The sequence below is a fragment of the Vigna radiata genome, unplaced genomic scaffold (assembly GCF_000741045.1).
Source record: "Vigna radiata var. radiata cultivar VC1973A unplaced genomic scaffold, Vradiata_ver6 scaffold_131, whole genome shotgun sequence".
NCBI classification, from domain to species: Eukaryota; Viridiplantae; Streptophyta; class Magnoliopsida; order Fabales; family Fabaceae; genus Vigna; species Vigna radiata.
This window is the reverse complement of record NW_014543258.1, coordinates 972,833-1,033,106: the sequence shown is the minus strand read 5'-3', so window position 1 is coordinate 1,033,106 and position 60,274 is coordinate 972,833. Positions and strand designations below refer to the sequence as shown.

Genomic DNA, 60,274 nt, shown 5'->3' with positions numbered 1-60,274 from the left:
CGTGCCACCGCCGGGCGGTTTAAGTGTGCCGCTCGGCGGTTTCCCATATCCTGCCGCCACCGCCCGGCGGCAATCGCCATCGCCTGACGGTTTCCCCCAGTGCCCATTTCCATGCTTACTTCTCGTCCTGGACCGCCCAGCGACACACTTAAACCGCTGGGCGGTGCGTCGACTCTTCAAAACTTCATTTTTCTGCTCTTTTCTTGACTCAACGACCTGTATCTTCAACTCCATTCTCACTTTTCTCAAATTAGCTACAAAACAATGCAAAATAAGCATAAAATCGCTAAAAACAACTTTTGACTCTCTCCAGACTCATTTATTGAGTTTTGCTTGATTCTGAGCTCATTCGAAGTAGTAAAGGGTGTAATTTGGTCTAAATTGAGATATGAAAATAACTGTTTTTCAACCTTCATCAACACCCCAAACTTAGAATTTTGCTTGTCCTCAAGCAAAACAAACAAAACAATCACACAAAACAAAACTTGGCTTTATACTGTTTCATCNAATGCCTNAACAATCCCAAGGTACAAGACAAAACCACTCAATTCAATATCCTCATTGAAATCCAAAATAAGATGCATGCATGCTTTGAACCCAGAGATTGCACAATAGATGTTATATACTATGAATGATCAATCCACTAAGCAAAAATGTATTTATGAAAATTAACAAATTATACCAAGCAAGTGTTTCACTCAATCACTCAAGTGTTTAAGGTGACACTCCAACTCTCTATTCTTCACAAGTAACAATAAACAAAATTGCCGTTCATCTCAAACAATCAACATCTTTACATGCAAATGCCATCAAAAGGACTTTCCCAAGGCTTGTAATGAGGTTGGGCTAACAAGAAAGAATTGGTTTTTCTGGAATGCAAAATCCTTGAATCAAGAGAGCTAACAAAATATTCAACATTTAAGCACCACTCTCACCAATGTCTCTCATTCCCAATTTTTCCCTTGTCTCTTTCTTTTGCATTGAGCTCTTCATGCTTTTCTTCTTTTCTTTTCTTTTTCTCATGAATTTTCTCTTTTCACAACAATTGAGCTCAATGCCTTTCACTTGCTTTTTCAATTTTCCCCCGTACAACCCCAAACTTGAACCTTTTCATTACATACAAGTTAGCTCATCCTAACTCAAGGTAAANAATTTCAAAACAAGGGATCACATCCTGTTTAAGGCTAAGGTTGAAAAAGGGTATAATATTTCAAACACTTTGGGTGAAAATTTGGCTAGAGAAGGGTTTTCAAAAGTAGCCTTGATCATATGACATTTACATGCAATTCAATCGATCGTCAAGATTAAGGCAATATCATCCATGTTTTCCTATGAACAATACATGCAACAATAAAAACTCTGGAGCTCAAAATCTCACACACATGCTTCCTCACACAAAATTCATTCATACACCATGCCTAGCATCATGACCACAATCATAAATTCATCACCCATCTATTTCTTGGATAACATCATGCATTACAACTCAATTTTCTTCCACATCAAATAATCATCAAATAGATCTATCATGCACATCAGTTAGTCAAACATTTTCAGAACGAGTAATAAAGCCAAGAATACACACCAAAATTAAAATTCAACCTATTCTAGGAATTTAAAAATGCAAAGGGTAAAAGAAGAAAATCTAGGTTGCCTCCTAGTAGCGCTTGTTTAACGTCGCGAGCCTGACCCAAACCTGGTTGACACTTGTCAGTAAGTGCACTATCTTCCACCACCCATCAGTAGGTGTACCTTCCGGATATCCTTCAGTGGATACCAAAAAATTTAGCATCCCTCAGTAGATGCTACCCAAGAATTGTTCACAAAATTCCAAAATGTACAAGTTCCAACAAAGAATAAAACAAAAACTGAAAAAGAAAATTGTTCTAAAAAAATACAAAATTTGATTTCCAACAAATTCAGCTCTTCTTCTTTACGTTGGGATCTTCCTCATCCCACCGGCTCACTTTTCTTTAGGCCACCTTCTTAGTTACTTTTGAATATGGTCTTTGAATCTCCACCATTCCTTTTTCCTTCAGCTCCTTGACCATCGATTCCTTTCTCTTAAATCTCACCTTGCTCCCTGGTAGGGGTGGATCTTCTTTTGCTTTTGGATGAATGGTTCTTCTCCCTTTATTTTCAGGCACCTGCAAAACACAACAACTGTCAAAATAATCATCACCTGTTATGCTCTCTTCTTGTTCTTCATTCACCTCTGGCTTCTCAAATGATTTTCTTTTCACTCTCTTAATCTCATCCCCTTCACGGCCAGTATAGAGAAATAGAAAATTCAGATTTCTCATCATTATTCTTCCATCATGAACATCAATAAACATCTTTGATGTTGCCATGAAGGGTCGCCCCAAAATCACAGGATGCTCATCCTCTGTTTTAACATCCATGACAATGAAATCTGCTAAAAACTCAAGACAGTCTGCTTGCACAACAACATCTTCCACCATTTCCCACTGGCCTTTTTTTAGAACCATCTGCCATTGTTATAGTCAAGTTAGAGGGTTTCAACACAAGTCCACCGATTTCCTTCAAAAGTTCTGTGGGTATTAGGTTGATGCTGGATCTAGAATCTATCATAGCTTCCTCATCCCAATCATTCAGGGAACATAACAGTGTTAAAAACCCTGGATCGTTAACCTTGGGAGGATAATTACTCTTTTGTGGGTGAACGACAAGATCCTCTTCTTCATTAGTAAGCTCCATTTCATCCTCCTTGTTACTTTTGATTCTTTCTGAATGGGGAGGAGTTTGCGTATTTTCTAATGGTAACACAGTCACTTCACCAACTTCTTTTTCCTTGTAATTTTCCTCTCCTTCATCTTCACTGCTCATGGGTTCAAAGAATTCACCCATTAACGTCTCCTTTTCTTCACTGTTCACAACATGGAATGGTTCAATATCTTCCTCCCAACCATCCTGACTGTCTGCATCCCAACCACTCTGGCTTGTCATAATCTTGCATTCCCTCTTAGGGTTAGCCTCAGTGCTGGCCCTAAACTGGTTTTTCTCTTGCATCCCAACCACCAATTCACACTACTAGAAAAATAAACCTCGAGTCCCCGGCAACGGCGCCAAAAACTTGTTGACAAATTGGCAAGTGTACCAAATCGTACAAGTAATATAAATGGTAAGACCAAGTATCGTTTTTCCCAAGAGACTCGTATGGCTTTCTCGTTCGCGTGAATTAAAATAATAAGACTTGAAAAATAAAAATTAACAAATTGGTTTTGAGACAAAATATATTAAAATGCAAAGATAAAGTTGATTCAATTGACAAACGAAAACAATGGAGGAATAGATGTTGTTGGGTACTAACAATTTCATCTATTCCGCTCTCTCTTACATACTACCCTTGAATATTAGATTGATTCAATTGTTATGCGACTTTCTTAGCCTCCCCTTAACCCGATCCCTCGGCGAAAAGGGCCTAATATTAACTACTGGCTTGCTATCCCTAGCCTNTCTAACGCTTTTAATCGATTAACATAAGTATTAATCGATTAAAATGAGTACAACGGCTAGTTTTTCAAATCTGAAACACCCAACGGCTAGTGTTAATCGATTATTCTCAGGATTAATCGATTAACTAATCGATTAAAATTCACTTTAATCGATTATTCCAGAGGCAATTGGGTTTTCAGTGTTGGCCACGTTTTAATCGATTAAAACTTGGTTTAATCGATTAAAACAGCTTGTGGAAGATTCCCAATAAAGATAAATTACATATAAACCACAAGAATCAACCCTAATACATTTTAGAGCACTATTACATCATTTTTTATTATTAACAAAGCTTTATAAAATGCGGAGATCTTCCATCCTTCTTTGTGAATATTGTCTTGTGAAAATCTGTTCATCATGAAAACTTCATCTTTTAATTTTGCTAACAATTCTAGCACAATAAACTAAGTGAAATCAATAAAATATCGACTCATCAATGGGCAATCAATTCCAATACCGCCAAGGTAATTACAACCAAGGGTGGAAACCTCACCCAAGCATGGGTCAAGATTAGACTGGACAATCTGGACAAGTAGGATGCCAATTCAATAGACCACAACAGCCATCACCACTCTGGCAATAGGAATCTGCTTTGACTGACAAAACTAACAGGTTAAAAGAGATGTTCCAGCAATTTTTGAAGGCGCATGATTCCACTATTAAGAGCAATGAAGCTACTTTTAGAAACCTGGAGATGCAGATCGGTCAAATAGCTAAGAGGTTGAAGGACAAAGCAAATAATCAATTTAGGGCTAATACCAAGGTTAACCCTAAGGAAGATTGTAAGGCCATAGTGAGTGTTGTTGAGGAGAGAATGGAAGAGGGAAAAAAAAGTGTTGAGTTAGAGAGGAGAGAAGAAAAAAAAAGAGAAAATAGGTGAGGGTAAGATGGAAAAAGAAGAAGAGAAAAGGGGGGAGAAAAAATTGAAAAAGAGAAAAAAATTGAAAAGGATGAGAGAAGTCTTCCTTACCCAAAAGGGCGTAAGAAAGTAGAATGAAAATGTGAGTATTTTAGAGAAATCTTCAATCAATTGGAGATTACTATACCGTTGACTGAAGCACTGATACAAATTCTTGTTTATGCAAGTAGTATCTTGGAGAAAAGATATATCTAGAGGAAGAAGCTACTGATAAACAGGGAAGTTGCAGTGTCTCTTTGAAGAGAGAACATCCTCCAAAAGTGAAGGATCCAGGAAGTTTTACAATTCCTTGCACCATTGGAGTGTGAAGATAGGGAAGCCCTACGTGATTTAAGGTCAAGCATTACTCTGATGCCCCTATCTATGCTTAAAAAGATTGGTGGTTCTAGATTGAAGCCAACAAAAATGTCTTTGCTAATGGCGGATGGATCATCTACAAAACCCTACGGTATAGTGAAGGACATTGTGGTTCGAATGGAAAGACTTGAATTCCTGGTTGAATTTGTGGTGATGGAGATGCAAGAGGATGAAAAGATCTCAATCATTCTTGGAAGTTCATTTATGAAAGTGACTAGAGTAATAATCAATGTGGATTATGGGTTGATAATGATTAAAGACCAAGAAGAGGGGGTGATCTATGATGTCTTCAAAGATAAGCAGATTCAAGTGAAGAAGATTAGTCAAAAAGTTGCAAGGAAGGAAGGATGCACCAGTGGCTAGACATAAATCTGCAAAGTCGGTCAACAAAGGTAAACATTGTGTTTTGATGCAGGTTAAGGAAGAAGAGAAAGTGGATAAACGAGGGACGGTTCACTTTGACTTGGAGGATGCACAATTCAAACTTGGTACTTCTGTGAGATTCAAGAAAAAGTTGTGGGTTGTGAAAGGCTTCAAAGAGAATGGAGCAATAGAGATTGAGGCTCCATATTCTAGGCGAGTCAAGAAGGTGGATCAAAAGCAATTGATGAGTTGTTGTGATCAAAGCAAGAGAGACACCAACATTGAAGATGGAACATGAGCTTTATTGGATCAAGCTAATGACGTTAAAAGAGCGCTTGCTGGGAGGCACCCCAATGATTTAAAAACATTGTTTTCTTTGTTAGTCAATTATTTTGGTGATGTAATTTTGAATACTTTTGAACATTGTTTGTTGGGTAGCATCTACTGAGGGATGCTAGATGATTGAGTATCTACTGAAGGATACAAGAAGGTACACCTACTGATGGGTGATGGTAAGGTTACACCTACTGATGGGTGCTAGAAAGTGTTTGAGTCAGGCTCGTGACATTAAACAAGCGCTACCTGAGAGGCAACCCAATTGATTGATTTACTTCTGTTACATGTTTTGATTTTGTTCTAGTTGCATTTTAGGGTTTGATTGTTAAAATTTTTTAGTGGAGTGAGTGGAAATTGCATGAAATTTGAAGTTTGAGAGTTTAATTTCAGTGGCACAAGGTCAACGATGCTTAGGGCAAGCCATAAATGGGAGATTTGAAATCGCGACACCACTCAGCGGTAACTGACGTTGAGCGTGAGTTGGCCCATTCCACACTTTGCTTACTCTAGGTCTCGCCCAAGCCTCCTCATTCGACCCTCACTCACTCTTTTCACTCTCAAGCACTCTTCAAAGCATTCTCTCCACTTTTCCCTTCACCCCTCTTCTCAAAAAACCCTTTCTCCACCATTTTTACACCACTTCATCATCCAAGTTTGGGCTTTGGTGAGAGCAAAACAGTAGGGGTTGTTTTCCTTCACATTCATCAAGCATCTTGCACACATTTGAAGTATCTCCACCCAAGTAAGTAATACATTTTTCATTCTAGGGTTTTAAGAGCATGATTTTATATTAGAATGGTTGTCTAAGCATGAAATTTTAGGGCTTTTGATGTTTGTGCATGATTAATTGAAATAGACATTGTTTAGACCGATTAAAATGTATGATTAAGGTCTAGAACTGGAAAAATTGCATGTGGGTGGAGATTAGAAGCCAACTAGAGATATTTGTGAAAATCTGCACTGATACCGCTCAACAGTAATTGACGTTGAGCGTCAGCCTGCAGTTCTGAATTTTGCTTGGTTTTTCTGTGTGTTTTGGTTGTAGGTGACACTGAGGGGTCCTGTTTTGCCCTCAGCGCTGATCAACAGTGTGTTTGGATTAGATTTTGTGGTTTTCTAACGATTAATGAGTTTTCCTTTGGTTTTGTGAATTGTATTTGATGTAGGGATGACCTCCTCATCTGGTAAGAGGATCAAGACTATCGGGAACAAGAGCAGAGAACTAGAGAGGTTCCATTCCAACAAGTTCCTCTCCAGAAGACATGAGCAACATCACTGCCTTGTCCAAGATAGGTGACTCCTGATGGAATGCATGGTAGGATGGATTCCAAACTTAGCTCCACGGTTTGGAGAGGAGATGGAAAGCAGATGATAACGGTGTAAAAACAGTTATTTTCATACTTAAAATTGACATCAAATGAAAAAGTGAGATCTTATGTTCTACCCTTTAGAACCATTATGAAAAAGGAACATCTCATGTTCTACCCTTTTGAACCTAAGCCTTAAACAGAATGTGAAAACCCTTGCTTTGAAAATCTTTGCCTTGAGTTAGGTTGAGAATTATTTTGTGGTATTGTTAAAGGTTCAAGTTTGGGGTTGTTGGGAAAGTTGAAAAAGAAAAAGTTAGACATTGAGCTAATGTGTTGAATGAAAATGTATGAAAAAAAGAAAGAAAAGATAGAAAAGATAAGCATGAAAAGAAAAAGCCAATGTGAAGAAAAGGGAAAGTTGGGAATGAGTGAGATTGGTAAAGAGAAAGTTTGTGCTTAAACCATGATTGTTTGAATGATTCTCTTAACTTAAGGATTTTGTGATCTAGAAAAACCATTTTTTCTTGTTAGCCCGACCACATTATAAATCTTGAAAAGTCCTTGTGATGACATGTGTATGTAATGATGTTTGATTGTAGTAAATGAATAGCAATTTTGTTCTATGTGACATGTGGATAGTAGAGGGAAGGAGTGACCTTTGGAAACACTTGAGTGATTGAGTGAAACACCTTGTCTGGTGAGGAATAGTTCCATGAATCTGTGATTATATTTGTGTTTAGCTAATTGATCATTCATGAGAATAGCATCTGCTGAATTTTATGTGATTGTGAAGAACACTATGATGGTTTCATTTGAAGCATATATGCATCTTGATTAAATTCTATGGATGAGTTGATTTGAGTGAAGACTTGTCTTGAGATATGGATTTGGAAAATGTTGAACCATTGTGATGAATTGTGGAAGACTAAGTTACATTTTGTTTGCTTGAGGACAAACAAAGTTCTAAGTTTGGGGTTGTGATAACGGTATAAAAACCATTATTTTCATACTTAAAATTGACATCAAAACACACCCTTTATGACTTATAATTAGCTGGAAATCATGCAATTTGCTTAAGTTAGAGAATAAGAGAGTCAAAGTGGGTTTTCTTGGTTTTATGCTTGGTTTTCCCTTGTTTTTGTAGGATTTATCAAGAGTTTGATGAAGGAAGTGAAGGAAGAGAAGTGTTGGATGCAAAAGAAGGTGGAAAATTGAAGAAAACTAGAATCGCAGCCACCGTCGGGTGGTATGACCTTCAATGCATTATTTGTCACACTCTTAAGGGGCACCACCAAGGGGTGAGAAAAGAATGGCACTCACCACCGGGTGGTGCAACCCACCGCCGAGCGGTGGACTCTTTAGTGGAATCTCTGGAGGAAACTCAAGCGACGCGCCGACCGCCAGGCGGTGAAGCCACCGCCGAGCAGTGTACTTATGGGCCTGGGCTAAATTTCAGTTATTTTTCTGAGCTATAAATAGATTTGCACGAACTAGAGCAGTTATCTTTTGGCAGAAAGGACGCAAAGACACATTCTATACACCTTGGAGGCGAATTTTGGATGCAAAAGCTCCGATCTATCAATTCTAGGGTTATCTTTTCCATATTTTTCATTCAATTCATCTAGTTTCACCATGATTATGGTGAACTAAACTCTTATGTTGTTGGGGAACGATGTAATCCTATTTGAAACTCTCTTATATTGAAACTTTTACTTTATTCATATGCTTTGTTTATCAATTGTTTGAGTTTTTCCTGCATTATATTTGCATGCTTTGTTTAAGACATTATTCAATATCATAATCTTTGATTCTTTCTATATGGACACGTATAGTTAGGTCTAGACATGAGGGAATTCTATTGATAGCAATATTACCTAGACATAGGAATAGGATGATCAATTGCCTTAAGCTTGTATGTGAATCATGTAATGCATGAATAGTTGTTAGGGAGACTAGACATAGTAAACTAGTAATTAGGAGTAGACTCTATTTATCAAGATATTGATAATATGGGATTTTAGAAAGTGGCATGAACATTGATAACAAAGTTGAATTTAGTAAGAATAGTAGATATTTGAGAGTGGATTAAGATGAAACCGTAAACCCCAACAACACCATTCATCCATATCGTTCAACTGTCAATTAATCAATTTTCACATGCGTGTTTATTTTTCGTTTTGCATTTAAAACTCAAATTGTCGTTTATTCAAGTCTTATGATTTCAAAACATCACACGAACGTTTAGGCCTAAGAGCCGTTTGGGAAATGATACTCAGACTTACCGTTTTATTATTACTTGATACGATCTGGTACATTTGTCAAAGTGTTAACAACAGACATTGGGAGAAGCTAGCTACCTATCCTGCACCAGCTAACATTGCGGTGGTGAAGGAATTCTATATCAATGTGTTAACGGTCTAAAAACCGTTATTGTCATGCTTAAATATGATATCAAAACACACCCTTTGTGGCTTAGAATGAGCTTAAAATCAAGTAAAACACTTAATTGAGTCATGTGAGAGTCAAAAGTTTGTTTTAGAGATATTATGCTTGTTTTTGCATTGTTTTGCAGGGTTTCGATGTGAATTGAAGATGGAAGTGAAGCAAGGTGGACTTACACTCATGAAAGAAGAAGAAAAAGGATGAAAAGAAGAGTCAAGTGAACCGCTCAGCGGCCAAATCCAACATTGAGCGTCCAGAGCGATTAGAGTCAAACCGTTGAGCTGTTATATTAACCGCTGAGCAGTGGCACGATTAAGGGGAAACCGCTGAGCGGTTTAATTAGGCTCTGAGCGGTTACCTGTTGGGCTTGGGCTTAAATTTTGTTACTTTTTTGGTCTATAAATAGACCTAGTGCGATTCCCAAAGTAATCTTTTGGCAGGCAGAGACGTCCAGAGCAGTTCTACACACCTTAGAGGAGGTTCCTTGGATGCTTAGGCTCCAATCTACCAAATTTAGGGTTTATTCTTCCATTCTATCATTATTTTTCATCTAGATTCACCATGTCAATGGTGAACTAAACCCTAGGTTGGTGGGGAACAATGTAATCTTTTGAAACTCTCTTATATCCAAATTCTTATTTTCTTTATATGCTTGCATATGCTTATCTTATCAATTGTTGGGTTCCTTACCTTTGTTTAATTCTTTTATCGTTTAACTCATTCAGTAAATTTTGTTTGTCTTTATTGATACGGAGACGTACAATAATGTCATGAACTGGGGGGAATTCCTTAATTATGCTAATACCGCCTAGAGATAGGGGTAGGACGATCGATTGTATTTTGCTTCCGTTTATCATGCATTATTAGTTACTAGGGGAGGCTAGAGATAGCAAGCCAGTAATTAGTAATAGGCTCTTTTCGCCAAGAGATTGGATTTAGGGTAGACTAAGAAAGTTTGCATGACAATATGATAAATAAGCGAATTAAATAAGAAGAGTAGATATAAGAGGGTGGATAAGATGAAATTGTAAACCTCAACAACTCCATTCATCCATAGTCTTTTTTAGCCAATTGATTCACTTGCATTTTGCATGTTTATTCTCATTCTTTGCATACAAAACCTAAAATCAATTTCTTTCTCAAGTCTTATGTGATCTATTTACGTGAAAGTTAAGGCCTAAGAGTCCTTTGGGAAAACGACACTCGGACTTACCCATTATATATTACTTGATAACGATCTGGTACACTTGCCAAGGACTTAACAAGCTTATGGCGCCATTACCGGGGACTCGTGGTTTAACTTTTCCAGTAGTGTAAATTGATTAAATTTGACTTGATTGTATATATTTTATTTTTGTTTTATTTTTTTATTTTATTTTTATATAGAAAGTGCTAGTAGGGTTTGTGTTTCTTGTGCATGTAGGAGACTAGACGTACTAGGAGCAGGAAAAATACGCAACCTCTTCTTGAAGGCTTGAGTGAAACAAAGGGAAGGAGAGTTAGACGCCCATCTAGGGATTTGTTTCCTTCTCCTGACAAATTATTATTACCTTCACCAGAACAAAGAGTAGAGGAGTTGGCAACTGAGCAACCTCCTCCTAGACGCACTTTAGCAGATTAATCTAATGTTGTTGTCCCTTTCCACTTTAACAGCATAGCCATGCCAACAAATCATATGACTAACATGGTGATGAATCCAGCACTTATCCATCTGGTGCAAAGCAACCAGTTTCATGGTTTGTCAAATGAGAACCCATATGATCATTTGACAATGTTTAGTCAAATCTGCAACATTGTGAAGATGACGGGAGTGCCAGATGAACGAGTAAAGCTTAGCTTGTTTCCATTCTCATTGGGAGGCAATGTTAAGACATGGCTTAATTCCTTTCCTGAAGGAACATTTACAACATGGGAGACAGTGGCAACTAAGTTTGTCAATAAATATTTTCCACAGTCCAAAGTTACTCAGGGAAGGTTGGAGATCTCATCATTCAAACAAGGCATGAGGAAACTTTTGGTCAAGCCTGAGAGAGATTCAAGGGCTTATTGAGGAAGACACCAGTCCACGGTTTCAACAAGACCACTATAGTTGTTGCTTACCTAGGTGGTCTGCACACGCAATCTAAGATGATGCTTGACGCCTCAACTAAAGGTGACATTAAGAGGAAGACTGAAGATGAAGCCTATGACTTGATTGAGAGTTGTTAACGGATTGGCAAGCGTACCAAATCGTATCAAGTAATAATAAATGGTAAGTCCAAGTATCGTTTTCCCAAGAGACTCGAAAGGCCTTATCGTTCGCGTGAATTAAAATCGTAAGACTTGAAAATAAAAATTAATTAATTGTGTTTGAGAATAAAATATGAACATGCAAAAGAGATTGATTCAATTGACAAGAAGAAAACAATGGATGAATGGAGTTGTTGGGGGTTTACAATTTCATCTTATCCGCTCTCTCTTATTTACTCCTCTTGAATTATTAGCTTGATTAATTAATTGTCATGCAACTTTCTTAGCCTACCCTTAACCCGTTCCCTCGGTGAAAAGAGCCTATTACTAATTACTGGCTTGCTATCCCTAGCCTCCCATAGCAATTAATAAAGCATTATAGAGCAGAAGTTAAAAGCAATTGATCATCCTACCCCTATCCCTAGGTGGTATTGCTTAATCAAGGAATTACTCACCAGTTCATGACATTATTGTACGTCCCCGTATTAATAAAGACAAACAACAGTTATCGAATGAGTTAAACGATAAAAGCATTAAGCACGGATGAGAACCCAACAATTAACAATCAAAGCATATGGAAACCATATAAATAAACAAGAGTTTCGATAAAAAAGAGTATCAAAAGATTACATTGTTTCCCCCAACAACAATAGGGTTTAGTTCACCATTTTCATGGTGAATCTAGATGAAAAATGGNTGAAGAATGGAAAAGCAAACCCTAGAAAAGATGAAAAGGAGCCTAAGCATCCAAGAGATCCTCTCCAGACAGTGAAATTAGGTTTGGCCGCCCCCTTCTATCAAAAAGAATGCATCTAAACTCACAATAGGGCTATTTATAGGTGAGGAGCGCCACAGAAAACAGGCCCAAGCCTAGCAGACAACCGCCCGGTGGAACAAGTGTGGCGCCTGGCGGTTTCCCACAAATCGTACTCTCGCCCGGCGATTTCCCTTAAATCGCAAATCCGCCCAGAGCCAACGTCAGGTGCCTACTCCTCGCCTTGGACCGCCCGGCGGTGGAATTTGCCGCCAGGCGGTGCGTCAACTCTTCAAATCTTCAATTTTCTTCTCTTTTCTTGAGTCTACGACCTTTATCTTCAACTCCATTCTTCACTTTCTTAAAAATTCTACAAAACAATGCAAAACAAGCATAATATCGCTAAAAACAGCTTTTGACTCTCTACAGACTCATTTATTGAGTTTTGCTTGATTCTAAGCTAATTCTAAGTAGTAAAGGGCGTAATTTGGTCTAAAATGACATATGAAAATAACTGTTTTTCAACCTTCATCAAGAGTATGGCTGCTAATGAGCAGGAAACTTACAGTGAAAGGGGCACACCTGTTCAGAAGAAAGGAGTTTTGCACTTCCTGCAGATGATGCTATGCTAGCTCAGAATCATCTTCTAACTCAAAAGCTAGACAACTTGACGAAAATCTTATCACAACTTCCAAAGGAGATTCGTAATGTCTCCCAAGCGTAGCAACTTTGTGATTTTTGTGGTGGTGACCATATTAATGGTCAATGTGCTATACCAGAGGAGATGCAACAGGAAGCTAATTATATGGGAAATCAGTTTCAATACAAGCAGGGGAACTTCAACCAAGGCAACTCTAGCCAATGTTGAAAGAACCATCCTAGTATTGGGCAACCTCAGAATAACCTATATGGGCAAATAGAAGGCTTTCGACCGTAGCAACCTTCACCCCTATGGCAGCAGTTTAATCATTTGACAGAAGTTGTTAGAGACCTAAATGCTAGATTGGACAAATTCCTGAAGGTTTATGAGTCTAACCATGCAAGTGACCAAGCTAGTTTCAGATCCCCGGAGATGCAAATTGGTCAGGATTCAAAAAGGGTAGAAACCACTGAAAAGAACCAATTTACGGCTAATATTTATGTTAACCTAAAGAGGAATGCAAAGTTGTTGTTACTAAAAGCAAAGCTGAAAGGGAAGTTGTGGAAATTGAAAGTAGTGAAGAGGAAGAAGAGGAAAAAGAAATTATAGACAGTAGTGAATGTGAGGAAGAAGAGGAAGTAAGAGATAGTCACTATGAGCCATTCAGGGAAATTTTTAATCAAGTGATTGTGGTGCCTTCAATGATCCAACAAATTCCTGCATATTCTGGAAGAATAAAATATTATCTTGGAGATACAATAGATCTTGATGAAAAGGAACAGGAATTTGATATTCAACCTCAAAAGAAGAATTATCCGCCCAAGGTAAAAGATCCAGGTTGTTTAACTCTTTCATGTGTTGTGAATGGTGTTGACGTAGGAGGAGCCATGATAGATTCTGGATCTAGCATTAATATGATGCCTAAGCGTTTCTTTAAGAAAATTTTAGGGCTAGTATTAAAACCGTCTAACCTTACTGTGATGGTGGCGGATGGTTCTACAAAAGAACCACTTGGTATGGTGGAGAATGTGATTGTGCGTGTGGAGAAGCTAGAGTTTTTGGTTGATTTCATAGTTATGGGCATGGAAAATGATGAGAGGATTCCAATGATTCTTGAAAGACCTTTCATGTCAACTTTAAAGATGTTTATTAGTGTCCATGATGGAAGAATCACGATGAGAGACCATGAACACGTGCTATTATAAAATGGCTCTAAAGAGAATATTGTTAGAGTTAAAAAGAGAGACAGACATAAAAAGACAAGGAGAGAAGCTCCATCTGAAGATAGCACAACAGGTACTAGTGTTGACAGTTGTAATGTTTTGCAGGTACCTAAAGATGAAGAGGTTGATAAAGGAGGAACAATCCACTCGGAGGATACATCACTACCACGTGGTTCACAAGTAAGATTCAAGAATAGGAAGTGGATTGTGAACAAGATTAAATAAGGTTGAGTGGTGGAGATTAGAAGACCATATTCCAAGGCCATCAGAAGAGTGGATAGAAGGCAACTGACGAGTTGGGAAAACATGATGTTATCTTATTAAATAGACCCAGTGCGATTTCCAAAGTAATCTTTTGGCAGGCAGAGACGTCCAGATCAGTTCTACACACCTTGGAGGAGGTTCCTTGGATGCTTAGGCTCCAATCTACCAAATTTACGGTTTATTCTTCCATTATTTCATTATTTTTCATCTAGATTCACCATGTCAATGGTGAACTAAACCCTAGTTTGCTGGGGAACAATGTAATCTTTTGAAACTCTCTTATATCCAAATTCTTATTTTCTTTATATGTTTGCATATGCTTATCTTATCAATTGTTGGGTTCCTTACATTTGCTTAATGCTTTTATCGTTTAACTCATTCGGTAAATGTTGTTTGTTTTTATTGATACGGAAACGTACAGTAATGTCATGAACTGGGGGAAATTCCTTGATTATGCTAATACCGCCTAGAGATAGGGGTAGGACGATCAATTGTATTTTGCTTCTGTTTATCATGCATTATTAGTTACTAGGGGAGGGTAGAGATAGCAAGCCAGTAATTAATAATAGGCTCTTTCCGCCAAGAGATTGGGTTTAGGGTACACTAAGAAATTTTGCATGACAATATGATAAATAAGTGAATTAAATAAGAAGAGTAGATATAAGAGGGTGGATAAGATGAAATTGTAAACCCCAACAACTCCATTCATCCATAGTCTTTTCTAGCCAATTGATTCACTTGCATTTTGCATGTTTATTCTCATTCTTTGCATACAAAACCTAAAATCAATTTCTTTCTCAAGTCTTATGCGATCTATTTACATGAAAGTTAAGGCCTAAGAGTCCTTTGGGAAAACGATACTCGGACTTACCCGTTTTATATTACTTGATAACGATATGGTACATTTGCCAGGGACTTAACACAATGCAAAGCCATTGGGGGACTCCCATCCTCAGGATTATATGAGTTATGCCCATGGGAGAATTATTAGGTATGATCCTGAGACTACTAATAGGTTCCTTATCAATAGTGGTGCAGTTGTGCACATCAAGAAGGCTAACTTGACGCTTCTAGCACAATATTGGATGGCATTCTCTCCTTCTAACATCCAACTGTGCTCTCATGTCTCGGATATCACTGTTGCCAGGGCCATGTTCTTGTATTGTGTGCTGAGAGGATTGAATATGAACGTAGGCCAAATAATAGCAAATGAGATTCAGAGTTGCGCCCTCACTACAAACAATAGGGCACCCTTGGGATATCCTTCTCTTATTACACACCTGTGTCAGCTAGCTGGAGTAGATACTTCTATTCCACCATTGGAGAGGCCGAGAAAATCCATTGATGATGCCTATTATAGGCAATATTGTGGAGGAGATGAGGCGGCCCAACCAGTGCCTCAAAGACGTCCTAGTAGGAGAGTTCCACCACAGGGACATGCACATGCTCATGATGCAGAGCCTTTCCAAAAGAGAGACATGTACATGTCTCTAATGGAGGCCAGATTATAGTCCATCCACAAAGAGCAGGTGGACACAAATGACATGATTATAGGGCTTTATGACATGCCCCCTGCACACAGGTGGACCAAGGACGAGTTCAACAATGTGGTGGCATGGCCGCAGGATGACGCACAACCTAGTGCAGCTGGAGAAGCTGAAGCTCTAGACATGGAGGATGATGAGGAGGACGATAACTTTGAGGATGCAGAAGACGGAGAGGAGGAGGATTCGGATGACAGCATAGGCTGAGGAGATGCTATATGCACTAGAACAAGATTTTTCTTATATTTTGGTTTTGTAATTTCAACTTATTTGTTTCTATTAAGTAGTATAGGTTTTGATGTACTTAGTTGAAAAATTTATCTGATGCAATGGTTTGACTATTGTTATTTGCATGATGGGTATTGCTTGATGGTGCTTGTTATTGATTGATGTTGAGAATGTGCCCTATAAGTTGATATACAGGAGAAGTGTTCACAAGCTATGAGAACATATGCATGATGTTGTGATTGTGGTTATGATGCTAAGCAGGGTGTTTATCTGGGATATATGGAATATTGAGTGAGCTTATATGTGAGATTTTTAGCTCCAGAGTTTTTGCTGTGAATGATTGCTATCTACTTGAAAGCATGAATGATTTTGCCCAAGTTTCTATGATTGACTGAATTGCATGTATGTGTCATATGATCAAGGCCATTTTTTATTAGCCTTTTCTTAGCCAATGCATAAATTTTCGTCCCAATAAAAAGAACACAATGCGTTCTACCCTTTTTGAACCTAAGCCTTAAGCAGTATTTGAAAATCCTTCTTGAAAATCTTTATCTTGAGTTAAGTTGAGAATTATTGTGTGGTATTGATAAAGGTTCAAGTTTGGGGTTGTTGGGAAAGTTGAAAAAGAAAAAAATTGAGCATTGAGCTAAAGTGTTGAGCAAAGCATGAAAAGATAAAAAAGATAGAAAAATAGAAAAGATAGAATGAAAGAAAGAAAAGCTCAATGCAAAAACAGGAAAGTTGGGAATGTGTTTGTGCTTGAATTATAAATGTTTGAATAACTCTCTTAACTCAAGGATTTTGTGATCTAGAAAAACCAATTTTTCTTGTTAGCCCAACCACATTATAAGCCACGAAAAGTCCTTGTGATGACATATGTGTGTGAGAATGTTTGATTGTGGTAAATGAAAGGCAATTTTGTTTTATGTGACATGTGGGTAGTAGAGGGAAGGAGTGACCTCTTGAAACACCTAAGAGATTGAGTGAAACACTTTATCTGGTGAGGAATGATTCCATGAATTCATGATTACATCTGTTTTTAGTTAATTGATCATTCATGAGAATAACATCTGTTGGAGATTATATGATTATGTGAACACCATGACGAGTTGTTACGAATCAAAGCATGTGTGCATCTTGACAAAATTCTATTAATGAGCTGATTTGAGTGATTACTTGTCTTGAAAGAAAGAGTTTTGGAATGTGTTGAACCATTGTGTTGATTGATGGAAGACTAAGTTTCATCTTGTTTGCTAGAGGACAAGCAAAATTCTAAGTTTGGGGTTGTAATAATGGTTCAAAAACCGTTATTTTTATACTTAAATTTGACACAAAACACACCCTTTATGACTTAGAAACTAGCTTGAAATCGTGCATTTTGCCTAAGTTAGAGAATAAGAGAGTCAAAGGTGGTTTTCTTGGTTTTATGCTTGGTTTTCCTTGTTTTGGCAGGAATTATCATGAATTGGATGAAAGAAGCGGAACTAGTAAGGAGTTGGACTCAAGAGAAGAAGGAAAAGTGCTTAAAAGAAGAATCGTAGGCACCGCTGAGCGCAAATCTACCGCTGAGCGCTAGCCTCTTGGAGGAGTTCTCTGGCCAACTCCTAAGCGACAACGTTGAGGGGAAAATCAAGTGTCGCAGCCACCGTTCAGCGCCACTTTCACCGTTGAGCGCCAACCTCTTTAGAGAAGCCATTGTCAGACGCTTGAGCGTCAACGCTGAGCGACCTGTATGAGTATCGTGCCTACCGTTGAGCGATAATTCAACCCTGAGCGCCAGTCTCTTGGGCCTGGGCCAATTTCTGCTGATTTTAATGAACTATATATTGATTTGCACGACCTAGAGAGGGTATCTTTTGGCAGAAGGAGACGCGAAAACACACTCTTCACCCCTTGGAGGCAGATTTTGGATGCGGAAGCTCTAATCTGCTAATTCTAGGGTTTTATCTTTCATTCCTTTCATTAATTTCATCTAGTTTCACCATGTCTATGGTGAACTAAACCTCCATTGTTGTTGGGGAAACGATGTAATCCTTTGAAACTCTCATATATCAAATTGATTCTTAATCTATATGCTTTATTTAAGTAATTGTTAGAGTTTTTCCTCTATTCTCTATGCATGCTTTGTTTAACTCATTCAATAATGTGATCTTTGATTTTGTCGATATGGACACATATGGGGAAATCTAGACATGGGGGTATTCTCTCAGGAGCAATATTACCTAGACATAGGGATAGGAGGACTGTTTGCCTTTAAGCTTCTGTGCGAATGTAATGCATGACAAATTGCTAGGGAGACAAGACATTGTAAACTAGTAATTAGGAGTAGGCTCTCTTCACCGAGACATCGGGTTTAGGGTAAATTAGAAAGTGGCATTAACATTAATGAAGGAGTAGAATTCATAAATATATGAGAGTGGATAGGATAAAGTCGGAAACCCCAACAACATAATTTATCCATATCATTCACCTGCGTATTTTCTTGGTCAATTGATCAACCTTTGCATGCATGTTTATTTTCGTTCTTGCATTATAAACACCAAATTTCGTTTCTCAAGTCTTAAATAATCAACAAATCACACGATTGTCTAGGTCAATGAGTTTCTAGGTAAAACGATAATCGGTCTTACCGATTATATTACTTGATACGATTCGGTATACTTGTTGGAGTCTTAACATGCCGCTCGGTGATTCAAAAGAAAAATCACCTCGACCAAGAACGAAATTACTTCCCACGTGCAAAAAGCCTTTGGTAATCACTATTTCCCGCCAATTTAAATTCATTCAGCATATTTGAACCCCTTTGCACCTGCAATCAATTGTGTTGGTATCGTAGGGGTATGGTTCGAAGAGTATAACGCAGCGAAATTAAAACTTAGAGTAGCGTATAAGCGTGTTCAGTCACTTTTAACAAACAAGTTGGTCCTTTTTCGAAAATCAATTTTCTTTAAGAAAATTAATCAAACAGTTAATATGCGTAAAATGAAATGAGTGTAGGGAATAGAAAAATCACACAAGTATTTTATACTGGTTCGATTCAACAGAATCTACGTCCAGTCGTTAATCACTGTAAAAAGTGATTAACAGTTCCACTAAAAACAATCTCACAGATTTACAATAAGTGAACAAATTATTAAAGAACCTTCCTTCGACGAGCGAACCGGAAGAAGACCACTCTGACAACTCGAAGAGAATCGCTCCGACAATCGACCAACGATTCGCGAGCTTCTCCTTTCACGAGACTAGGCAGAGCACCTTGCTAACTCGAAAAGAGTCTGCTCCGGCTATCGACACACGATACGCGAGCCTCTCCTTTCACGAGACCAAGCAAGGGAACTTTGAACAAAGCTTCTGAGAACTTTCCTCTGACAAACAGTGTTCTATTAAGCTTCTCAGTTCAAAAACGTTGCCTCTGAAGATTACAGAAGCCAAATATATAGCCAATTGCACTGAATGCCAAAGGTCAGGTCCCAACTGCCACGAATAATCGATTATTGTAAGTGATAATCGATTATTCAAGTCCGTTACAGGTTTTTCAAAAAAGTGATAATCGATTATATGAAGTGATAATCGATTATTCCTGAATAACTTGTGATAATCGATTATTACTTCATGAAAATCGATTATTCTAGTACAAAATGCAAGTGATAATCGATTATAGCTTGTCCATAATTGATTATTCCAGTGAAAAATACAAGGTTTAAGATTTTCCTACTACATCCAAATTTAACAAGTTGCTTTTTAAATAATTATAATGTTCTCCTCAAATAACACTTCTTGCAGCATCATCAAAACAATTCTTCAGGATTTACCAATACTCCTTATTGGTAACAAATTGCTCGGGGCTTGGGGGGCTTAATGTACTATACCCTAGTGATCGGTCAACAAAGGAGAGATCCGTAGCCAAAACAGTCAACACCAGCTGTCCGACAAGCGCAAACCGAGAAAGGTAGATATCATTAGTGGCCAATTAATATGTTTAATGGTCATATTAAGGACGAATATACGTTATTTATGACAGGTTATATTGCCCAAAAATATATCGCACTAATGGTTAATCAATGGACTTGGTTGTCACAAGCCCTATAAATATACAATTGGTATCCAGGTACATATATCATCTTGTATTCTAATAAAATAGAGACCTCTTTATGAAACATATCTGACTTGAGCGTCGGAGTGTGTTCTGCAGGTCAACAACCTATTGAGTGGATTGCGTGCTCGGAGAAGATTGGACGACTGAAGGAAAGCAGAACAAGGAAGGACAACCGACCCTCAGACCAATTCAACCGAAATATAAATTATTAGAGCAAGGATACTTCTCACTCAATCAAACAATTCACTTATTAACCATATAGAACATTTCCTAATTCTTTTGAGCATTATAGCTCTTGTAATTAATTCTCTTTTTCAAGTGATCATATTATTATTCCAACTGTTGCATTGTGTTACCTTGCCACACTATCAACTAGAGTTTTAATACAATGAAAGCAAAACATACAAGACACCATATCTTGAACCCTACAGGAATGCATTTAACACCTAGTAAAGCCTTGTTAGTAATATGAATCTATGTTCAAAGGCAGAGCATCCATCTCAAAATTGTGATTTTTTATGATGTCCGAACATACAGATGAAGACCAACTTCTTCTCGACAAAGACCAAGTTGTGAAAATACTAGTCGAGCTCTGCCCACAACGCCCAAGTGTTATGACTCCGGCAAGTGTACCGAATCGTATCAAGTAATATAATCGATAAGACCGAGTACCGTTTTCCTATAGACTCATGGCCTAGACATTCATGTGGTTTCTTGATTAATTAAGACTTGTAAATGAAATAATTGGGCTTATAATGCAGAAAATAAATATGGATGCAATATTGATCAATTGACAATAAGAATGCACATGTGATTGGTGTATAAAATATGGAATGATTATGTTGTTGGGGTTTCCAACTTATCCTATCCCCTCTCGTGTATTTATTAATTATCTTCTTCATTAATGTTAATGTCACTTTCTAGTTTACCTTAAACCCGATGTCTCGGTGAAGAAAACCTACTCTTAATTACTAGTTCACAATGTCTTGTATCCCTAGCAATTAATTAAGCATTACATTCGCACAGAAGCTTAAAGGCAACCAACCCTTATATCCTTATATCTAGGTAATACTACTTTTGGGAGAATTTCTCCATTTCTAGATTTCCCCGCGTGTGTCCATATCGACAAAATCAATTAAAAGGCTATTGAATGAGTTAAACAAAACACACATAGAGTAAAGAGGAAAAACCCTAACAATTAATAAAGTAAAGCATGTATATAATATAAATCAATTCAATACATCAGAGTTTCAAAGGATTACATTGTTTCCCTAACAACAAAGGAAGTTTACTTCACCATAGACATGGTGAAACTAGATGAAATATGAAAAAGAATGAAAGATAAAACCCTAAAAGTTGAAGATCGAAACTTTCGCATCCAATATTGCCTCCAAGGGGTGAAAAAGAGTGTTTCTGTGCCTTTTTCTGTCAAAATTATTAAATAGCTCAGAAAAACACAGCCCAAGCCCACTCGCCGATGCTCAACGTCCTACTCAGGGCGCCCAGGCATCACCTACGGTCTAGAGTTGCGCTCAACGCCCCTGAAGGGCGTCTAGGCAATATCTGCGGCACTTAACTGGCTCTCAGCGGTGGCGCTCAGGACCAATGCGAGAGCTCTATGCTGAGGGCCTCCAAAAGGGCGCTCAGATGCCATCTGCGCTTCATCTATGTGCTACTTTTCCACCTTTCTTGAGTCCCAACTCCTTGCTACTTCAACTTCTTCTTCCAATTCATCTTAATTCCTGACAAAAACATGATTTCAAGGATAAAACCAACAATTCCACCTTCAACTCTCTTATTCTCATAACTCAAGCAAAAACATGATTTCAAGCTAGTTTCTAAGTCATAAATAGTGTTTTTAGTATCAAAATTAAGTATAAAATAACAGTGTTTTCAACCCTTATGACCAAGCTATTCACATATGAAGATTGAGCTCTGCCAACAATGTCCAAGCTCATCACAAATTAATATCGAGCTCCAATAACTATGTTTGAGCTCTTTCAAGCTAAACAGGAGATGATCGAGCCATTTTGAGTGAAGATTGGCCCTAGAAGAAACAATTTGACACTCAACAACAACACAACTTCCACAACTTGATTGATCATAGCACAACTAAACCACGACCTGACATGTCTACAAGCTCGACTTTTGTGTCATTTGAAACGACATGTTCGTCTATGAGTCAAGCACAATTATCATATTAAAGACAAATCATTTGACAATGTTAATGGCACAAAAATGTATCTTGTGAAATACATAACGGTCATATTAAAGGCTTTAATAGATTCAATGTATATATAATCAGTTAAAACCAAGAAAAATCTTTCATAATATGTATCTAAATGTCATTAATCGATTAAGATAGTTTCATAATCCATTAATAACATCTGCAATGGTTTTCCTATATATACGAGCCTGGCCTCAATTCAAAAACAAGAAAATTGAAATACCCAAAATATGATTTTGTGAAAGAAGTGAGATTTTGAATTCTTGAAGAGTGCAGAGGTTGTGTATTTGGAAAGTCCTTCAAGAAGTTGTCAAGAAGAGGTTCATTCTGAGAATTCTTGCATGACATTAGGTTGACTTGTGAAATCTGCACTTTAGGTGTATGTTGTTCCTTTTTTTTTCTTTCTGTATTAATCTTTTGTATAGAGTGTTCATTGTGTAAGTGAAGGTTTAGACGTGATTGTGCGAAGCATCATGTATAAAAGTTTGTTCTTGGGTTGATAGAGTTTAGGATTACTAAGGAGAACTTGTAAATCTATAAACTCAATTATCATAGTGGAAATCCTTCAAAATCTAAGTTGTCTGAAAAAAGACTAGATGAAGATTCATTTGAATCAAATCAGTATAAATTTGTGTGTATTCCTTGTTTCATTTCTTTGTTCATTTTCTTCTTTCTTTGATAAAGTGTAAAAGTCCTCAGAACAAGCTACCAAACATTGGATTTTGAAAAAGAACCATAATTTCTTTAAAGCTTTTAACATTGAACCTTGCAAGATTAGATTTAACACCTAGCTAGTAACACCTTGTTAGTAATTTGAATCTAGAAACCATATCTAGAGATAAACACACAACCTAGCAAAAGATATAAAGATTGGAACAAAATCACCTTAAATGAATTAAGCAGAAGATAAAGAAAAGACTAGGTAAAAACTATATTTCTCTTGGAAGTAAGATATTAACCTTGATTTTGCACACGAAAAGTTCTAAAAAATGAATTCAACTCAATATAGACTCTTTCTTAATGTTAGAAAGGTTTATGAAAACTTGTGCTTTTAATATGGTGTAAAATGGTTTTGAAGTGAAAGCATTATATAGATTTGTAAGTGTTAGTTTGAATGAATTAAAACCATGTTTTAATATGTTCATTTCACTTACTCGTGGGCATAATCGATTAACTTCATGTTGTAACATATTAAAACAAAGGCTTAATAGCACTAATGGTCCCTATTTTGATTGGCAAAATTCGAATTGGTCCCCATTTTTTTTTTATTCAATTTAGTCCTAAAGAATGAATATTGTGTTCAATTTGGTCCTTTTTCACAGAAGCCGTTTAAATTGTTAACGGAAGACCCTCCAACAGTGTCAAACAGTGTTGATGTGGCATTTAATTGGCCACGTGGAGTCTATAAAGGCACACTCAGATGGATTTATTGATTTGGAAAGAAATGCATATTATTTATTGTACCCAAATTTATGTGATAGAGTGAAATTAGGTTTAGGGTTCTTCGTCCCTGCAAGCAGCTCCACGNTGCCGCCACCTTTAAACTCCTCCACTATGGACCCGTCCTTGAACTTCAAGGCAAATGTTGAAAGACCACTTTTACCTTCGCTGGCACTATTGATGCAGGCAAAAGTAACACCCTTCTTGTCCATATTTGTGAGCTTCATATCAGAGTAAAGACGGGCATTCAAAATCAATCTAAAATTTCCCCTAGACCTCATAAGAAGTCTGGCTTTTTTTGTCTCACCTCTTCATTTTCTTCCCCGNTTTCAACAACAACCTCCTGCATTGTTAAACCAATCCCCTCATTCTTAGGAACAGAAGATGCCCCTAAAACAGAGCTTCCATTGTTGGATAAACCAAGACCAAATGGCTTATCACTTTTCAGTCCAAAAATAGAACCGGACCCTTCAAGATTTGTCATTGGTAATTGCCTTTTCTACAGTATGCTCCTTGTCTGCATTGCTTTCTCCGGCAGCATCCTTATCCTCAATAGGTTTATCCTCTGTCTCATTTGTTTTGCTCTCCGACCTCTTAGTTTCCCCATCTTCAGCTTTCTCAGAATGCTTAGCTATACCAAGGAGTTAAAAACCCTAATTTGGCTATCCACCATCATTAAAAATTGGGTTTCATTAAAGAAAGGCTTAATACCCCTGATAGTCCCTATTTTCGTTAAGTGTGTTCGAAATGGTCCTAGTTTTATTTCAGATTTTACCTCACTATGCCTGAAGGAATCCACGTGGCCAGTTAAATGTCACATCAACACTGTTTGACACTGTTGGAAGGTCTTCCGTTAACAATTTAAACGGCGTCTGTGAAAAAGGACCAAATTGAACACAATATTCATTCTTTAGGACTAAATTGAATAAAAAAAAAATGGGGACCAATTCGAATTTTGCCAACCAAAATAAGGACCATTAGTTATTAAGCCTAAAACAAAAGAGTGAAAATCCTTTGCAAAACCACATAGAATTTAATATATTAAAAGCTCATATTAAAATAGAAACTTCAAAGTTGTTCATGATTTTAAATTATTCTAATTTATTAAAGTGATTGTCTAATTATTTAAAATTTCTTTCAAAGTCACTGCAATATTTTAACAAGTTAAAAACCTTTTTTAATCAAGTAAAAAAGTTCTTGTGACCAAAGTATGTTATAAAGCATTTTGAAAAATTTCTCAATATAAAGTAAAGATCAAATCAAGTAAGAGAAACCTACATCAGGTAGTCATTTAGTCAAAGAAGTTCACATAAGTGCAATTACCTATTCTCAGTGGATGCAGTGGAGAATGAGAAACCATGGTTTCAACAAAACATAAATTTGGATTATACTATACACATTATCAAAGGTTACATCAAATTAATACTTAAAAAAACCTATGACAAATGATATGATTGACTTTTCTGTTTTTAAGTTATTTGGCATCCAAATCAGACATAAAAAAGTATTGAAACTATTAAATCATTTCAAAAATATTTTATGTGGCTTGGACTAAAATCAACACAAATGGAGTTGTAGAGATTGTTCGAGATATGATGCTTGTGATAGTATTTTTAAAGGAAATTAGAGCAAATATATTAGCAATTTCAATTTTTTTCTTATCCAAAACTGTGTATATGCTGAGATTATGATAGACATTTTAAATATTGAAATCTCTTATATGAGTGACTATAAATGTGAGTGATTGAGTATGATTGTTCTTTGTTGTACAAAGTTCTTTTTCTACTATGATTATCCCCTAATTACTTGTGTTGTGTTCACATGTGATGATTTACTATTACTAGAGATGGGGAAGCGAGAATTTGTATCATGTTTGAGAGAGGGGATTTAAGGATATTGTTTATGCTTTTACTTATGTATCCTTCATTTTCAGGAACTGTCCCTAACAGGTGGTGCGTTTTCAGTGTTGCAACCAATTTCTTCTCTCGTTAATTAATAATAATAATAATAATAATAATAATAATAATAATAATAATAATAATAATAATAATAATAAATAACGAGATATTTTGAACTTTTATATTGACAAACAATTTGACTTTCTAGCTATAAAATACACAGTAATATTAACATAAAAACAAAAAAAAGTTACAATCCGGTCTAATTCTTCCCGATTTTCTTAACTTAGTCATTTGGTTTCTTCTTTTTGTCTGCTAATTCCATGGCCTTTATTCCCACATGGTTCCATTTAAACAACCACTATTCGTGCAAATGCCTGCAACATAAAATATGAACATGTGCTCCCAACTACAAAGATTGAGACACGAGTCCAACAAATGCATAAACATTTAAGTAGCTCTGAATATCTTATGTCATTACTTTCCAATTACAAAAAGACCCAAAACAGAAAAAGAAAGAAAATTGCTCGCCATAATTCCATAATTTCTTTAAACTAGCTCTGCTCAAAGTTGATGGCAACTACTTGAGTGAAATTGTGGAAATGGTCCAAGCACAAATCAGAGATATGGCATGGCATGATAAAACTACCAGGAACGAGCAAAAACAGAAAATTAACATCTAATCCGATTAAAACAGAAAAGGTTCAAAGCTCTCTCCAGGTCTCTAAACTCAGAAGCAGACAAACTTTCATGCCCTAATAGTTACACTGCATAAGCACAAGCCAGATGGTCTTATATCAGAAGTCTGCCACTCAGATCCTGGTGCTGCACTTGGATCATACAACAAAGTCCTATATGAAGGCTCCTCCTCTAGTGAGAATAGCAATAACTTATCATCCAATATCCCAAACCGAAAACCAATGCTTGAACTCCCCGTCAAAGGGACTGGTACCATTTTCCATGAATTGTCCTCTGGATTGAATATTGCCAACTTACGCTGGTTTTTCCACTCCATACAGAACAGCTTCTTTCCCAGCACTGCATGAGCAGTGACCATCACACACCCATTTTTCATCTCACACCAGCCATGCTTCTCCGGGCTGTACACATCAACAAACTTGGAATTTCCAATTGTAAAGCTTGACCTTCCACCCATGACATAGAGCTTCCCTTCAAATCCACAGGCAAAGCAACCCCATCTTGGGCGACGCAGGCTTTCTATTGGCGTCCACTTGTTGGTATCCGGATCATACACCTCTGCACTGGAGAGGCTATCACCGTTTGCGCCGTAGCCTCCAACAGCATAAACTAAGCCATTCACTTCAGCACAAGCAAAGTCATACCGAGCCACATTCATATTTGACAATCTGCTCCAGCTGCAATTGCAATTACATAGTTTAACAATAGCACTGTGCTCATAGAATATGTAGCCAAATAAAGATGCATCATATTGACAAAATGATGCATCTTTATCAATTATAAAAGTGAGAGGCTGATATGTTGTCAAGCAAATCTCATGTTTCAACGTTGCAATGATTTTCTTAATCTTGAAATCCATTTTAAGTCCTCACATAACTCGGCAACTAAAATCATACAATACAACAAGTCATTGTCCGTCAAGCCATTCCAAACTTTCCTAGTTTATATTTCCTTCCTACTACTTTATAGTGTTTTCAGTGAAACAGTTGTCACAGAGAAACACACTTGTTACAATAGCTAAAATCTTGTATCTGAAAGACTTCTAAGCATACACAAACAGTCCCTTCAGTCCTAATATCTAAAATCAACACAACACCAGAAATGGATATATTATAATGAACCATATAGAACTGGCAGTAGGATATTTTCACCCCGTATAAAGGATTACTGGGTCGAAAAAACAATATGACAGGTTTAAATCTCTCACCAAATCACAAATACCCAAAGGTTTCCCGAGAGTCTCATAAGTACACCAGACAACTAAGTAAAGTGCCATTTATTAACTCAATTATGAAGGAGGAATTATAAAATGAAATGTAATAAGTACCAATGTAAAGGTAAGTTTACAGCACAAAAGTATACCTGTTGAGGCAAGAATCATATTGATAAACCTCTTCTGAGACAGATGCAGTTCCATCAACTGATGAACAACCAGCCATAACAAGGAGCTTTCCATTGAGAACCACCACTCCAAAGCCAGCCTTTGCTGGACCAGGCATTGATGGAAGAGATCCGCGATTATGTCCCAGACAATCCATGACCTCCCAATGGCTCCCTTTTCCTTTACTACCGGCTGTTAAGATATAGAGCCATTCCTCGTCCATCCCAGCCAATTGTCGCACGGTTATAAATTCTTTGCTTTGAATAAAGCCTCTCCATCTCTTATTTACACCGCCCATGGATGGGAAGTTAGAACGAGGCACAAGTGCAAGGCAGTGCTTTGAAACATCATCAGGCAGCCCAGGTAAAATGGAGCTATTACAATCTTCATCATCATCTACAGCCTCAGACCTCACACAACGATTGCTTTTTGTAGGGGTTGGTTTATCATGGTTGGCCAAATTGGGAAAACACATATTTGGGTCTGTATATCTCTTCTTTTCAGCCAAAAAACCAGGCATTTTTCAAATTAGCAAACACAGATATGACGTACCACAAAGACGTTGAGAAATTTTGTTGGCGACCAATCAACCAATGTGAAAATGTCTTACTGAATACAACTAACTAAAGGAATTCATAATACCCTTCACCAATTGGGATTCTACAAGACCATGGCATAAAAGATGTTGCATAACGAACCACGTGAGCAGAATATGAAGACGACTTTCTGTGCATTATCCAATCTGACTGTAGTTCCATAACAGAAGTTATGCTCCTACAGTAATCCTTCTTACTTGTGTTCTGCCAATTATATCTTAAGCTTCCAAATCCGTATTTACCCTCACACATTTCACAAGTATCTACAAATTAAGGCAAGGAGTTCCAATATTACAAAGCTAAAAATTGAAATTAACCAATAATACTCATTTAAAAAAAAAAAAAAAAAAAAAAAAAAAAAAAAAAAACTGTAAAGTCATACGAGAATAGGCCATAGAACTCGCAAGCCTTAGCCACCAGTGACTTCCATTCCCTTTAAGTCCATATCAGCCGAACGAATGAAACTGAGTAGGGGGAAAAGTAGCAGAAGATTAAGAAAACTTCAAGCATTTAATTGAGAAAAGGAAACTCAAATTGAAAAATATTCAATTTGCAAGGTAAAAAAAGACAAATAACTGTTCCTTTTATAGATATTACTGGAACAAGAAAGCATAAAAAATGTTTGCAAACACCGCAATCTAGAAGTATACACAGGAATTACCCTTTAACAAAGTAAACCTTTCCGTGGTACCTAGAAAGTCCATAAGTTTGATCTCGGAACAAAAGTAAGTTTTTAACAAGAAAAATAATCTTTTGACCTTATTGAATAAAACGTTGGGCCAGATGAAATCATAATCAAATAAAACAACTCAATTGAAAACTACGAAGAGTCAACTGTACTCTTGCATGAAAACCCGGAGCAACATTAGCCAATGGATGCGTTGATAAAAGGAAATGAAGCTAACAAGAGTTCCAAAAACAATATAAAAAACGAAAAACACATCCCTTCACTGCAAGGGATTCATTTTGATTTTATTGGTATGAAACCACAGGTATCCTCCATGGATCACGAGGAGACAATTTTGTTTGAGTCAAACAGGATTAGGACCACTATAGACAATAAAACACTTAACTACAATTTCACATTCAGAAGTTGAATCCAAAGATTATGAATTTCAGATTGGTAGTAAACATAAAGAATCCCTAATAAATTTGCAAGTATATCAATGAGAAACAAGAAGACAAATGGCATCCAACCAAATCTGAGGTTTCAGAGACAGGAATACACGTTTTCAGCATTGTCGTTCGGTTCTGAAGAGAGAACACGATTCTAAAATCGGAATCCTAAGTAGCTACAGTAACGCAAGAGACAAATAATTAGAGTGCGTATATAAATCGATTAGAAACGACACTTGGTAGATCTGTAGCAAGAAAAAAACAGAAATTGTAATAATAACAGAAGCAAACTGAAAAACGAAAAACAAAGAAGAGGAACTTACAAAAATTACAATGAGCTTGAAAGGGAAAAGTGAGAGAAGGGCAGTTTGTGTTGGAAAGGAGAGGAAGAAGATAGGAGTGGCGACAGAATATGAAGCAAAGAGGACTTTATAGGATTTTTTACTTACCAAAACGGTCTGAGACAAGATATTTGGATAATACTGACACATCTCACCACGTCAGGAAGAACAAGTTTACGTTGAAAAAGTAAACACTGAACGTAACTTACACAAGGTAGTATCTGCATAATTTATGTTCTTTCTTAATTTAAATTTAGACTTTTATATTTAAAATATGTATTATATTTAAAAATATATAAGTTTTAAACCAACTATATATAAAATCCTGTATATGAGTTTTTGTTTTTTCCGTCAACTCGTCTACCTCCTAAAAATAGGAATTGTATGTATCCCATATAATATATAATATATCCTATGTATAATATATAATATGTGCACGAATAAAATATGCTAAAAAAAATGTCTAAGATTTAATAAGATTTATTCTATTTTATTAATATTAATATAGATATTTGTTTAATTTAGCTTAAATCATTTTTGTCGTCTTTATGTGCATTTTTCTTAGTTAGATCTTTGTATTATTGATTTCTTTCATTTAATTCTTAAAAGTGAAAATTTGACTTAATTTAAATTGGTGTAATGGAGTTAAGTTTTTTATGATTGACACTTTGACGTGGTAAGTTCTTTTATACTGGCATAAACAAGGTGTTACGTGGAATTACCTAAGTTTGATGTGAAAAATGTTTGATTAAAAAATTAAAAAAAAAGGTCATCTTCCATTATAATGAAGTACCACTCAGAAATTCTCTTCCTTGTCCATCACCGAGAAATCTTCTTCCCTATGCATCAAACCTGTGAGAAGAAATCCAAAAATCATTTCCAAATTACATTTGAATCGGGCCTCAATATAAACCTGTAAAGAAATCTCAATTTTCACAACCTTAAGAACACTAGACGTGAAACCTAGACACAAGCCATACTCTGTTGCCTCTTCTTCCAATCCCATACTCTATATCTTCTTCAATAATCTTCTTCAATACCCTATACAAGGAGTCCCAACAACTTCTACATACTTCGAATACTCCACGGATTGCAAAAACAAAATATTGCACACCTCTACCTAAACTTTGATTATCATTTGAAATGTTCGGAAACAGAAAACAAAATTGAAATGAGAAAAGGTTATCAAGATTGATTCATCTCGGTGAGAGAAAATTTCCTGCCATTGAAATAGTTGTAAAATTCATTGGCGGTGAACTGATCGACAAACTTTATCAACACGCTATAGCGATCTTCCATCTCGTCGTTCCTGCATGAAATAAGAAAATGAATGATTAATTAGGGTTTACACGAAAGGGGGGGGAGAGTGGAAATGAAGGGAACCTGATGAAGAGAAGGTGGTAAAAGTTGTTGAGGTGGGGCCCATAGAAGGGGATGAGGTCGTGGAAGGAGAGGTAGTTGGGGATGACAAGGACGAAAAGGAGAGTGGAGGAGGAGGTTTGGTTTGGGATGGAGGAGCAGGGAGAGGTTCGGAACAAGTGGAGTGTGTCTCTGTGTTCGCTAAATTTAGGGATATTGGATTGGGAATGGGATCGGAAGATGGTTTAGGGATCAATAACTTCAAGCACACTAGCCAAACCGGGCTTCACCCACTTCGACGTTGCCGAGGCCCTGCATACCCAATAAACCCTGATAAAGGAGGTCATTTGTCGATGCCTGCCGTTAGATTGGACTCCCAAATTTCGTGATCAACCCTAAGCATCAATCACTAGGGTTGAAGATGATGAAAGGTAAGGTTGAAGATGATGAACCCTAATTTGGGTTTCAATTCTCAGATTTTTTTTTTAATTTATATATTCCACGTATAAAGATCCGTGAATGCCACGTTTAAAAAATTGTCTACGTCAACATCCTATGTCATCAAAAACTTAGCCTGTTAAGTCAATTTAACAGTAGAGACCCAATTGAGTCAATTTTTCACTTTTAAGGACTAAATTGGAGAAACTGATAATACGGGGATCTAATTGGGAAAAACCTATTGAGATTGTTGACAACACAATATCTACATCACTCTGGTTTTTTATGATGACAACACATTGCTTAATAACACACATATGTTGTTGTTGTGTTACATGTTCTTATGCTGAATGTTTGATATATCTATTGAACATGTTTCTGTGATATATTGCTATGTGAGTGCATACTTATTCAACTTGTACTTGTTACATCATTTCTGGATGCATTGCACATGTTTTAATGCATGAAAACCTCAAGCACTTTTGTGAACTTATAACTGTGTGACAAAGCTGCAGTAAAGTCGACTCCATTATTAATTGAATCGACTATACTAAAATCTTTGTACAGATTTTGAGAATCAGTGCTGTGTGAGATTTTGAGAAGGAAAGAATTTTAAAATGTTCTTACTTGTCGAAGTCAACTATGTGCGCCACATATTCGACTGTTGATAACGATCTAAAAACCATTATTTTCATGCTTAAATATGATATCAAAACACACCCTTTGTGGCTTAGAATGAGCTTAAAATCAAGTAAAACACTTAGTTGAGTCATTAGAGAGTCAAAAGTTGGTTTTAGAGATATTATGCTTGTTTTTGCATTGTTTTGCAGGGTTTTGATGAGAATTGAAGATGGAAGTGAATTAGGACGGACTTAGACTCAAGAAAGAGGAAGAAAAAGGAAGAAAAGAAGAGTCTAAGAACCGCTCAGCGGCCAAAATCAGAGCTAACCGGTCAGAGCGGCTAGAGGCAAACCGCTCAACGGTAAAACTGACCGTTGAGCGGTGGCGTGGCAAAGAGGCAAACCGCTGAGTGGTTCACTTAGGCGCTGAGCGGTTATCTGTTTTTATTTGGCTTAGATTCTGTTATCTTTTTGGCCTATAAATAGGTCCAGTGCGATTGAAATTGTAATCTTTTGGCCAGTAGAGACGTCCAGAGCTATTCTACACACCTTGGAGGAGGTTCCTTGGATGTTTAGGTTCAAATCTACCAAATTTAGGGTTTATTCTTCCATTCTCTCATTATTTTTCATCTAGATTCACCATGTTCATGGTGAACTAAACCCTAGGTTGTTGGGGAACAATGTAATATTTTGAAACTCTCTTATATTAAAATTCTATCTTCTTTATATGCTTGCATATGCTTATCTTTATCAATTGTTGGGTTACTTACGTTTGCTTAATGCTTTTATCGTTTAACTCATTCGGTAAATGTTGCTTATCTTTATTGATACGGAGACGTACGGTAATGTCATGATCTGGGGGGAATTCCTTGATTATGCTAATACCACCTAGAGATAGGAGTAGGACGATCAATTGTATTTTGCTTCTGCTTATCATGCATTATTGGTTACTAGGGGAGGCTAGAGATCGCAAGCCAATAATTGGTAATAGGCTTTTTACCAACAGATTGGGTTTAGGGTAGACTAAGAAAGTTTGCATGACAATTTGATAAGTAAGCTAAGAAGATAAGAAGAGTAGATATAAGAGGGTGGATAAGATGAAATTGTAAACCCCAACAACTCCATTCATCCATAGTCTTTTCTAGCCAATTGATTCACTGCATCTTGCATGTTTATTTTTGTTCTTTGCATTCAAAACCTAAATTCAATTCTTTTCTCAAGTCTTATGCGATTGGTTTACATGAAAGTTAAGGCCTAAGAGTCCTTTGGGAAGCGATACTTGGACTTACCCATTTTATATTCCTTGATAACGATCTGGTATACTTTCTAGGGACTTAACAACTGTATTAGTTGATTGGTTTGAAATTCTGCTATGCTCATGAACAGTATCGACTATATTTTCAAAAGTTAGTTGAGCATTGAATAGTAGGTCAACTGTATTGAATGAGTTTTAATTTGTTTGACTGAATGCTACTAGTTTGATTGAGCTGTTATAACTGTCATAACATAGTCGACTATATTATTAGCTTAATCGACTTAGAGAATGTCTATTAAACAGAAATCTATAAATTGATGGAACACTAAGTTGTTCAAAGACTTTTGATGATCTAACTTTTTTACATTCTGTTTCAGATTGAATTCCTAGAGATTATAGAGCCCCAAGAACTCATCAAGAAGACGGTGGTGATCTTTCTTGAAGGAGATTCAAAGGGAGATTGATTGTGCGCTCATTGCTTGATCACATTCTGCACATTGAGGTGTTTCTAGTTTGATCAAGAATCTCGTTTAGCATCTGTGGTTATTGTTGTGTGTACCTGATGTGACTACAAGGGATAGACTCGTGGATTCTGGTTCACTTTGAGGATTGTTCAAAGTGGTGTTGCAGATTGCAAGAGAGGGGATATCTTGCTGCAAGTCTTGCTGTGTTGTATGCCTATATTTTGGTTAGAGGGTTAGAGAGGTGTTTTATATTTTTGACGTGGAGGTCTTCTATAAAAGCCCTGTTGTAAAAACCTTGACCACTATAGTGCATTTGCTTCTTGGGTTTGGAAGGACACTGGATGTAGGCATTGTTGGTCGAACCAGTATAAAAACCAGTGTTTGATTTCTCTATCCCTACTCTTATATATTCAGTCGATTATATTATTTGCGTAGTCAACTACGATTTTCCGCTGCACACATTTTTCATTACTTGCGTTTCAAGAAAGACTTGTAAAGTTTTCAACTTTTTTTTAAAGACCCCCCCCCCCCTTTGGTGTAAAACGAAGCCTACCTGTTTTCCAACAAAACCCACATAAATAGGGACTGCCAAAGTGGTTTAACCTTTAATTTATTATCATATATATAACAAAATATATATTAAATATCAATTAACATCATAAATATACTTTTATATTATATATCAAAAACATATATATGATTAATTTTTTTAAATAGTATATTACTACTATATTAACACACATGGTAAGTTTTTATGGGTAAGTTTTTATTATTTATTGATATTCTTTCATATCCTATATTTTATAATAAATTTAGAAATTATATAAATAAACGAGGTATTTTTTTTCATGAATACTAATACTTTTTTATTGACTTAAGTATCGTAGAAGCATTTACAAGTAGATATTTCTTTGTAAAAGATATTAAATTATTAGAGTCATCATTTGGATCCTGCCACATGTCTTGTAAACTATGCGTCAAATCCTGCTAAAAACATTTGAAACTCACCATGCGCCCGTGAAACTCTTCCCACACACTGTTAAATGGTCGACAAGTGTACTGAATTATAACAAGCAATATAAAATGGTAAGACTAAGTATCGTGTCCTAAGAGACTTGTAATACTAAACAATCGCACAATACCTTAACTAATTAAGACTAAAGAGCAATTTTAATGATTAAAAAAAAATTCAATAAAGGTAAAATAATACTCGAATGTAAAATTAATCAATTGGGGCTAAAACAAGAATGAATGAATGGTGTTGATGATATGAGATGAAGATGTTGTTGGGGTTTATATTTCACCTACTTTAGTTTCATGCATATAAGAATTCGTCTTCTTCCTTAGAATGTTAATGTCACTTTTTAAATTACTTAGAACCCAATCCCTTGGCGTAAAAAGCGTAGCCCTGATTATTAGACAACAATTCCTTGAAACCCTAATAACCAATTCCGCAATAAGAATAGAAGCTTAAGACAACCAAACGTTCTATTTCTATCCCTGGACAATAGTTCCTTAAGGTGAAATCCTCTAGATCCTTGTTTCTAGGTATTTCCTGCAATAACAAAGAAATCCAAACATCAACCTTTGAATGGCCAAAACATAACTAGCATTACGAATAGGAGAAAATCACTAACATTCAATGAAAGAAGCATAAAATGTTTGAATCATATTCAAATACATGAGAGTTTAGAGGTTACATCTTCCCCAACCACAAATGAATTTAGTTCTCCATTGTCATGGAGAACCTTGGTGTACAATGGAAGAATGATATGGAAACCCTAGAAAGAGAAAAGGAAAGCCCCTGCATTCCCAATCTGCCTCCAAAGGGTCGAAAATAGAGTTTCTATGCTTCAGCTGCCAAAAAATCTCAACCCTACTGCGTAGAAGCCTCTAAATAGATCAAAAGTTCCAAATGGGCCAATGTTGCCAATGCTCAGCACCCTAACAAGGGGCAAGCAGGCGATCTTGCGAGAAGACTTGCGCTCAGCGCCCTGGTTGAGGGCAATCAGGCGTCTTACATGACATGCAACAGGCGCTCAGAGCCCCACAAGAGGGCAACCAAGCATGGTTGCACGAACATCAGTGCTGAGGGCCCTTGAAGAGGGCAAGCAGGCGAAACTACGTGACCATTTGCGCTAAGGGCCCTAGAGAGGGGCAATCAGGTGTGGTTGCGTGACAACCAGCGCCCAGGGCCCCAGAAAAGGGCAATCAGGCGTCTTTGAGCCTTCTACAGCCTTCAATTCTGGTGTTTTTGTTGTCCTTCGTAGGTTCCAACTCCTTGATACTTTACTCCTCTTCCAAAACATACCAATAACCTACAAAATTAAGGGGATTAGTGATTAAAATCATTAAGTATAACCTCAATTCACTTATTCACACAATTCAACTAAAAACAAGAGTATAAGCAAACTTCAAAGTCAAAAAGAGTTGATTTAGAGTATCAAAATTGCATCACAGATAACGGCAAAATTAACCGTTATCACACACCTATAAGCTTTTTATATTTCTTATTATTTTCGTACAAAATCATATATTACATACAATATTATACAGTACAAATATTTTCTTCATTAATAAATCCCTATCGACAAGGTATAAGTATAAATCCCTTCCATCTAAGGTAGAAATACCTAAGGCTCTTTTTTAAGGGATCACATACTCGTTGTTAATTTGATGATCCACATCATTCATGAAAACAAATTTAGGTATGTTTCCACATTTAATTTTACCCTAAATATAGGTATGGATTTGTTAAGGATAAAATATAAATTTTGGATTATTTGATATCTCATAAGCATGTTTCATGGTGAATATGTCATGAGAAGAATATTTCCAATACCCTCTATCACTAATGTGCTAAGACTAATTGTAAAAAATGATTAAATTTACTTTTTTTATGCTTGACCATGAACCAATAATAGAATTATATCCATCACTTTTCTTTATGCACCAAAATTTGAGGAATGTTATCTTGGAACTTTATATCTTTTCTACATCAATATTTTATTATGATATAATTCTTTTATTGAGTATTGATAACGGTCTAAAAACCGTTATTTTTATACATTAATTTGATATCAAAACACAACCTTTATGACTTAGATTTAGCTTGAAATCATGCATTTTGATTAAGTTAGTGAACAAGAGAGTCAAAAGTGGTTTTAGAGATATTATGCTTGGTTTTACATTGTTTTAACAGGATTTTACGAAAGATGAATGATAAAGATGAAGAAGGAAGGACTTGGAACAGAAAAAGGGCAAGAAAAGATGAAAAAGAGGTGTCGCGACCACCGCCAAGCACTACCTTAGCGTTGGGTGTCCAAGACGCACACCGTTGAGCGTAAAAAACCGTTGAGCGTCCAGCGTCGCCACCGCTGAGCGTCCAGCATCGCCACCGATGAGCGTTAGCTACCGTTGAGCGCCTAAATGAATGGGCCTAGGCCAAAATTCTGTTATTTTTTTGGCCTATAAATAGACCCAGTGCGATTTCAAAAGTAATCTTTTTGCAATCAGAGACGTCCAAAGCTCTTCTTCACTCCTTGGAGGCGGTTTTTGGATGCGGGAGCTTCGAATCACCAAATCTCGGGTTTATCTTTTCATCTTTTTCATTCAATTCATCTAGTTTCACCATGTCTATCTTTTGAACAATGTTGTTGGGGAACAATGTAATCTTTTGAAACTCTCTTATATCGAAATTCTTGTTTTATTCATATGCTTGCATATGCTTGTATTATCAATAGTTTGAGTTTTCTTATCCGACTATCATGCTTGCATCCTTTAACTCATTCGGTGTATTGATCCTTGATTTTTTCGATATGGGAACGTACGAGAAAGTCTCAAACTGATAGGAATTCTCTTGGTTAAGCAATACTACCTAGGAATAGGAGTAGGACGGGCAATTGCTTTAAACTTCTGTTTTTCATGCGTTATTGGTTACTTAGGGAGACTAGGAATGGTGAACCAGTAATTGATAATAGGTTCTCTTCGCCGAGGAATCGGGTTTTGAGTAAATTAGGTAGCTGCATGACATTCATAATAAAGCGAATTTAACAAGAATAGTAGATATAGGAGAGTGGATAAAGATGAAATTGGAAACCCCAACAACACCATTAATTCATAGTCTTCTTTGCCAACTGATTAAACTTTGCATTTGCATGTTTAAATTCTGTTTTTGCATCAACTTTACAAATTATTCTTCTTTTGAGTCTTATAAAATCAAATCACAGGAACGTCTAGGCCACTGAGTCCTTTGGGAGAACGATACTCGGTCTTACCGTTTATATTACTTGATAATGATTTGGTACACTTGGCAGGGGCTTAACAAGTTTTTGGCATCGTTGTTGGGGACTCGTGGTTTAACTTTATCAGTAGTGTGATTTTGATTGAATTTGACTTTGTATATATTTTGTTTTAGTTTTTATTTTTATTTTTCTTTTACTATAAAAGTGCTTCTGGGGTTTTTATTTCTTGTGCATGCAGGATACAATTCAAACTAGGAGCAAGAAAAATCAACAACCTCTACTCGAAGGATTGAGTGACAGGAGGGGGAGGAAAGTAAGAAAGCCATCACGTGAATTATTCCCCTCTCCTGAAAGACTTTTACAATCTTCACCAGAGACTCTTACATAAGACTCAGAGGAGATGGCAGCGGAACAACCTCCTCCCAGACGCACACTTGCTGATGCATCTAATGTTGTGGGCCCGTTTCACTTCAATAGTATAGCCATGCCCAGGGACAACATAGCCAATATGGTGATGAAACCTGCATTAATTCATCTGGTACAAAGCAACCAATTTCACGGCTTGTCAAATGAAAATCCTTATGATCATTTGACAACATTCGGTGAAATTTGCAACACTGTGAAGATGATTGGAGTATCTGATGATCAGGTAAAACATAGCTTGTTTCCTTTCTCATTGGGAGGCAATGCTAAGACATGGCTAAACTCCTTTCTAGAAGGAAGTTTCACTACTTAGGAGACTGTGGCATCTAAATTTGTGAGCAAATATTTTCCTCAATCAAGAGTCACCCAAGGAAGGCTAGAGATCTCTTCATTCAGGCAAGGTATGGAGGAGACTCTTGGACAAGCGTGGGATGGGTTTAAAGGCCTATTGAGGAAGACACATGTTCATGGATTTGACAAGACAACTATAGTTCTTGCATACCTTGGAGGCCTAAACACACAGTCAAAGATGATGCTAGACGCCTCAACTGGAGGTGACATAAAGAAGAAGACTGAAGATGAGGCCTATAACCTGATTGAGAGTATGGAAGCAAATGAACAGGAAACCCATAGTGAAAGGGGCGCACCAATGCAACAGAGGGGAGTTCTACATCTTCCTGCTGATGACGCTATATTAGCTCAAAATCATCTCCTTACTCAAAAATTGGATAATTTGACAAAGGTTTTGTCACAACTTCCAAAGGAGATCCAAAATGTCTCCCAAGCATAACAACTTTGTGATTTCTGTGGAGGTGACCATATTAATGGTCAATGTGCTATGCTGGAAGAGATGCAACAGGAGGCTAATTACATGGGTAATCAGTTCCAAAATAGGAATGGAAATTTCAACCAAGTTAACTTTAACCAAGGTTGGAAGAACCACCCTAGTATTGGACCTAGTCAAAATAACCCATCCGGGAAAACAGGAGCCCTCTTCAACAACAAACAGAAACCATCACCCTTATGGCAGCAAGTGGCTAACTTGACAGAGAATGGTAGAGACCTTACTGGCAGATTTGATAAATTTATAAAGGTCTATGATTCTCACTATGCAAGCCACCAGGCTAACTTCAGAACCCTGGAGATGCAGATGAGTCAATTAGCAAAAAGGGTGGAGACCACAAAAAAGAACCAATTTAGGGCTAATAATGATATTAACCCTAAGGAGGAATGCAAAACTATTGTGACTAAGAGAAAAATAGAAGATGAAGTTATTGAGGTAGAGAGTAGTGAGGAGGAAGATAAGGAGATGAGTGAAAACATGGATATTGAGAGCAGTGAAGAAGAAGAGGAGAGGATTGAAAAAAATGGAGAGAATGAGAAAAGAAGTCACTGTGGGCCATTCAGGGAAATTTTTAACCAGGTGACTGTTGTTCCTTTAATTGAATCTCTTCCCCAGGTTCCTGTTTACTCCAACCGCATAAAATACTATCATGGAGAGGTGATTAATTTAGATGAAGAAGAAGAATAGGAATTGCATGTAAAGCCTGGAAAGAGACGTCGTCCACCAAAGATGAAGGACCCAGGAAGTCTTACTCTTCTATGCATGATTGAAGATGTAGATGTGGGGGGAGAAATGCTAGACTCTGGGTCTAGTATTAACATGATTCCTTTATGTTATCTAAATAAAATTGGAGGATTAACATTGAAACCATCAAATCTTATGGTGATGGTAGTAGATGGGACATCTTCAAGGCCGATTGGTATGGTGGAGGATGTAGTTGTTCGGATTGAACATCTTGAATTCTTGGTTAATTTCATAGTCATGGATATGAACACAAGTGAAAGGATTCCAGTAATCTTGGGGAGGCCTTTAATGAAAACTTCTAAATTAGTAATGATTATCTTTGACGGGAGAATAATGTTGAAAGACCAACAAAGTGTCCTAATGTATAATGGATCTAGGAAAAAGCTCATGCGACTACAGAAGAAAGCTAAATATAAAGCTTCAAGGGGAGGAGCTACATCAGAAGAATCTGAAGGTACTGACACTGATGATTGTAATCTTTTGCAGGTACCTAAAGATGAAGAGGTAAATAAAGGAGGAACAATCCACTCACAGGACACACCATTCCCGCCTGATTCAAAAGTAAGATACAAGAATAGGGAGTGAGTTGTGAAAAAGCTTAAAGAGGAAGGAGTGGTGGAGATTAGAAGACCATACTCCAAAGCAATCAGAAGGGTGGACAGAAGACAATTGATGAGTTGGGTTGATGAAGACACCAACTGGGATAAGAAGACTTGATTTTATTTGAAAGAATCCCAATTGTTGTAAAACATTTATTTTATTTTTATTTTTGGACATGTAAGTTTTGGATTTTTGAATAATTTTGGGTAGCATCTACTGAGGGATACTAATTAATTATGTATCTACTAAAGGATACAGGTAAGTACACCTATTGAAGGGTTTTGGGAAGCACTTATTGATGAGTGCTGGAAAAGGTTTGGGTCAGGCTCGTGACGTTAAACACGCGCTACCTGAGAGGGAACCCAGTTGATTATTGTTTGTTTTTAATAACCTGTTTAGTTGCATATTAGGATTGAATGTTGCATATGAGAAGGGAAGTGCATAAAATTTTGAAATAGGAAGTTGAAATCAAGTGTTAAAGGTATGAAAACGTGAAAGCAAACCAAAAAGGGAAGAAAACTTTTAAACGCCCACTGCTGAGCGGTGGCGTCGCAGATTGGGTTCTTGGGCTTTTTAAAAGCTCAGTGTTGGAAGCCCATTTGCATACTTTTTAAACATCCCTAGGGTGCACCCAAGCGTTTTCTACGGACTACAACACTTTGCCTTCACTTCCAAAAGCTTTCTAAGGTTTTTCTCTTCACTTTTCTCTTCACCTACTCACTTTAACTCCATATTTCTTCAACTTTCTACCATTCTATTGTCAAAGTTTGGGGTTTTTGGTGAGAGTATTGCATTGGGAAGGCATTATCATCATTCAAGAGGAAATTTCAAGCATCTAAAGTATCTCCACCCAAGTAAGTCATGCAATTTCGTTCTTAGGGTTTCTAGAATTGAAAATTGATGACGAACATGTGTAGAAGTATGATAAATTAGGGTTTTTGATTTCTATGCATGATTTGATGAAATAGAAACATTTTGCAGTGATTAAATTGCATGAATCTGTTCTGGAACTGTGATATTGGTGATTGGGTGGAGATTAGAACAGTTAGGAAGGGGTTTTTTGCAAAACTCTCGACGCCACCGCTGAGCGTCAGTGAACGCTGGGCATTCTGCGATGCCACCGCCAGGCAGTAGGGAACGCTGGGCGGTGGGCGTCAAGACTTGTTTTTTTGGTTCGAAATCTCTAATGCAGGTGGTGCTAAGGGGGCCTTGTTTTACCCTTACTGTTGTATAGTGCTTGGATAATAAATGCTTGATGGTGTGCTAACCTTTAATTATAAGTTCCTTGGTCTTTTGAATTGTGTTTGATGTAGCAATGGCATCTTCATCAAGAAGGGTGAAAACCAAGGGAAACAAGAGAAAGGAACCAGAGAGGCCTCCAAGATTTTATTCTCATAGATTCCTTTCTAGGAAACATGAGGAGCACTTCCAGACTATGCAAGAGAGGCGATTGCTGATGGAGAGAAAAGCCATGTTCATCCCAGAATTGGCTCCTCGGTTTGGTACAGAATTGGAAAGCAGAAACTGGGAAAAGTTGGCTACGTACCCTACACCAGCAAGTATTGAAGTGCTAAAAGAATTTTACACTAATGCTCTGTTTAGAGGAGTGCAAATGGAGAGGTACACCAACTATGTTCGAGGGGAGATCATTAGATATGACCTCGAGACCATCAACAGTTTCTTGGGCACAAAGTGGGTTAGAGAACAATGTCAGTTTGCACTGAACATCAGAGAATGTTCAGACTATGATGATATTGAGAGGGTGCTTTGCATACCTAGAGGGGACTTCTACAGAAACCCGAATGGTGTTCGCATCAACATCAAGAGGGTGGATGTGACACCTCTGGCGAGATATTGGATGGCATTTACTCATGCCAACGTCCAACCCTGTTCCCACGTTTCTGACATCACTTTTCACAAGGTCATCTTTATTTACTGCATGCTGAGGCAGTTAAATGTGAATATTGGCGAGGTCATCGCCAATGAGATAGAGAGTTGTGCTGCCACTGTGAGCAACAGGGCACCTTTAGGGCATCCTTCCCTCATTACACATTTATGCCAGTAGGCTAGGGTGGATACTTCCATTCCACCGTTCGAGAGGCCTAGAAAGGCCATCGATGCCTCGTACTACAGACAGCATTGTGGAGGTGATGAGGTGGCTGAATCAGTGCCTAGGAGACGTCCTAGGAGAGGAGCAGCTAGGCAGGATGAGCCAACACACCATGTAGAGCCATTCCAGATGAGGGATATGTATATGTCCATGATGGAGGCTAGACTTGAGGCTCTTCGCAGAGGGCAGGTGGCCACAGAGGAGATGATATATGAGACACCACCGGTGCACAGGTGGACTATGGACGAGTTCCATAGTACTATGGCATGGCCACAGGAGCAGGCACAAGGTAGTGGATTTGGAGCAGCTGAAGCTCCAGTGATGGATGATGATGAGGAGGATGACGCCTTTGAGGATGCAGAGGCTGGAGATGATGATGATGATTCTGATGACAGCATGGCCTGATTGGACATCTACTGATGGATGTCATATGCAGAAGAGCAGGGGTTTATTTTTCTTTTTCTTTTTGTAATTTGAACTTGTAGTGTAGGTTTGCTTTAGTTGAGTAGTGTAGGGTTGTGTGAACTTGTCTGAACATCTTATCTGATTGTGGTTTGACTTATTTTTATGCATGATGAGTATGCATGATAATGTTTGATGCGGATGATGATTGAGATTACTATATATGCTTCTATACAGGTGAATTGTTCACAAGCTGTGTGAACAGGTGCATGATGAGTTATGATTGTGGTTATGATGCTAAGCAGGATGTATGACTGAATGATTGAGTAAGCACATTTGAGTGAGGTTTTGATCTTCAGAGTATTTGTTGATATATTTGCTATCCAATTGAAAGCATGAATGATATTGCCTAAATCTGTATGATTGATTGAATTGGATGCTTATGTCATATGATCAAGGCCATTTTGGAAGCCCTTACTTAGCCAAATTTTCGCCCAAAGTAAAGAGAACCATGTGTGCTACCCTTTTTGAACCTTAGCTTGGTACACTTTGAAAACCTTGTTAATAAAAATCTTTACCTTGAGTTATGTATAGAAATATTTTATGGTATTGATAAAGGTTCAAGTTTGGGGTTGTTGGGGGAAGTTGAAAGGCAAAAGAAAAAGCATTGAGTAAAATGTGTTGAATGATAAAAGCATGAGAAGAATAGAAAATAAAAAGAAAAGCGTGAAAGATAAAGCTCAATGCAAAAGAAAAAGGGAAAAGTTGGGAATAAGTAGATTGGTTGAAAGAGAGTTGTGTTTGAACTATGAATATTGAATAACTCTCTTAACTCAAGGATTTTGTGATCTGAAAAACCAATATTTCTTGTTAAGCCCAGCCAAGTTATAAGCCTTGAAAAAGTCCTTGTGATGACATATATGTGTGAGAATGTTGGTTGTATTAGATGAAAGTCAATTTTGTTGTATGTGACAAGAGGATAGTAGAGAGAAGACTGACCTCCTTAAACACTTGAGTGATTGAGTGAAACACTTTGCTTGGAAAGCATTGATGAATTTCATGATTACATCTGTGCTTAGTGGATTGGTCATTCATAAAAATAGCATCTGTTTCAAAATATGTGATTATGTGGACAATTTGTGACCTTGAATGAATTGAAGCATGTTTGCATCTTAATTAGATTCCATTGAAAAGCTGAATTGAGTCATTACTTGTTGTGAAAAGATATGTTTTGAAAAGTGTTGAACCATTTTGATGATAGGTGGAAGGTCAAGTTTTGTTTTGTTTGCTTGAGGACAAGCAAAGTTCTAAGTTTGGGGTTGTGATAACAGTCTAAAAACCGTTATTTTCATACATTAATTTGATATCAAAATGATGGGTTGTCGCAAGCCACACAAATTTAATGTGCAATAAGAAATGCAGTATAGCTAGGAAATGACTCCTAGGTCGTCTCTCAAGAATTAAGTCAAACACGAAGTGGGGGGGGTTGTGAAAATGTTGTGGTGAATACGTATGAATAAAATCAGAACACTGACGTAAACAGAAATGTAAACACAGATCTAAAAATGGTTAAAAGACAGACTGAAAACGGTTGGTCATTAACTTAATTACAATGCTTCCTATCACAGGTCAACAAAATTAAGCCGACTAAAACCTCTAATCCAACACAATTAATCAACTAAGCGCAGGCTAATTATGTTTTCATAAAAGCGGACTAAGTGAACACAATGTTAACATCAAATCTAATTTACACCATGCAGTTTCATCAACTAAGAGAAGACTCAACACCAACTGGGCAACTAAGTGTATACCCAATTACAAGTGCAAATACAAATTTGATATTAACCAAGTCAGAGTGACAATCACACATACAGTCCAGAAATCTCAAAGAAGCAATGCAATATCGCTAATGACCAACACAATTAATTTAAGCTATCATGACAACTAAAGTAACATGACCAAACACATTAGACAACATTAAAACAAATTAAACTACTAGACACCAACACTGTTACAAACAACTATCTAACACAGTTAAATTAATTTAAATGCAACACTAACTCAAACACATAAAAACAACTCAACCTACTAATTAAACTAAGTGAAAACAAGAGAATTAACAAGCCTATTTTACTTCTAGTAATTTACGTGAACCAAGGTGCAATTAACAAATAAATTAAAAGTCCAAATGGCCTAAGGAAACCTCTTGGCTGTGAGTTATGCTCCACCAAGTCAAACTTTAAATTCCACCTTCAATAAGCCACATAATGTGTTGACTTCTTGTCCCATGTTCACCATTCTCCAAGACAATAAACATGTGCCTTCCACACACCATAAAACCGTGACATTCTCTCTTTCATGCAACAAAAATTTGGACTCCAACACACCAAGGCACAAAATGTCGAACCAACTTCACCCTTTGTGTAAAATGTGCTCCAAAAACCAAAGTGAAATTGAAAGATACCTTGAGTGCTTTACCCAATGTGCCATGTAAGCAAAGTCAAATGAAAATAAACACCATAAACCTCCATTCTCCTGTGGTATTCTCGGCAGAAATCTCACTAAAGACAAAGCTCAAAATGCAAACATTCCTTGAGTGAAAATAAGCATCTCATGTGTTTGCCTAAAAGTGGTAAAAAAATTAAATGCACCTTCTCTCTTCCTTTCCAACCTCATTTTTGGTTTTTCCACCAACACAAACATCATTCACGTTTTCTTCCTCCATCCTTCCGAAACTATACCCCAAGAAACCAAAGTTCAAATTGCAAATGAACACAAGAACAATAAACCCAAACTTCTACTCATTTGACCCAATCAAACCTTCCCATTTCTTCAAGCTTTTGGTAAAACGAAAATCAAACTTCTAGCTCAAGGTCCAGCACCGTCCATCCATGACGATACAGCACAAATTTCAGCTCATAAAATGCTTCCAATCAACAAAAACAAAACACAAGAAGAAATGGTTCAACCTCAAACACCCATACACCAACTCAAGCTTCCTTCACTCCAAAACTCAACAAGAACTTCATTTTCATCATCCAACCAAGGAAACTAAAAGGAAACACGAAAATATGGTAGCAAAGGAGAAGAAAAACGCAAAACAAGCCTTCATTCAAACCAAGGAACCACCATGAAAAATGCAAGAACAACCCTTCAAGCCCATGCTCTCAACTTTCAAGAAGAAGTGAAGGGAAATGAGTATGGTTCTCACTTCCACCAAGCAAAGATAAACAAGATTCAAGCAAGAGAAGAAGAAAAATGCATCCTTGTTCATTCAAGAGTTGAAAACCGTGGCACACCCAAGCTCTCCATGAGAGTGTTCAAAACCTAAGCAAAATGAACTGTAAAGTGTGCTTAGCATGCAAGGGTCGGCCTCCTAGCTACAAATGTCGTCCAACACCCTAAAATGGTGGAGTCCACCTCTAAGAAACCCTAGGGCTTGGTGCCATGTGTCTTACAACTTTGGGCCCATCATCAAATTTGCCAACATTGACCCAATGCACAAAATCCTAACTAAAGTTCCTAAACAACTAAGTTACAATTTAATTAAAATTGAAATGACTAATTGTTGAGTCTTTTATGTGCACGCCACCATCCTAATGCTCCAAATGATGTTTCCCAAAATTTCCCTACAACCAAAAATGCAATTAATCAGCTCAGAAAATTCAAATTAGTGAAAATACGAATTTCCGACCAAATTAAGCAGAATTAGGAAAAACGGGGAAATAACGGACAATTAAACACAACTCCCTGATTTATTTAAGTGCAATAAACTAAATACAGTCAAGAAAATATCAACTCATCACAAAGCACAACCATTATGACTTAGAATTAGCTTGAAATCATTCATTTTGATTAAGTTAGTGAACAAGAGAGTCAAAAGTGGTTTTAGAGATATTATGCTTGGTTTTACATTATTTTGACAGGATTTTACGAAAGATGAATGATAAAGATGAAGAAGGAAGGACTTGGAACAGAAAAAGGGCAAGGAAAGATGAAACAGAGGTGTCGTGACCACCGCCCAACGCTACCCTAGTGTTGGGCGTCCAAGACGTAGACCGTTGAGCATCAGAAACCACTGAGCGTCCAGCGTCGCCACCATTGAGCGTTAGCTACCGCTGAGTGTTAGCTACCGCTGAGCACCTAAATGAATGGGCCTGAGCCGAAATTCTGTTACTTTTTTGGCCTATAAATAGACCTAGTGCGATTTAAAAAGTAATCTTTTGGCAATCAGAGACATCCAGAGCTCTTCTTCACTCCTTGGAGGCAGTTTTTGGATGCGGGAGCTTCGAATCACCAAATCTAGGGTTTATCTTTTCATCTTTTTCATTCAATTCATCTAGTTTCACCATGTCTCTGGTGAACTAAACCCATTGTTGTTGGGGAACAATGTAATCTTTTGAAACTCTCTTATATCAAAATTCTTGTTTTATTCATATGCTTGCATATGCTTGTATTATCAATGGTTTGAGTTTTCTTATCTGATTATCATGCTTGCATCGTTTAACTCATTCGGTGTATTGATCCTTGATTTTGTCGATATGGGAACGTACGGTGAAGTCTCAAACTGAAAGGAATTCTCTTGGTTAAGCAATACTACCTAGGAATAGGAGTAGGACGGCCAATTGCTTTAAACTTTTGTTTTTCATGCGTTATTGGTTACTTAGGGAGACTAGGAATGGTGAACTAGTAATTGATAATAGGCTCTCTTCGCCGAGGAATCGAGTTTTTAGTAGATTAGGTAACTGCATGACATTGATAATAAAGCGAATTTAACAAGAATAGTAGATATAGGAGAGTGGATAAAGATGAAATTGTAAACCCCAACAACACCATTAATTCATAGCCTTCTTTGCCAACTGATTCAACTTTGTATTTGCATTTTTAAATTCTGTTTTTGCATCAACTTTACAAATTATTATTCTTTTAAGTCTTATAAAATCAAATCACATGAACGTCTAGGCCACTAAGTCCTTTGGGAGAACGATACTCGGTCTTACCATTTATATTACTTGATAACGATCTGGTACACTTTCCAGGGGCTTAACAAATATTTATGGAGAATCTGTGTCAAATTCATTTCAATGGTAGTCACATTAAAGAAAAACTAACACCTTTAGCCACGACTTATCTCTCACCTCAACTTTCGAAGGACAGTTGTCCCTATTGGAATGTCTCCAACATTAGAGTTATACTATGGATGACATGTTGTAATGGTCATTTATACACTTGCACTCTTTTGAAGCTAATGGAAGTATATCAGGGATTGATTTCATGTATGCAAATCCATGTGGGACCCACAATAAAATCAAGTTGACTTGTTCGGCACTTTGAACTCAAGATATATTTCCACATGAGGCAATGGCCCTTGAGTTCTTTTGTTGGTCAAAGTCCACCTTCAACTTCAAGTCCTATATGCTCTACTAAGCCAACGCCATCAACCGTCGTTCAAATCTTAAAGAACCACTGTAATAGCCAAGTTAAGCCTTAACACCAAAGGAAGATAACAAATAACTTCTTTTCAGTAGTGAGATAAGGAGGCAAGAACCTTAATCTTGGGAGCCTAATACACCAACTTAAAGACGAAGATATGATGAAGCTCACAATGATTATAACTTATAAAAAGGTCTTGATTACGATGACCACAAAATTCTCGATGCTTGAGAACACTATTAAACCAATTAACGATCAATATTATACACAAGAAGAATTTAGTCAAGTGAAAAGAGGATGAAGTATGAGTGATACTTTTAGATAGAGTATCAGTGTCATGACTAAGAATTTAAAATCTTTTTGAGGATTTTTGTCGATAAACTTGTAAAAGTGGTCTAAGGAAAAGTCTAGTTGGAAAGGACAAAGTTCGTAAGTTTGTCTATTTTTCGACTCAGTTTTATTTCCTAGGAGTTTCCTTAGTAAACTTTCAACAAAATTTTATCTACAAAACTTTTATGCATTGTGCAACTAGCAATTTGGGTGGTCCTAGTATCAACTTACATCATCCTTCATTACAATCCTAAAGCTTCACTAAATTCATCCTCATGCTTCCTTACATAAAAGGGGTATTACTTGCTACTAGGGTTGTACGAAAGTACAACACGGGAGAAAATGAACAAGTTTTTCATAAAAACAACTTTGCGTGCAATGAGCTTGAAAAAACGATAAGAAATAAGATTGAAGGTGACCCATATTTCATTAAAACTTCTCTTAATACCACTTCATCATATGCTTTGCAACTTCCGACATTAATCAAAGACAACTAGCAAAGCCTTTGAGTGAAGATAGCAACATTACACAGGGAGGACTCAAAATAGATTGATTTAGATCATCGGTTAGAAATTAAAAAGACTCAACCGAACACCAAAAGCTCATACTCATAACTCAAAGCAAGAACCGTTATAATGCCAATCATGATGTTTCATCAAATCATCAGTTCAAAAGCATAAAGCATCCAAGGACAACCATCATTTTGCATGGTAAAATATAATGAAAGGTGCTTGTGTAAAACCCTTAATTTGGATGTCATGAAATTGTGATAAAAAAATAGAATTTTCATTACATAAAAGAAAATTTTATAAAGAGAAAATTAATACATCTTGAAAAAGATTTAACCAAATACAACACAAAAAGAAATAGTTTGATACAATTATTTAATCCTTTGTGTAAATTAAATAAAACTTTAAGAAATTTCCCCTAGTTGCAAATCCCCTCTCTCGTCAATCTCATAGCTCCAAAATCATTTGCATTCTTATCTAAGTTCCCGTATAACATATGTTATATGATCATCGCACAGGTACACACATGGACGAGCAAACAAAAATGTATGGGTGATAACGTTTAACACATATACACAAGTAGCATATCACATACCGCTTCCAACAAAGCTAATAACTAACCGTCGTAAAGTTCACGTACCATAACAATTATATCAACTTCAATTAATTTCTCATAGTTTATGCAATGTGCACTAAAGAGTCATAGGAATAAAACTTCCATTTAGCATAATCAACCAACATCATTAACATCATAACAATCCCAATTCTACAATCCATTCAACTAACATAAACAGGACTTGTAAAAGTCGTCTAACATCATAACAACACCTAATAACTTTACAACCAAAGCTAATAAACCCATTCAAGATCATAACATAACAACACCTAATAACTATCAAAAAGTTTTTAGCCTAAACATACCATAACTAAAAGTCTAATAAAAGCTACACTAGCCGGAACAAGTTTATGCATTCTTATCGCAAAATAAGTCAAACCCATTCTACCAGGAATATTCAACAATACTTCTAATTATAATCCCTGAAAGTCATACCTGCAACATATATTGACCCAATGTATATAGATTCCAAACATCCATTCTAATAAAACTCCAATTACTTTAAAACCTAAAACATCAACACCAAAATAACTAAATTTCACACATAACATGAAACATAAAGAATATAAGAGAATTCGGATTTAAAAAAGGAAAAAAAATTATAGACTTCCTACTCTATTTCAGTCAAGCCAATCATATAATTACTAGTTTTATTATTTTGATCATCAAACAACTATAAATATTAGATGTTCTTCAACAACCCTTTTTTTTCATCCAATTAGGGTCAAATTCTAATTCACCAGAACTACTCATAATCATTTCATTCTAATCATTATCATAAAAAACACTTAAGCTCAAGTCTTTTTCCCAATTTTACTTAAAACATCAATATTAATAAAAACATATTTTAACACAATTAATAGGTAATTATTCCATAAATTGTGTAATTTATCAAAACCCAAAACAACTTCCACCAATACCACCATTACCACACACAAGACCATCAACATTTCCAGTAAAACTAATAAGCCAACCCTTGAACCCCTTAATAACCCAACAGAGCATACACAATTGAAACTTATCACCTCATTTTTAACAACCCATGGCCCCTCTAATTCATGTCAAAAAATTTCCAAAACATACAACCCAAAGATAATAAAATAAAAACTCAAATAATCATGTCACTTTCTCAAACAATTTCAATGAACCCAAACATAAACATAGTAGTTCCACATACCAAATAATACAATTTCAGGATTTTTCCCACACTTACGATGTTCCAAAAGCTATCAAAAGCAACAAGAACTAGTCTTACATACACAATCCTTCACTACTTAAGTTAACTCTCTTAGGTTCTTTTTTTCATCAAGCTCTCCCTTCTTCACTTCAAGACCCATCCGCTGCCTCTAAACTCTCCTTCTTCGGCCATATTGCACTTACATCAAAGTACCACTCACTGACACTCGAACACAACGTTTAAAACCTCACGAGTGCTAGTTTCGCAACTCCTACTATACCCTCCTTTTTCTCCCTCAAATACACCTTAAAAAAATGCCCCTCCCCTTCCTTCTCTGCCCTTACTCCCCCACATTATAAGAGCGTAATGAATGCTCATCATTCATTCTTGAAATCCACCCCACTACCTCAAGGTTTGAGGTATTTAGAGCAAAGAAGAAAAAAATCGTAACAAAGAAGATGAACATGCATTTCGTTTTTCGAAGGAAATGTTTGAGAGTGAAATAACTCTCACGATTCTCTATTGGTCAAAAGCTAGATTATTTCCATAAGCATAACCCCAACTGTCTCTCAAGCCAAGATGACGGGTGGATTGGATTTTACTTTAAAAAATTGTTCTTTCAAAAAACTTTGTAAAATCTTTGGACTTTCTTGAAATCAATAAAGTAAGTAAATATGAATCAACAATAAAAGAGGAGGAGAGAAAGATCAACACAAAGATTTATACTAGTTCGGCCAAGCCTACATCTAGTCTTCCTTCAAAAACCTTAGTTAAACAATAAATCCTAAGACAAAGTCTGCCGAAAACAGTAGCACATGCAAAGCATGTCTAAGACTCAACACAAATAAATCCTAGTTAAACAATAACACATAACTTGCCTAAGACAGTAGTACAAAGCCTATCTAAGACAACAAAACATACAAAAAATTCTTAAACAACAACACAAAGCTTCCTTCATAGCACACAAAGCTTGCTTCATAGCAGCACAAAGCCTACTTCGTAGTGTCAAAATGGTGCAACATAATGATTACCGCGTTCAACAAACCAATAAGGGGGTGAATTGGCTTCTTATCGCAAATCGTTCTTTTAATAATTTTCTCACATAAATATAAATTCCTTAAATCAATTTAAACAAATTAAAAGAGTATGGGACAGAGAAAATTGCAGGGATAATTTTTATACTGGTTTGGATCACACAGATCCTACGTTGAATTGTTAATCTCAACCGAGAATTAACGCTTCACTAGCACAAACCAAAAAACTGTTAAGATCACAAAGAAAATAAACAAGTTGAAGGTTAGAACATCTTTCTTGTTACCCCAAGAGATGAAACTCACTTCCCTTGCAGCCCACAAGAGATGAACACCTCCTCCGAATGCTTCATGAAGGATGAACACCTACTTTGAATCTTCATAAAGGATGAACATCTCCTTTAAATCTTCGCAAAGGATGAACACCTCCTTTGAATCTTCACAAAGGATGACATGCTTTCAACTCAGCAACAACAACAACACTCAATCACACTCCTAGTGAAAGTTCTCGCTCTATGCCAATAAGCCAAGTTCTCAAAGCCACAACACAAGGGTTACACAAACCCTATAACACTTATCACCACACACAACAGATAAGAATTTTTGAAATACACTTATTTCGTATCTTGTATATTAGAATGAGAGTCTCAATAAAATTTATAGAGATCTCACTCAAGGATACCTCCAAGAATCCATTGTCATCTATTTAGCATATAATAATCGATTATCCAATTATGGTAATCAATTATGTATCAATGAATGCACTGTTGGGTACAAACAAAGTCCCACATCAGAAAAAATAAGAGATGGACATTGGTTTATATACACATAAGATACCTCCATTAATAAGAGGCCTTTTGGAGTGGTACCAAAAGCAAATCCGTGAGGGCTTGGCCCAAAGCGGACAATATCTTATCAGTATGGAGATCTATGTGTATGTGTGAGTGTTGAACCCCTCCCTACATGCACAACAATCAAAAACTTGTTTGAAAAATCTCATAATTGCTCGTGATAATCAATTATGGCAAGTCATAACCAATTATTGATAATCGACTAACATAAGTGGCAATCGATTATCTTGAGTATAAAATGAGGTTTTCTTTATTCAAAACGTATTTAAACGCTACCTAAGGCAATCAATACAAAGAATCAAATATAAATCACATCCTATACATTAATCTACTAAATTACAAAAGTTTAAATATAAAAACAACTCTTCATGACAATCTTCTTGCAATAAGAGCACTTGAGACTTAACTTTGAGACGTCATCAAAACTTCCGCTCTTCAGTTTTATGCTAACACATAGTAGCACAAAGCTTTCTTAAACAACAACATAAAACTTGTTTAAGAAATTAGTTCAAAATGCCTAAGAAAGACCACCTACAGTCACAACAACTCAATCCACCTGCATACGTAAGCCGATGATAACACGTCTAACGATCTTCTACAGTCGTAACAAGTTCATTCCACATACATGTCAAACTTTCAAGCTTTGAGGTCTTGTGCACTTATCCAACCCAAAAAATATGTTAAATAACATAGTCCAACAAGGTCCATTCAATATTATTGATATAAATTGGCTAAATAATATTAATAGAAGTGGTACATTATGATTATGTAATGTAGTGCTCATTTCCTAATTATAATAATGGAGTTTTGTGTATTAGTTTATATGATCATAGATGGGGCAACAATGAAGAGTATTCAGAGTGACAAAATGTACAAAAAGAATAGTGTAGGTTTCATGGGCTTGTATTTTGCCTCTTTTTCTTTCGTTTCATTTCTAGTGAGGAAACATTTATAAACTCTTCATTTTCCTTGAGTACAAGCAATGTGGGACTTCACATAGCTTGGACTTAAAAGAAAAGAAGAGTAATTCATTTTCCATAGCTTGTAGTACAAGTAGTCTTAGCTAGCTTTCATTCTTTGAACTTTAGGTTGCTAGGAAACTTATAAAGCCTCTTGGAATGAGAGAAGTAAGCAATGTGGGGCTAAGAAAGGCTTAGGGACGCTGCTGGTAAGACCTTGGCATTCAAGTCCCACATCTCTTAAATCTCTTCAGCCAAGTCTCTCCAAAAACTATATATAGGAACCTAGAGGGACTCTTTGTACACACCTTGAATCAATTGATTACTTGATTTGATTTGCAGTTTTGCAATCTTCTTTTGAGATAGTTTTTTGTCTCCAAAGTCCCTCTTTGCGCAAACCTTATCTTGCTCAAGCAAGTGACGGTCCTCCTTTGATGCTTATCTTGGAGCCTCCTTCAAGTGACTTATCTTCAAGTCCTAAGTTTCCTTTTCTCTAATCTTTTCCACTTTTAATTTCTCTCCATATCTTGCATGCCATTTTAGAATATTCTCTCTAGGTATGCACTTCCTGATGAGTCATTATTTCTTGAACTGTATTTAGTTTATTGCACTTGAATAAACCAGGGAATTGTGTTTAATTGTATGTTATTTCCCCGTTTTCCGAATTCTGCTTAATTTGGTCGGAAATTCGTAATTGTGCTAATTTGGATTTTTTGAGCTGATTAAGCGCATTTCTGGTTGCAGGGAAATTGTGGAAATATCATCTAGAGCATTAGGATATGGCGTGGCACATTCAAGACTCAATATTTAGTCATTTAAATTCTAATTAAAGTTGTAATTTCGTTTTCTAGAAGCCCTTCATTAGAATTAGGTGTTTTAGACCTTTTAGGGGCATTTTTGTAAAAAAACCAATTGTGGGGGCCATGTGGCATCTCTTTAGGGCTGACTTGTAGTGTGTGGACCCCACCGAATTTGAAACTCTCGGTATTTGGAGAGCTTAGCCGACCACACACTCTTGGGCTCTCATATTCTCACACTTGCATGGTTTCATGAACTTCCTCCTTGGGAGCTTGTACAGTTTCATTTTCTTTGAGCTATGGAATGAACAAGATCATGTTTTTCTTCTTCTCTTGCCTCAACCCTGATTATCTTTGCTTGTTGGTGATGAAAAACCGTCCCATTCCCCATTCTATTTCTTGTTCTTTGAATTTGGAAGCATGAGCTTGAAGGGTTTCTCTTGTATTTTCTTGGTGGGTCTTTGGTTTAGATGAAGAGCGATTTCATTTTTCTACTCATTTGCTGCCATATTTTCGTATTTACTTTGGTTTTCTTGGATTGGATGATGAAAATGAAGTTCTTGATGGGTTTTGGAGTGAAAGAAGATTGAGTTAGTGTATGGGTGTTTGAGTTTTGAACCCTTTCTTCTTGCATTTCATTTTTGATGTTTGGAAACATATTTTGAGCTGGACATTGTGTTTCATGATGGGGGCTGGATGGTTTTGCAAAGGGGTTTAGGGATTCCATTTTGTTTTCATTAAAAGTTTGAAGAAAAGTGAGAGTTGGGTAGGTTTGTAGTAATAGAACTTGGCTTTGTTGTTCTTGTAATCTTTTGCAATTGGAACTTTGGGTTCTTTGGATGTGTTCTCGGTTTGAAGAAGGGAAGAAACAATTTGGATGTTTGTGTTGGTGAAAGAAAACCGTGTAGGAGTTGTTAAAGGAGAGAGAATGGGCACATTTGATTTTTACCCGATTTGAACAAGCATAATATGAGCACATTTTCATAGAAAGAAGATTTCCATTTTGGTCTTGTCTTTTGCTAGCAATATTGCTGAGAGTTGCTTGAAGATTGGGAGGTCTTGTGTTGTTTATTCCCTTTATCTTGATAGAAGAGATAAAGCACCTTTTTGGAGTGTGAGTTTTGGAATGCAACGTTTGCAACATTGGAAGAGTGTGGCTCGGCAATTGGTATTTGGTGTGTGGATTTCCGAACCTTGCTTTCCATGGAGGGAGAAGAAGCACGTTTTTTATGATAAGCATAGGTAGCACATGTCTTTTCTTGGAGAATGAAGCACATGGGACAAAAGGAGGCAACATATTAAATTGATTGTTGAATGAAGAGAATGAATGGACTTTTGTGCATGGGAGGTCACGGCATTTAAGGTTTTTAGGCCATTCTAGAAATTGAATTTCTTTAATTGGTGAATGTATTGTCACATGGGGTGTGTAGGAAAAAGCATGTTTGATTATTCCTTTATTTTAAATTAGTTTAAATAGTAGGATTAGTTACTTTTTAGTTTCTCTAATTTAGTTTTGCATTTAATTTAATTTAACTTTGTTGGATATTTGTTTGTCACATTGTTGGGGTCTAGTATTTTATTTTGTTTTAATGTTGTCTAATATGTTTGGTCTTGTTACTTTAATTGTCATGGTAGCCTAAATTAGTTTGGTTGGTCATTAACGATATTGCACTGTTTCCTTGAGATTCTTGAATTGTGATTGTTTGTGCACTCTGACTTGGTTAATGTGAATTCTATTTCTGCACTTGCAATTGGGTATATGCTTAGTTTCCTAGTTGGTGTTACATCTTCGCTTAGTTGATGTAACTGAATGGTGTAAATTAGATTTGATATTAACACTGCGTTCGCTTAGTTCGCTTTTATGAAAACAGGATTAACCTTCGCTTAGTTAATTAACTTTGTTGGATTAGAGGTTTGAGTTGCAACCTTATTTTGTTGATCTGTGATTGAAAACATTGTAGTTAAGTTAATGACCAACCTTCTTTAGTTTATGTTTGAAACCGTTTTCTTTAGATCTGTGTTTACATCTTTGTTTGCATCTGCGTTTTGGATTTCAGTTAATTCGTCTGTATTCACCACAACCTTTTCAAATCCCCTCCCCCCTCATTTGGTGTTTGACTTGATTCTTGAACCGCAAAATTGGTCCTTGAGAGACGACCTAGGAGTCATTCCCTAGCTATACTGCATTCCTAATTGCAAATTAAATTTGTGTGGGCTGCGACACTCATCACTTCCTTATCATTAGTGGATGTATATTTGACATTTTGTTTCATTAAGGTAAGATTTGATTTAGAATGATAATAAGTGGATCATAGAATTCGGTTTTTAGGAGAGGTTTTAACTAGTAATTGAAGATGCAATAGTGATAATTGATCGCTAAATGCAATATATGAAGAGGTATCTTTTTTCATAACCTTAAATTGGGGGCAAAATTTTCAAATTCTCTACTAAAAGGTAGGAGAGAAAAATAAACTTTTCAATATTTCCAGTTTAAGAATGTTCTATCTTTAATTGCAACCTTTTGGGACTTACTGGGACAGATAAAATTATTTTTGCTTCGTAAGATATATACTTTTAAGAATTTACGAGTTTATCATGCAAGGACTACATTTAAGTTCTTTGAGAGGATAATATTCTTAGTCTTCAAGAAATCATGCAAATGGTGATTGACCTAAATATGCAACTGGAGAAAGCGTAACAAAGGCCTGAAATAGCACATTTAGGAGCCAGAGAAAATGCACAAGAAGAAATAGCACATTTAAAGGAACTTTTTCCAATAAAGAACTACCATAAGAGTTCCTGTCCAATTTTGAGGTTGAGGCCACGCTTGATATTTTAAAAAGAAAATTATATTATTTTATTTTAATAATCCAGAAAAAAAAATTTTAAAGTTATTATTAGGTCAACATATTTTAATAAACCAAAATTTTATACGACCTTGATTAGTTTAAATATAACCTAAAATAGAGATTTTCTTCGTGATTATCTTACAAATATCGTTTCTAATATTTTCCTTTTGAAGGAACCAGCATTAAGAGCCAGGTACTTTGAATTCCATCTACATCAATGCTAATCAATGAGAGTGATGTTGTTACGATGAACAATTGGTGGATATGCACTGTGCCCTATCTTTTTCCCTCTAATTGTTGACATTTGTGGCTTGTAAGACCCTCATTTTTTTTTTCAGTTTAAAACTATATAATGCTAGTGGTAGGGAAATGACCACTTAGAGATTTTACAGAACCTTTTTTGTCATAAAATTAATGAGAATATTTTTTAACAATAAATATCTACTCTTTTATGGACAAAATTTACTCACTTTCCTATCTATAAGAGTTTCAGATACATTTAATAAAATGTAATTTTTCGAAGTAAACGTCACATTTGATCTCTCCTAATATATTGCTTAAGTTTTATGCTGTTTTTATTTCGTACCTTATTAATCTCTCCTAATATATTAGTCTATTTTAAGATTAAGTATATTTTCGATTGTTATTCGTGTAAATTAAATTTCAAATCTTAATTTAGAGACTCAAATACTGATAATATGTTATTTGGGGTGAGAAATAAATTGGTATATAACATTTACAATTTGTGCAGATAGATATCCGACAAACTTGGTCATTATTTTGATGATAATTCTCACCAATATCATAATGAAAAAATATAAAAATAATAAATTATATTTGAAAATAATTATAGAAAAATAGTAATTGGGTTTTACAGAGATATTTATTTGTTGAAGTTGTTTTCGTCTAACTTACCTCATCTATATTTCTATCATAACGTGATATTTTAGTTTAGAACAAATTACACTAGTTTCTTCTTCGTTGAAATAATATTACATTTGCACTCCTTCCTATTTTTTGACCTTAAAAAATCTACTGAAATTAATAATAAAGTGACACTTGTTGTTCTATTAGGGATTTTTACGTTAATAAAGTTATCATGTAATGTACCCCATCTCTTTAATGGTCTTATCTTCTTCATTTTAACTAAGCTAAAGTCAATAACATGTTCTCAATCCTCGTAACTTGGTTCGGATGAACTATATATAAATAATTTGTTGGAACTTGGTTCGGATGAACTATATATAAATAATTTGAGGTATAAAAAACGTTAAACATACATTTTAGGCATAAAGAATGTGGAACTATATAACAATGCATTACCTCTAAGACAAAATTTTGTCTTTTTCTTCCCCACTTTCGTGAATATCTCTTTTCTTTTTCCTTCTCTCTCAATATATATTTTTAAGTTAAAAAAGCATTAAAAAAAACAATTCGGTTTTATTATAAGATATTTCGGGTGGACGGTACACTAGTTCTCCCTTCTCAATTTCTTCTTATCACAATTTCTTCCTATCGTTCGGTTTCTTCAAGCGTCTTTAAAGTGCTTAAATCCAAAGCCGGTTGGGTACCTGTTAAAAAGGTTCTAATGCTCAAGTCAGGTCTTTGATCCACAGTAGAGATAGAGAGAAAACAGTGATCGAGAATAAATGTGCATTCAATGTAACCTACCTACTCTTACCTTTGACCTCTATTTATAGTTTTCCTAATGGGCCTGTGATTAGCATTTTCTTGATTACGGCCCAACATTGGCCCAAACGTCCCTGATCCTGTTTAACTTCTTAATTCTTTGTTATTGTTAATGGCATTACTTTGACCGACCGGGTCTCCACCGCTTACCCATTCGGACCATTATACTTACATTGGTTTAACCGGTTAGGGTTTGACTTTCCCTGCCGTCCGGGTGATTTGGCCGGTCCCGACGCATTACTTAAGCGAGCGAACGTCTTTAGAGGGATTTTCCTCCCAACGTCATAGTCGTAAATCCTATTCCAGGTCGGTCGTCCACAGAACTTACTCCAGACCTGATGGTGGACCATCTAAGCTTCATATTGGACCTCTAACAAGAGCCATGTCAAAGAAGATACAAGAAGAAGAGGGAGCACTCACTACATTACTTCTATGGAGTATTTTCTATTAAACCTTTTCTTCTACAAAAACTAAATATGCTTGCTTGTTTTGTAGATCATCAAAGGGAAGAATAAAGCATCACTCATGGCTAACACTTGCTAAGCATGTTTTGCACATGGAAAACACCAAGCTAGCCACACTTATGCCATTTTCCACGTGCAACAAAGAGG

General features: G+C 36.5%; 1 protein-coding gene and 1 long non-coding RNA gene across 2 annotated transcripts; both read right to left on the bottom strand.

The window, feature by feature from the left end:
• Positions 1–26,204: 26,204 nt before the first annotated feature.
• On the bottom strand, positions 26,205–28,518 carry LOC106753502 (F-box/kelch-repeat protein At1g67480). Its single transcript, XM_014635318.2, has 2 exons — positions 27,848–28,518; positions 26,205–27,162 (listed from the first exon to the last, which is right to left on the bottom strand). Exons 1-2 carry the CDS (start codon positions 28,384–28,386, stop codon positions 26,535–26,537), a joined length of 1,167 nt encoding a protein of 388 aa, XP_014490804.1. The 5' UTR covers positions 28,387–28,518; the 3' UTR covers positions 26,205–26,534.
• Positions 28,519–28,863: 345 nt separating this feature from the next.
• On the bottom strand, positions 28,864–30,123 carry LOC111241065. The gene is made up of 3 exons (XR_002666788.1): positions 29,902–30,123; positions 29,660–29,754; positions 28,864–28,926 (listed from the first exon to the last, which is right to left on the bottom strand). It is a non-coding gene; the product is annotated as an uncharacterized LOC111241065 (long non-coding RNA).
• Positions 30,124–60,274: the final 30,151 nt, after the last annotated feature.

Excerpts from the sequence above, each read along its gene's own strand:
- LOC106753502 (XM_014635318.2), bottom strand. The coding sequence starts at position 28,386 with ATGCCTGGTTTTTTGGCTGAAAAGAAGAGATATACAGACCCAAATATG. Across the intron at positions 27,163-27,847 it reads TATGATTCTTGCCTCAACAG|CTGGAGCAGATTGTCAAATA; the intron begins GTATACTTTTGT and ends TTGCAATTGCAG.